The 60,948-nt window shown below is 48.7% G+C and overlaps 5 protein-coding genes and 1 non-coding gene across 6 annotated transcripts in view; all 6 read left to right on the forward strand.

Moving 5' to 3' along the window:
• LOC138243454 (NACHT, LRR and PYD domains-containing protein 1b allele 2-like) overlaps nucleotides 1-203 on the forward strand; it is an 11,201-nt gene extending 10,998 nt beyond the window's left edge. Inside the window, exon 9 of the mRNA XM_069199085.1 lies at nucleotides 1-203. This exon is cut by the window's left edge and continues 568 nt beyond it. The gene's annotated coding sequence lies outside the window, so the exon portion shown is untranslated.
• A 3,155-nt stretch (nucleotides 204-3,358) lies between these two features.
• Nucleotides 3,359-11,597, forward strand: LOC138242574 (GTPase IMAP family member 9-like). Its single transcript, XM_069198110.1, has 4 exons — nucleotides 3,359-3,546; nucleotides 5,466-5,563; nucleotides 7,921-8,518; nucleotides 11,591-11,597. The coding sequence occupies exons 1-4, from the start codon at nucleotides 3,359-3,361 to the stop codon at nucleotides 11,595-11,597; spliced, it is 891 nt and encodes a 296-aa protein (XP_069054211.1).
• Nucleotides 11,598-11,640: 43 nt separating this feature from the next.
• Nucleotides 11,641-12,696, forward strand: LOC138242575 (GTPase IMAP family member 4-like). The gene has a single exon (XM_069198112.1). The coding sequence runs from the start codon at nucleotides 11,641-11,643 to the stop codon at nucleotides 12,694-12,696; it is 1,056 nt and encodes a 351-aa protein (XP_069054213.1).
• A 14,281-nt stretch (nucleotides 12,697-26,977) lies between these two features.
• On the forward strand, nucleotides 26,978-27,049 carry trnae-cuc (transfer RNA glutamic acid (anticodon CUC)). Its single transcript has one exon. It is a non-coding gene; the product is annotated as a tRNA-Glu (tRNA).
• A 1,890-nt stretch (nucleotides 27,050-28,939) lies between these two features.
• LOC138242576 (GTPase IMAP family member 9-like) lies at nucleotides 28,940-41,239 on the forward strand. The gene is made up of 7 exons (XM_069198113.1): nucleotides 28,940-29,093; nucleotides 29,409-29,527; nucleotides 35,197-35,325; nucleotides 35,416-35,571; nucleotides 36,380-36,425; nucleotides 38,869-39,565; nucleotides 41,224-41,239. Exons 1-7 carry the CDS (start codon nucleotides 28,940-28,942, stop codon nucleotides 41,237-41,239), a joined length of 1,317 nt encoding a protein of 438 aa, XP_069054214.1.
• A 643-nt stretch (nucleotides 41,240-41,882) lies between these two features.
• On the forward strand, nucleotides 41,883-51,588 carry LOC107076349 (uncharacterized). The gene is made up of 10 exons (XM_069198114.1): nucleotides 41,883-41,925; nucleotides 42,421-44,349; nucleotides 44,843-45,604; nucleotides 46,269-46,390; nucleotides 46,569-46,633; nucleotides 48,541-48,755; nucleotides 49,583-49,830; nucleotides 50,176-50,298; nucleotides 50,810-50,963; nucleotides 51,521-51,588. Exons 1-10 carry the CDS (start codon nucleotides 41,883-41,885, stop codon nucleotides 51,586-51,588), a joined length of 3,729 nt encoding a protein of 1,242 aa, XP_069054215.1.
• Nucleotides 51,589-60,948: the final 9,360 nt, after the last annotated feature.

The raw sequence follows: 60,948 nt of genomic DNA on the forward strand, positions 1-60,948 counted from the left end.
AGGTTAGTTTAGAAGACAATGTACCAAAACAATATATGCTGTCTGGGTCATTAGAATTAGCTGAAAGTAACTGATAAGCTTTGAATAACAAATCTAGTTTTTCTTCTCTCGCTCTATGATGTAATCTGTTTTCTCTTAGAGAAAGGGGAAGTTTTAGAAGGGACCAAGTGCTGAACTTTTTTACAGCGCAACGTCTTATAAAAACCCTGTACTGCTTGTAACAAATTGAGTCTCTGGTTGCACTTTGCAGGGTTCCCAATATTGCAATATTGAAATAAAGACCTTACTCAGGTGAGAACTCTCTCTTGTGGCTTCCTTGATAGTTATATTTCCATGACAAAGGTCACACAGGCTCCTCTGAGCCTGCACTGATCCAGCCCATGAACACAGCAGAGCTGCCACTCTGTAGCCTGATACCCTCAGAGCTCGGAGCTCAGCAAGGCTGGGAGACTGTAAGGAAACCAGGACGCTGCTGCTGTGTGTGGAGGTTGTGGACCAGCAGGTGGCGCTGTTCCCTCTGGAGCTCTGTGACACTGTGCTGTTGGAGGTGCTGCACTTCAGATGAAACTTCTGTAGCACCAAGGCGTATCATAAACATTTACCAATAATCTCTGCCCTTGAGTGAACAACAGTCCAGCTCTGCTGAGTCCAGCCCCTGGGAGTGTGTCCAAGGTGGCTTTCTCTGATGAGCATCAGGTCCTGACCCATAACACAAACCAGGGGTCCATTTTGACATCTCCCATGATAGGAAATACTCATGTGGACCCATGCTGGTGGGGTGACGGGTCTCCTCTGGAGTTGAGCTATAGCTGGGGGTAACCGATCAAACATCTGAAAGACGAACAGCCAATGAGAAGCCTGAAGAGCTACACCTGATGACGTCACAGCCAATCAGCAGATGTGATCACTGGATTTGAAAAGGTACCGAACCTCCACAGAGACTGAGGGAGAAGCACCAGAAGGAGCTGCAGAACCACCTCCGCAGGATGGAGGAGGAGATCCAGACATGAGAGGAGAAGATCAGAGCGCTGGAGGAGAGGCTGAGGGAGGAGAGGGATGAGGGGAGGAAGAGAGAGCTGGAGGAGGAGCTGAGGAGAGAGAGAGGGGAGAGAGAGGCTGCAGAGAGAGATGGAGGGAGTGAGAGAGGAGCAGGAGAGGGAGAGGAGAGAGAGAGAGGAGACACACAGGAGGGAGATGGAGGAGCTCAGGCAGCACTATGAAGAAAAGGCCAGAGAGGAGGCAGAGAGACACGGAGAGACTCTCCAGCAGGTCAGTGTGTCGACAACACAGTTCACTCCAGCAGGACAGGAGCACAGTTCACTGCAGGAGGGAGATCGAGGAGCTGAGAGAGGCAGTAGAGAGACACAAAGGGACAGTAGAGAGACTCAATTCAGTTGTAGACAGATACAGTAAAGTAGTTTGGTATTTCAGTCCCCCGAAGCAGAAGAGACATACAAGAGATACAGGAGTGTGAATGAGAAGCTGAAGCAGCACAAGAGAGAAAGGCCACAGAAGATGATTGAGAGAAGGTGTTGCTCACTTAAAACATTCTCTAATCATATGAATGTATATCTTACGGATGTATTTAACCTAAATGAAATGAATTATGTTTAAAGAGAACAATAACAGCAGCTTTGCTCCATCCCAGCTTGTATCCAATCACAGCAGCCTCCCATCTGAAGCCCCTCCTTCTTCCCTCATCCCACTTCCTGTTCCTGTGGAGACTCCAACATGGTGGAGATGGTATCTTATCTCAATACTTCTCTTGAAGAAGGCTCCTTTTGCCAGCATTATTGTGTAATGACTTGTGATTGTTGAGTTGCCAAGTGCCTTGAACGTTTACAGATGAAGGTTTACGTTTACAGATGAAGGTTTTTCTATTAACTTTAGTCAACTGAATTCCAGCTTTATCATCCTCTGTTGGGAGATGAACATTACCAAGAAAAGGGACAGTACAATAGTGTTACTTTATGTGCTGCATTGAAATGTTGAGATTTAATGTATATATACAGTAATTGGAAGAAACTATTGAGATGTTTCACTGTGTATCAAACAGTATTTGTGTATAAAGATCTTTCTCCTGTTTTTATACCTCATCAGTTTAATGGACCAATGTTCTTAAGAGACTCATCAGAGAGGCTGGACTCCAGAGTCAGGGGCAGTGAGACTCTACACTGGGCACTATCAGACCAGCTCAGGGCTGTTAACCCCAGCAGTCTGTAAAGCCTGATAGAGACTCATCAGAGAAGCTGGACTCCAATGTCAGGGGCAGTGAGACTCTACACTGGGCACTATCAGGTGACACAGACCAGCTCAGTGCTGTTAACCCCTGTTCTTCTGTCCTTGTGCTTCTCTGACCAGTCCAGACTGGGCTCATAATCATTATACACACTACACACAGGTTATACATTATTTTTGGATATATTTCTATTCAAATAATCTTGTATTTCTACCCAACTGTGGACATTTTACTGGAGTGATTACAGTGAACTACCAGGCTCATATAACGGCTGTGGGACTGGAGTACCATATAAGGTATTGTAACACATACGGCCGCCAGCCACTGTGTAAGAGCCGGCGTACCAGAGCGGTGACATCACCGCCCTTCCCTGTGATAGCAGGACCACAGCCCCTGGGGTGTGGAGAGATCTCTCTTTAGCTCAACAAGCTGGGTCCCTGGTGAGTGACGGCGGAGTCCTGGGTTCGAGCCCCCGACGGTGTGGGGCTGACCTGATGTGCCAAGGGCGCCTGCCTGAACCCCATAGCGTTACGGTATTAATAAATATTAATATATAAACTACAGGCTCAAAGAAGCTTTGAAAAGCTGGAAGTGACATGAGAAAACAGTTCACAATAATGAAGTTCACTCACATTTAATACAGTCTCGATTTCATAAAAGAACAAGGAATAGGTTTGTTTCAGGCTGAAAGAAGAAAGAAGAAAGAAAGAAAACACGTTTCGGCCTTCTTCACACCTGAAACCTGTTACTTGTTTTATCTTGTATACAGTATATATATATTATTTATTGTTGTCATTCAGTAAAGTGCTTTGAGAACCCACTTTTTAAGGTGCTATATAAAATAAAATAAAGTAGATTATTATAATAATAAAACTCACAGAAACACGACCCGGCCCTTTCATGTCAGCTCTTGCACACCCGTGTGCTTTTGCACCGACAGCTGTCTCCTGTCCTCAGCTCGACCCGCAGACCCACACGAACTGGACCTGTCGAACCTGCTGTCGGGCTGAAGCGGAATGAATCCGGATCGTCAGCGGCCCCGTGGTCATGGAAACCGGACCGACCGAACTGCCCGCGATAATAATAATAATAATAATAATAATAATAATAATGATGATGATGACGACGCCGGCCGTCTCTCTCACCCGTGTCCACCGGTCCGGGGAGTTGGAGTCTCTGAGAGACGGTCTTTCACTCCGAGTCTCTCCGGGAGCGGGCCCGTCAGTGTCCACCCTCCTGTCGACAGCAGGCCGCTCTTTCCCCTCAGGAGAGGAGGAGCTGGAAGAGGAAGATGATGCAGATTCACGGCTTGGAGTTGGTTTTATTTTTATTTTATTTGTTTTTTAATGGCGCGGAGCTCCGGGCGACCGTTAAGAATCGAACAGCCGAAGCAGCGAGATCATTCAAATGTATTATTATTATTATTATTATTATTATTATAACATTTGGATCTGGAAGTCACACTCTTCACACTGTATCTCTCCGCTTCTCACCTCAGCGTCTCAGACTCAGTGTTTCCTCTTAGTTTTCATCACACGCTCTTCGGCGCTTATCAAGTACATCTCTATATGTGCTTCAGTAACTGATTCATGACTCGGTGATTTACCAGCACGTACAGGACAATTTGGGAAGATGCTTCCCAGTAAGAATGTTCTCTGCTGTAGGTCTTAATGGGACAGTTTCTAAAACTCCTCAGGACCGGAGGACACGGGTGAGAGAGACGTATAGCATTATTATTATTATTATTATTATTATTATTATTATTATTACACGTACAGAAGCACTCTATCTAGAAGCACTATCTCTCTGTCCTGTGTCCTAACAAACCCCACTAATCCCCCGTGTGGGAAAGAGGACCCGCTCATTCCTCCTGTCCTGTCCCGGTGTCGCCGTCACTGGGACTGGAGCAGCCGGAGAGGAGACGCACTTCCAGAACTTTCCTTCCCGCTCGGCTCTTCCCCTCCTGAGGAAAGAGCATCTTCCCACACAAACAGCCCGTTTCTCTCGGAGACGCCCGCAGCACAGGGGGCCTTTTCCCAGGACACCAGGACTCCCCTCGTCTGCGGAAACACCCGGGAAGAGCCTCCCAGCCCACAGGAGGGGAGTCCCAGTCCTTCCCGGGATTTCCAGCACAGGAGCGGCTCCTCAGCTGGGAATAAAACCGCCCCGAGAGGAGCTCGAGCGCTCGGGCTCGGAGCGTCGCTTAGCAACCGGCGCCGCAGCGGCACCCGGAGGACGAGCCGGAAGCGGGTTTTGGCGCCAGTTCTGCTCTTTGATGATCGGCTCAGGAGAATAAAGTCGATATAAAAACATAAAAGTCCATTTCTCTCTCTCCTCTGGGGAAGCCGTGTCTGCCAGGGTGTGAAAAGAAAAAAAAAAACGCGCCACGGTTTCTCGCCGTTTCGTCTTTAGATCTCGAAATTATGACTTTTCTGACTCGGAATTCTCTCCCTTGTCTGTCTGAACATAAGAGAGATTACAAACCAGAGACACAGACAGGACACTGTAAGAGTAGAGGTGTCGTCAATGACGCACACAGTATGTATAAATATAAAAAAAGTCCTGCTCTGTACAACAACACTGTGTGTGAGAGTAGGGGTGTGACCCCAGTGTCCCGACTGCTGATCAGTACAGATCCAGGACACTGTGTGTGAGAGTAGGGGTGTGGACCCCAGTGTCCCGACTGCTGATCAGTACAGATCAGGACACTGTGTGTGAGAGTAGGGGTGTGGACCCCAGTGTCCCGACTGCTGGTCAGTACAGATCAGGACACTGTGTGTGAGAGTAGGGGTGTGGACCCCAGTGTCCCGACTGCTGGTCAGGACAGATCAGGACACTGTGTGTGAGAGTAGGGGTGTGACACCAGTGTCCCGACTGCTGGTCAGTACAGATCAGGACACTGTGTGTGAGAGTAGGGGTGTGACCCAAGTGTCCCGACTGCTGATCAGTACAGATCCAGGACACTGTGTGTGAGAGTAGGGGTGTGGACCCCAGTGTCCCGACTGCTGGTCAGTACAGATCAGGACACTGTGTGTGAGAGTAGGGGTGTGACCCCACTGTCCCGACTGCTGGTCAGTACAGATCAGGACACTGTGTGTGAGAGTAGGGGTGTGGACCCCAGTGTCCAAGGATGCTGGTAAGAGTTGATCTGGGTATTCTGGTGTTTTATTTTGCTCTTACTGATGAACCTGTTCAGTTGGTGATTAACTTTATGAATCCACACTAGGTGGCGCCAGAGCTGCGTCACAGCGAGGACAGGAAACCCGCCACCTCACATCACCAGGAAGAGAAGGAGAGAGAGAGAGATGGCAGCGCTCAGCCCTGGTGAGTTTTCTCTTGTTCTGCCTGTCAGAGTGTCGGTAAGGGAGTCACTGAGGGTCTCTTCTCTGTCACAGAGCACAGCAGCAGCTGGAGAAGTGTCTTCCTGTCTGCTGAGAGTGTGTTCTGTCTGTCAGACACACAGGGTCTGAACTAGGAGAGAGACAGGAGCTGATTTTACTTTCACTTTCTCTTGTCAGGGATCAGAGATCGGTACTGTAAACTCAAGCTGTTTGGAATGTACTAAATATTTTAATCAGGTGTTTATTTAAGGTAGAATGATTGATGTTAAACCTGACTGTTTGCTGATGGTATTGGATTCACAATGTTAGTATTCATGATGCTCAGACACGCTCAGATATGAACATTTCCTGTTTGTTGCTCAGGGGCCGTGTTTATTGTACAGTTGATAATACCAGAGAGGAATCAGTACAGATGAACAACAGAGGAATTTATTTGGCCTATAATTAGTAGTGATTCCAGGTTCTCGTGCAGCTGTTTCTCCTGTCCTGACTGGGCAGCTTGTTCCCCCCTCCCACCCCCCTCTGTGTACAGTAGAGCCTCCCACTACTGATTTTAAGTCTTAGTGTTGCTTTGGGTTTCAGTGTTAATTCTGAGGAACTCTGAACTCTGAGGTGTCAATATCTAACTGGTCTTTAATGATGACTGACTGTCACTGAGGATGTTGAATATTTTGTATATATATATGGTTCACTATCTTCACCCTGTCAGTGTGGGACACTCCCTTCAGACTAAAGACCAAACATGTCTTTATGAAATGTGACATTTTAGACTCACTACTGAAGGATCAGGACGGACTGAATGATTTTACAGTTTTTACATGTATTTTTAAAATAAGGTGGAATAATAATAATAATAAACTTTATTTTATATAGTGCCTTTAAAGGTGGCTTCTCAAAGCGCTTTACAGGATGACAATAACAATAAATAAGAAGAATACACAAGATAAAACACAATTACAACACACAGAGGAGACTGTGGATGGTGGTACTAAGAGCAGAGGGGTGAAGAATGGAACCAGTTCAGTAAAGGCTTTTCTGAAGAAGAGGGTTTGAGTCTGGATTTGAAGGAGTTTAGAGAAGGTGACTCTCTGATATCCTTGGGGAGAGAGTTCCAGAGCTTGGGGGCATAGCAGGAGAAGGCCCTGTCACCCCAAGAGTGTAGAGGGGCTTGGGGGACAGTAAGGAGAGCAGAATTAGCAGAGCGAAGGTTGTGAGGTGGGGAGTAGGGCGATAATAGTTCAGACAGGTACTGAGATGCCAAGTCATGTAAAGCCTTATAGGTGAGCAGGAGGATTTTAAAGTCCTCACAGAATTTGACCTGAAGCCAGTGCAGGGACTCCAGGATAGGAGTGATGTGGTCACTTGCACCAGACCTGGTCAGGATTCTGGCTGCTGAATTTTGGACAGACTGCAGTTTGTTCAGAGTACATTTTGATACCCCAGCGAGTAGAGCATAACAGTAGTCAATTCGGGAGAAGACGGATGTCAATATTTATCATGTACATTACAATAACACACCGTGTACGGCACCGGTCACAAGTTTGAGTGCGCCCCCTTGAGACCTGGGTTGTTCTTGGCCATCTGTGCGTGTCGCTGGCCTACCAGGGAGACCTGCTGCAAAGAAGGGTCGAATGTTAAGCCAGAATCAAATATAACTCCAAGGTTTTTCAATTTTGATTGAATAAAGGAATAAAGGTTCTATTGTACCAGTACAGTTACATAAGTTCAATTTCTGGTTCAACTATACAACACAGAGATTTCCCAGCCAGGTGGCTGAGTCCCAAACATTTGTTTATGAAATGTGACATTTTACATGTATTTTTAAAATAAGGTGGTATAAAGGTTCATTCTGAACACAGAAGTCCCATATGTGTCTGAACTGCCACTGGACACTCAGAGTGTTAGTGGGACTCTACAGGGCCCTCCAGAAGTATTGGCGCCCTTGGTAAAGATGAGCAAGGAAGACATTGGAAAAATGTCTGTGTTGTTTATCAGATGAGAGAAATCTGACCTTTCAGTGAGGTTAAATTATTCTAAGAAAAAAAATCCTGATGAAAAATAAACATGTACTATTGAGAGAACAGTTAAAAATAAAAAAAATATTTATATATAGAATTTAAGAATACAGTTTGACTAACATTAACAGAACATTTTTGTATACCACAGAGAATACACAGAAATATAATCTCAATAATCTGTGATATTCCTCTCTCACAGGGCAGGGACAATAGAAAAGATATAGAGGAGTTTTTATCGTGAATTTTAAATGGGATGAAGAGTGAAGATATCTGTGATGAGAACTTAATCATGTAAATAATCTGTGATCTTTCTCTCTGACAGGGAGGAGACGGGCTGATTCCCATGAGGCACCACAGCGTCTCTCAGAGATCAGGATCGTGCTGCTGGGGAAGAGATGGTCTGAGAAGAGCTCAGCAGGAAACACCATCCTGGGCAGAGAGGAGTTTGACACTGAGGGAGAACCTCAGGAGTGTGAGAAGAGACAGGGTGAAGTAGCTGGGAGGCAGATCACTGTGGTCGACACTCCAGGCTGGGGTTCCTCTTTTATAATAAGGGCACATCCACAGCGTGTCAGAGAGGAGGTTGTGCGCAGTGTGTCTCTGTGTCCCCCAGGACCCCACGCTCTCCTCCTGGTGATTAATGTGAACTCATACACAGACTGGAGATCAGTGGAGGAACATCTGGAGCTTCTCAGTGAGAGAGTCTGGAGACACACAATAGTGCTGTTCACCTGGGGGGATGAGCTGACAGACACAACCATTGAGCAGCACATTGAGAGAGGAGGGAAGGAGCTCCAGTGTCTGGTGGAGAAGTGTGGGAACAGGTATCATGTTCTCAACAACAAGAACAGGGTCGACCGCACTCAGGTCACAGAGCTGCTGGAGAAGATCGAGGACATGGTGGCAGGAAACTATGGGCTGTACTTCACCACTGACATCAAAGAAATAAACACTGAACGAGAGACAGAGGAGCCGAGACAGAGGGAGGAGGAGAGACAGAGAGAGACGGAGGAGGAGAGAAAGAGAGAGACGGAGGAGCTGAGACAGAGGTTGGAGGAGGAGAGACAGAGAGAGACAGAGGAGCTGAGACAGAAGTATGAAAGAAGGGAGAGAGAGAGAGAAGAGGAGCTCAGACAGAGGTTGGAGGAGGAGTGGAGCAGGAGAGAAGAGGAGCTGAAGGAGAAGATGAGAAAGACACTGAAGGAAGAGGAGCTGGAGAAAGAGACAGAGGAGCCCAGACTGCCTGTCAAGAGGAGGAACAGTAGAGACATCAACCCTCTCAACAGTGAGTGTGATTGATGCTGTATTACTGAGTCACTGATCTTACTGCTCATCAGACTGAGAGATTCAACCATCTTGTGTCCTGTTAGGAATTAAAATCATACTGTGCTCCACTCTGTACTGTGTTACTGACACAGTGGCACACAGATCTGTGTCTGTTTAAATCCTCTGTGCTGTACTTGAACTGTTTTCTCTCAGGGAGATTAGATTTAATCCATCACACAGCAGCTCAGTCTCTGTAATCTGTTTCTCAAGACTGTCGGACCAACACTCAATCAATCAAGGTTTATTGATCGATGCACGAACAGTACAGCACACAGCGGTGTTGTCAGCATTGAAATCTGCGAGCTCGTTAAAGGCTCATTAAGAAGGATAGAAGAGTTGGAGGACAGGAATTTATAGGAGTTAACATTGGGATACAACAGATTACACAACTGCAATTCACAGATTGTGTGGAAGTAACACAAGGATAGGAGGTATTTAGGTGTCCTGACAGTAGTGGGGTACAGGGTAGGAGGTATTTGGGTGTCCTGACAGTGGTAGGGTACAGGGTAGGAGGTATTGAGGTGTCCCGACAGTAGTAGGGTTCAGGGTAGGAGGTATTGAGGTATTTAGGTGTCCTGACAGTAGTAGGGTACAGGGTAGGAGGTATTTAGCGCTCTTCGTAGGTGTCCTGACAGTAGTAGGGTACAGGGTAGGAGGTATTGAGGTGTCCTGACAGTAGTAGGGTACAGGGTAGGAGGTATTTAGGTGTCCTGACAGTGGTAGGGTACAGGGTAGGAGGTATTTAGATGTCCTGACAGTAGTAGGGTACAGGGTAGGAGGTATTTAGGTGTCCTGACAGTAGTAGGGGACAGGGTAGGAGGTATTTAGGTATTTAGGTGTCCTGACAGTAGTAGGGTACAGGGTAGGAGGTATTTAGGTGTCCTGACAGTAGTAGGGTACAGGGTAGGAGGTATTTAGGTGTCCTGACAGTGGTAGGGTACAGGGTAGGAGGTATTTAGGTGTCCTGACAGTAGTAGGGGACAGGGTAGGAGGTATTTAGGTATTTAGGTGTCCTGACAGTAGTAGGGTACAGGGTAGGAGGTATTTAGGTGTCCTGACAGTAGTAGGGTAAAGGGTAGGAGGTATTTAGGTATTTAGGTGTCCTGACAGTGGTAGGGTACAGGGTAGGAGGTATTTAGGTGTCCTGACAGTAGTAGGGTACAGGGTAGGAGATATTTAGGTGTCCTGACAGTGGTAGGGTACAGGGTAGGAGGTATTTAGTGCTCTTCGTAGGTGTCCTGAGAGTGCCAGTGCCCCCTGTCAGTTCAAGGAGGTGTCTGCTGTGGTTGGCTGTTCAGCAGTCTCACTGCCTGGGGAAGAAGCTGTTCTGACACCTGGTGGTCTTGGTCTGATACTTCAGTACCGTTTTCCAGATGGTAGTAGAGAGAGCAAGTTGTGTTTAGGGTGACTGGGGTCCCTGAGGATGGACCTGGCCTTCTTGAGGCATCTTACAGAGTAGATATCCTCTGTGTTCAGTAGCGCAGCCGGTAGTGTTCTGAGCCAGTGTCACCACCCTCTGGAGGACCCTGAGCTCGTGGGCGGAGCAGTTACCACACCAGGCAGTGGTGCAGCCGGTTAGGATGCTCTCAGTGGTGCAGCTGTAGAAGCTGGTCAGGATGTGTGAAGGCAGACTGGACTTCTTCAGTCTGGGGAGAGAGAACAGGCGCTGTCTTGTCTACGGGGTTGGTGTGGTGGGTCCAGGTCAGGTCGCATGTGATGTTGACACCTAGGAATTTGACAATCTGGACCACTGCGGACCCGCTGATGTGAATGGGTGTTCAGTGTCAGGGTGGAAGATGTACTTGTGTCGACTCTCACTACCTGCGGTTGGCCTGTCAAAGTCCAGGATCCAGTTGCAGAGAGGGGAGCTCAGTCCTGGGTCCCGGAGCTTGGTGATGAGCCTTGAGGGTACGATGGTGTTGAATGCTGAGCTGTAATCAACAACAACATTCTCACATACGTTTCTCTCTCGTCCAGGTGTGAGAGGGCAGTGTGTAGACCAGGGGCGATGGCCTCCTCAGTTGATCTATTAGTGTCAAAGGCAGCTCTGAAGTCCAGCAGGACAGGAGTGGGTGAAAGAGCCCATCAGCAGATCATTAGAACTCCAGACAAGAGCTGTTTCTGTACATCAGTCTGAAGGACTCGTCACAGCTTGTCTGCAGATCAGTGAGTCTGACTGAACAGCAGCAGCCTGTTATAGAATCTGTGTCAAACAGGGTGAGATGGAGAATTACTGAACAGAGTGAAATACCAGCAGGATGATTGCACTGGACTGCACTCTCCTAGAGTGCTGTTCTTCACTGGGGTGAAGAGATTATCTCTCCTTCTTCAATTAACGTCCTTCTACACTCTGTCCCTGTAACAGTGCAGTACTGCAGCATGACTGTTGTTGCTTGAGGCCAGTATATAAACACAGACTTTTCAGATGAAACTTGAGTCACTTTGAAAAAATAGATCTGACACAAGGAAAAATCACGAACATCAGGTAAAACTATGTAGTTAGTTGATACTCAAGGTTAATTCCCAGATGTTCATTCTGTAAGATTCCTTCATAATGACTTTTAAGTTTTGTCTCTTGAGCAAACTGAACCCTTCTTATCTGTGGAGAGGTTGGTCTCCTCTCATGCGTAACCTCCCTGATGCTCCTGTCTCTCCTCCTGTTGCAGTGAGTGAAGTCGAACCCAGACTCCAGCCCTGCCCCTCTGAGCTGAGACTGATGCTGCTGGGCAGGACTGGTGCTGGGAAGAGTTCAGCAGGAAACACCATCCTGGGCTCAGAGGAGTTTCCCTCTGAAGCCAGCAGCTCCGCGGTCACTCAGGAGAGCCGGAAGAGGACAGGACAAGTGTCCGGGAGACGGGTGACTGTGGTGGACACTCCAGACTGGCTCCACGACGGACTGTCTGAGGGGGACAGGAGACGGGATGTGGGGCTCTGTGTTAACCTGTCTGGCCCGGGACCCCACGCCTTCCTCCTGGTGACCCCGCTGGGCCGATCCTCAGGGGAGGAGAGGAGGACACTGGAGACAGTCCTGGAGATATTCGGGGAGAGGGCCCTGGGACACACCATGGTCCTGCTCACCCATGCTGATGAGCTGGCCAGCAGGACGCTGGAGGAGTCTGTGCACACAGGCAGCAGGGAGCTCCAGTGGCTGCTGGAGAAGTGTGGGAACAGGTATCACACCCTCAACAACAAGGACAGGGGCAGCACTCAGGTCACAGAGCTGCTGGAGAAGATAGAGGAGCTGGTAGCAGGAAACAAGGGCAGCTACTACAGCACTGAGATGTACCAGGAGGCCCAGAGACAACTGCAGATCCAGAGGGAGAGAGAGGAGGAGAGACTAAGGGAGAAGCACCAGAAGGAGCTGCAGAACTTCCTCCGCAGGATGGAGGAGGAGATCCAGACACGAGAGGAGAAGATCAGAGCGCTGGAGGAGCAGATAGCAGAGCTGGAGGAGAGGCTGAGGGAGGAGAGGGATGAGGGGAGGAGGAGAGAGCTGGAGGAGGAGCTGAGGAGAGAGAGAGGGGAGAGAGAGAGGCTGCAGAGAGAGATGGGGGAGGTGAGAGAGGAGCAGGAGAGGGAGAGGAGAGAGAGAGAGGAGACACACAGAAGGGAGATGGAGGAGCTCAGGCAGCACTATGAGGAAAAGGCCAGAGAGGAGGCAGAGAGACACAGAGAGACTCTCCAGCAGGTCAGTGTGTCGACAACACAGTTCACTCCAGCAGGACAGGAGCACAGGAGCTGCAGGAGGGAGATCGAGGAGCTGAGGAGCTGAGAGAGACAGTAGAGAGATACAGAGAGACAATAGAGAGACAAAACACAGTGATAGAGAGACTCACTGTGTGGCATCAGAGACACACAGGAGATACAGGAGAGTGATTGAGGACCACAAGCAGCACATCGAGAAGAAGGTCACAGAAGATGACTGAGACAAGAGCACACACAGCCCACAGACACACAAGAGCACACACAGCTCGCAGACGCACAAGAGCGTACACAGTAGTTACAACGTAGTCTCACACACAACCTGAAGGCACTCAAGAATACATAACCCTCAGACACAATGAGCAGACACACACAGCCCACAGACAGGAGAGAAAAACAGACAGGAGATCGAGGAGCTGAGAGAGAGCTGAAGACACTGAGACAGGAGCAGGAGAGGGAGAGGAGGAGCTCAGGCAGTGTTATCGGAGTGACTGAGAGACACAGAGACACTGCCGCAGGTCAGTCACTGATCCACACAGTCTTTCCCAGCGGGAGAGGGAGACCGGATACTTCCTGGATACAGAGTGAGGACTCTACACTGAAACACTGATCTCTTCCTCGTAAGAGATCCGACTCACTGAAAACCAGCCCTTAGTGTCCCATGTGAAGAAAACTAATTTTAAATAATGTTCTATTTTGATCATGTTTGTATTTTGCTATTCTTTGTGTATCTATAGAAATGTCATGAATACTTTTGGATATAATTCTGACATTGTATATGTGTGCGTAACAGAATATATTGTAGCATTTACAGGTTCTTCTCAGGACAAAGGACCAGTGGAGACGCAATAAACGTACCAGGCTTTATTCTTTATCAACCACAGAATATACACACACATGACGGAACACGTACACATCTTTAGGGTGGTAATTACTTAACGACTTAACAACAAGCTATACAGTACACTCCTCCTCACAACCGGGCGTTACAGTATGTATATATGTGTACTTTATTCTCCTGAGCCCATAATCAAAGAGCAGAACCGGCTCGTCCGGCAACTGGGACTTTATATCTCGTAACGGCGACTTACAATCTCAGAATCGCGACTTTATTTCTGGTCATTGGGACTTTATATCTCGCAACGGCGACTTACAATCTCAGAATCGCGACTTTATTTCTGGTCATTGGGACTTTATATCTCGCAATTCCGAGTCAGAAAAGTCATAATTTCGAGATCTAAAGTCGAAATGGCGAGAAACCGCGGCGCGTTTTTTTTCTTTCCACTCCCTGGCGGACACGGCTTCCACAGAGGAGGGAGAGAAATGGACTTTTATGTTTTTCTATCGACTTTATTCTCCTGAGCCGATCATCAAAGAGCAGAACTGGCGCCAAAACCCGCTTCCGGCTCGTCCTCCGGATGCCGCTGCGGCGCTGGTTGCTAAGCGACGCTCCGAGCCCGAGCGCTCGAGCTCCTCTCGGGGCGGTTTTATTCCCAGCTGAGGAGCTGCTCCTGTCCTGGAAATCCCGGGAAGGACTGGGAATCCCCTCCTGTGGGCTGGGAGGCTCTTCCCGGGTGTTTCCGCAGACGAGGGGAGTCCTGGTGTCCTGGGAAAAGGCCCCCTGTGCTGCGGGCGTCTCCGAGAGAAACGGGCTGTTTGTGTGGGAAGATGCTCTTTCCTCAGGAGGGGAAGAGCCGAGCGGGAAGGAAAGTTCTGGAAGTGCGTCTCCTCTCCGGCTGCTCCAGTCCCAGTGACGGCGACACTGGGACAGGACAGGAGGGACGAGCGGGTCCTCTTTCCCACATGGGGGATTAGTGGGGTTTGTTAGGACACAGGACAGAGAGAGAGAAAAGGACACCAGTGGGAGAGAGTCCTGAAGCTCTCAGGTCTGGTCTTGATCCGGGTTGGTCCCAGTCCCAGTTTACACTGGTTTACAATGTGGGACTTCTGCCCTGACACGACCCCACAGGTGTCTCCACAGGAGACGGGAGTCCTGTAACGTGTAACCCTACAATATTTGAATATTTGATGAAGACCCCCTTGACCCCCATCTTGATTAAAATGAAACGCGTGTTTCATGAAATAGTTATTTTTCACAGACAGAATCCACGTTCACCGCGGCCAAACGGCCGTGTAATTGTAACGAGTCGCTTGGACTTGCTGACCGTTACTGTAACCAGCTTCTGATGGCTCCTGACGTGGGCGAGAGAATAAAGCCTCGTCTGTTTCTGAAGCCCTTCCTGTGTCCTTTCATTTCACATCTATTCCTCTGGGTGACTGGAGGCTGCGCTGTCCTGCTCCCTCTGGTGATCGACGGGTTTTTCACACGGAGCCGTGTTGAGCGGTATTTCTCGCGTTAAGAAAGTTAGGTGTTGGCATGAACTCTTAGTCATCAATAATATTCAGTTTAGCACGGTCATCAATTCTGTTCTACTCTGAGGATGTAGGGAAGGAAAGAGGCCCGTGGTCTTGTCACTGAGAGACTCCAGTGTGCTCAAGAGCTGTTCAGCACAGCTAGAGCCCCACAATTCACACTCGACCGTCCCAGATCCCAGATCAGTCCCCGGGTGTGAGATCCTGCTGTGTGATCTGAGCTTCTCTCTGTCACTGTATTAATGTCCAGTGGTATTAATCAGTGAGCTCCTTCTCTCTTTTAAACCTGCGGTTTCTCATCGCTGCGTAATGACGCACTGACTGGACCCACAGGGTCACAGCGAGAGAAATGCAGCCTGTAGATCACCAGAGGAAGAGCAGAGCAGCACAGTCTCCATCACCTGATTGCTGATTATGCATTATGTCCTGTTTTCATCCAGGTGAGGCTCAGCTATACTCACAACACTGCTGACAGCAGGAAGATTCAAGTATTCTTGACTCGGCAGCTCATTAAAACCAGCAGCCATGGTGTTCAGACCGATTTTTCTTACACACAGAAGACTGACACAGCTGCGTGTTGTGAATCTGTTTTTCTAAGAGGACATGTGAGTGGGGGAGGCGGACTCGCCCTTAGTTTACGCTGAAAATACCTGTGAAGCCGGAGAGAGAGAGAGATGCGATAACAACCTTTGTACCTGAATCTGCACCCTACAGGACCGCACACAGCACGAACATGTGGTGATGTTCAGAAATATAACAAATGTCAAGATAATGCCAATAATATTTGTTCAAAGGAAACTGATGGCGCCAGCTGGGTTTGAACACTCGACCTCAGTTCAGCGATCACGCCACCGAGGCAGTGGAGTGACCAGCACTGAAACAACACAGTGCGTGAATATAGTTAGACCGGCCTTCATTCTTGTAGATACGCACTTCCATCTTATACTCCCTATTAACCCAGTTCGAAAAGTGTGCTTGTTTACTCCGGTATCGAGCGTATCTGCAGACAAGCTTGAAACTGTCACTTCTCTCACAGAGCGCATCTGACCTTCAGATGCGTTATGCTCCTATTCCTTTTATGCTCAGCTACTAAAATTTCCCTTTAGTGGTAAAATTCCATATAAATATTCAATACTAAGCAGATTAAAATGTGCACAGTAAAGAGATCAAATGATGAAATCTTTCCACGACCGACCAACGCACCACGAGTGCCCCTGTCGGTCATTTTGGCCGGCCAATCACGTACCGCGGTATGACATAATGATTTGCTTGGCTGAATCTGTATATGGCGCCTTTCTGGACACTCCACTCAACGCGCTTTACAGGATATGAGGACTCCCCTCCACCAACACCGAGGTAAGTGTGTCTTTTTTTTTTGTAAGTGTGACGGGTTTGAGGTGAAATTGTTAAAAAGTGTCTTTTTATCATTGAGCTCAGGGGGTTTCAGGTGAAATTGTGTAAAAGTGTCTTTATCATTGAGCTCATGGGGTTTGAGGTCAAATTGTGTAAAAGTGTCTTTATCATTGAGCTCATGGGGTTTGAGGTCAAATTGTGTAAAAGTGTCTTTATCATTGAGCTCATGGGGTTTGAGGTCAAATTGTGTAATAATAATTGCTTACACTCATAGTGCTTTTCTGGACACTCCACTGTACGCGCTTTACAGAATGAGGACTCCCCACCACCACCAATAAGATAAGTGGTGATATAAGTGTCTTTTTATCATTGAGGTTAAAATTGTGTAAAAAGTGTCTGTTTATCATTGAGCTCGGGGGGTTTTTGATGAAAATGTTTAAAAGTGTCTTTTTATCATTGAGCTCAGGGGTTTGTGGTGAAATTGTGTAAAAGTGTCTCTATCATTGAGCTCGTGGGGTTTGAGGTAAAATTGTGTAAAAGTGTATGTTTATCATTGAGGTGAAATTGTGTAAGAAGTGTCTGTTTATCATTGAGTTCGATGGGTTTGAGGTAAAATTGTGTAGAATGTCGATTTATTGTAAAATTGTGTCAACGTCTCTTTATCATTGAGCTCAGGGGGTTTGAGGTAAAACTTTGTAAAAGTTTATCTTTGAGCTCGGGGGGTTTGTGGTGAAATTGTGTAAAAGTGTCTTTATCATGGTAAAATTGTGTAAAAGTGTCTATCATTGAGGTGAAATTGTGTAAAAGTGTCTGTTTATCATTGAGCTCGACGGGTTTGAGGTGAAATTGTGTAATAATAATTGCTTACACTCCTATAGTGCTTTTCTGGACACTCCATTGTACGCGCTTTACAGAATGAGGACTCCCCACCACCACCAATAAGGTAAGTGGTGATATAAGTGTCTTTTTATCATTGAGGTTAAAATTGTGTAAAAAGTGTCTGTTTATCATTGAGCTCGGGGGGTTTTTGATGAAAATGTTTAAAAGTGTCTTTTTATCATTGAGCTCAGGGGTTTGTGGTGAAATTGTGTAAAAGTGTCTCTATCATTGAGCTCGTGGGGTTTGAGGTAAAATTGTGTAAAAGTGTATGTTTATCATTGAGGTGAAATTGTGTAAGAAGTGTCTGTTTATCATTGAGTTCGATGGGTTTGAGGTAAAATTGTGTAGAATGTCGATTTATTGTAAAATTGTGTCAACGTCTCTTTATCATTGAGCTCAGGGGGTTTGAGGTAAAACTTTGTAAAAGTTTATCTTTGAGCTCGGGGGGTTTGTGGTGAAATTGTGTAAAAGTGTCTTTATCATGGTAAAATTGTGTAAAAGTGTCTATCATTGAGGTGAAATTGTGTAAAAGTGTCTGTTTATCATTGAGCTCGACGGGTTTGAGGTGAAATTGTGTAAAAAGTGTCTGTTTATCATTGAGCTCGTGGGGTTTGAGGTAAAATTGTGTAATAATAATTGCTTACACTCCTATAGTGCTTTTCTGGACACTCCATTGTACGCGCTTTACAGAATGACGACTCCCCTCCACCACCACCAAGGTAAGTGGTGACATAAGAGTGTCTGTTTATCATTGAGGTTAAAATTGTGTAAAAATGTCTTTTTATCATTGAGCTCGGTGGGGGGGTTTGATGAAATTGTTTAAAAGTGTCTGTTTATCATTGAGCTCGACGGGTTTGAGGTAAAATTGTGTAAAAGTATCTATCATTGAGCTCGGGGGGTTTGAGGTAAAATTGTGTAATATTAATAATTGCTTACACTCATATAGTGCTTTTCTGGACACTCCACTCTACGCTACGCGCTTTACAGAATGAGGACTCCCCTCCACCAACACCGAGGTAATTTATCATTGAGGTTAAAATTGTGTAAAAGTGTCTTTTTATCATTGAGCTCGGCGGGTTTGAACTTGAACTTGAACTTTATTGCCATATGTAACCGGTACTGGTACAATGGAATTCTTACTTACAGAAAGTCTCTCGATTGTAAAACAAGTGTAAAAAACAAAACAAAGTGTACAAACAAACAATAGACAATGTGCAAGTAAACATGCAGACAGTTTGAATGTAAACAATACAGACGTGTAAACAATGACTGGAGACGTACAATAAATAAATTACAATGAGGTAGATGGTGATGGTGTAGGTGTGGTCCGAGGGGGATGGCTAAATGTGTTCGCCAGTCTCACTGCTTGTGGATAGAAGCTATTGAAGAATCTAGTGGTAAGTGTCCGTATGCTCTTATATCTCTTGCCTGAGGGCAGTGGGGTGAAGAGGTCATGCCCGGGGTGGTGACTGTCCTCTGTGATGGCCAGAATTCTACCACGGCAGCGGTCCTCATAGAGCTGTTTAATCTCGGTGAGACCGCAGCCGATGATCTTCTGGGCCATATTGACCATTCTCTGCAGTGCCTTTCTTTCTCGCGAAGAGGTGTTGCCATACCACACGGTGATCCCGTTGGTGAGGACGCTCTCGATAGTGCAGCGGTAGAAGTTCACCAACACATGTATTGGCATCCCCCATCGCTTGAGGCACCTCAAGAAATAAAGGCGCTGCTGAGCCTTCTTCATGATAGAGTCAGTGTTCACAGTCCAGGTTAGATCTTTAGAGATGTGAATTCCAAAAACCTAAAGCTGGTGACTGTTTCCACTTCCGTTCCATCAATACTGAGTGGGCTGTGAGTGTGTGGCCTGTGTCTCCGAAAGTCCACTATTAGCTCTTTCGTTTTCTTTATGTTCAAGTCCAGGTTATTGCTATGACACCACCTAAGCAGCTGTACAACTTCATCCCTGTAAGTGGACTTGTCATCATCACTGATCAGTCCTATTATAGTGGTGTCATCTGCAAACTTAATGATGCGGTTGTTGCTGTGTCTTGCTGTGCAGTCGTGAGTAAATAGGGAGTACAACCTTGGACTCAGACAGCAGCCTTGTGGGGTTCCAGTGCTCAGGGTGAGTGGTGTTGATGTTTTATTGCCTATCCGCACCACCTGTGGTCTCTCGATAAGAAAGTCCAGCAGCCAGTTGCAGACAGAGTTGCACAGACCTAATCCCCTGAGCTTTGTCACCAGTTGACTGGGTATGATGGAATTGAATGCTGAACTGTAGTCCACAAACAGCATTCTCACATACAGTACGAGTTCTTAGTGTCCAGGTGTTCCAAGGCTGTATGCAGAGCCAGGGAGACAGCATCATCCACTGATCTGTTGTTCTGGTAGGCGAACTGCAGGGGGTCCAGGGACTCTGTGATGGAGGAGTTGATGTGTGACAACACCAGCTTCTCCAGGCATTTCATCACCACAGATGTTAATGCTACTGGGCGGTAATCATTCAGGCATGTCACTTTTGTCTTTTTGGGGGTTGGAACAATAGTGGTGAAATTGTGTAAAAAGTGTCTATCATTGTAAAATTGTGTAAAAGTGTCTTTTTATCATTGAGTTCGACGGGTTTGAGGTCAAATTGTGTAAAAATTGTCTGTTTATCATTGAGCTCGACGGGTTTGAGGTAAAATTGTCAAAAGTGTCGGTTTATCATTGAGCTCGACGGGTTTGAGGTAAAATTGTGTAAAATGTGTGTTTTTATCATTGAGCTCGACGGGTTTGAGGTAAAATTGTGTCAAAAGTCTATTTTTATCATTGAGCTTGACGGGTTTGAGGTAAAATTGTGTCAAAAGTCTATTTTTATCATTGAGCTTGACGGGTTTGAGGTAAAATTGTGTCAAAAGTCTTTTTATCATTGAGCTCGACGGGTTTGAGGAAAAATTGGGTCAAAAGTGTCGGTTTATTATTGTGCTCGACGGGTTTGAGGTAAAATTGTCAAAAGTGTCTGTTTATCATTGAGCTCGACGGGTTTGAGGTAAAATTGTGTCAAAAGTGTATTTTTATCAATGAGCTCGACGGGTTTAGGTACAATTGTGTCAAAAGTGTCTGTTTATCATTGAGCTCGACGGGTTTGAGGTAAAATTGTGTCAAAAGTGTCGGTTTATCATTGAGCTCGACGGGTTTGAGGTAAAATTGTGTCAAAAGTGTCAGTTTATCATTGAGCTCGACGGGTTTGAGGTAAAATTGTGTCAAAAGTGTCGGTTTATCATTGAGCTCGACGGGTTTAGGTACAATTGTGTCAAAAGTGTCTGTTTATCATTGAGCTCGACGGGTTTGAGGTAAAATTGTGTCAAAAGTGTGTTTTTATCATTGAGTTCGACGGGTTTGAGGTAAAATTGGGTCAAAAGTGTGTTTTTATCATTGAGCTCGACAGGTTTGAGGTAAAATTGTGTAATAATAATTGCTTACAGTCATATAGTGCTTTTCTGGACACTCCACTGTACGCGCTTTACAGAATGAGGACTCCCCACCACCACCACCAAGGTAAGTGGTGATATAAGAGTGTCTGTTTATCATTGAGGTTAAAATTGTGTAAAAGTGTCTTTTTATCGTTAAGCTCGGTGGGTTTGAGGTCAAATTGTGTAAAAGTGTCTTTTAATCATTGAGCTCGGGGGCTTTTTGGTGAAATTGTGTAAAAGTGTCTTTATCTTTGAGCTCGCGGTGTTTGTGGTGAAATTGTGTAAAAGTGTCTATCTTTGAGCTCGCGGTGTTTGTGGTGAAATTGTGTAAAAGTGTCTATCATTAAGGTAAAATTGTATTTTTATCATTGTGCTCGATGGGATTGTGGTCAAATTGTGTAAAAGCGTCTTTTTATCATGGAGCTCGACGGGTTTGAGGTAAAATTGTGTAAAAGTTTCTTTATCATTGAGCTCAGGGGGTTTGTGGTGAAATTTTGTAAATGTCTTGATCATTGAGCTCGAGGGGGTTGTGGTAAAATTGTGTATAAGTGTCTTTTATTGAGCTCGGGCTGTTTGAGGTGAAATCGTGTAAAAGTGTCTATCAATGAGGTAAAACTGTGTAAAAGTGTCTTTTTATCATTGTGCTCGCGGTTTGTGGTAAAATTGTGTAAAAGTGTCTTTTTATCATTGTGCTCGGGGGTTTTGTGGCGAAATTGTGTAAAAGTGTCTATCATTGAGCTCAGGAGCTTTGTGTTACAGTTGTGTAAAAGTATCTTTTTATCATTGAGCTCAGGGGGTTTGAGGTGAAATTGTGTAAAAGTGTCTTTTTATCATTGTGCTCAGGGAGGGTTTGTGGTGAAATTGTGTAGAAGTCTTTTTATCATTGTGCTTATGGGGTTGTGGAGATATTGTGGTTTTTGGGTGTGAAAGTCTTATTGTTCACACGTTGCTGCTGTGATGTGGCCTTTCGCCTGTAGGTGGCGCTCTCTCCTGTCATTTTTAAATGTACCAGTCCTGATGGATGACTGTACACATCCTCAGTCAAGGGGAATATCTAATTAGTTATTTTCCAAATAGCATTTTTGTATGAAACATTTAAAGAAATCGACAACCACTTTTCAAAACGCACAATAACACAGACTGGTGTTTGACAACGAGTAAATAAGAGAAAGGCGAAACGAGAATTCACCATCACTTTCTGCATGTTTACTGTGACCTGTCCTGATCATGAGAAGTCTTAGACGCGTCTCTTCACCAGACAGTTTAATACAGCAGTTCTACATGGGACCGGTGTGAGAGTATGTGGGTAACAGTGATGGCTCTCTCTGCTGTACTGCTGTGGCCCTCCCTCCTGATGACAGAATCGTCTCACACTTCACCTTCACAGACACAAGCTGATAGAAACAGTTTGATCAATAAATGAACTAAAAACCGATTCACACATTTGCTGCACTTCAGCTGAACAGAGACGACGTTTTCAAACCGTCTATATTGGAGGTTTGCATCACCACTGCTAAAATCGACAACAATGTTGTAAAGACGTGTTTTCGAGGTTTGCTTCGGTTCAGATGACACCTCAAATACAGTAATACAGTATAAAAATAAGTGACAGGAAATACGCTGTGCTGAAGCTCTGTATGATGACGTGTTCTTGCAGGTTTATTTGAGTTCAGGTAAAGAGAAATGAAAGTTTTATAAACACTTATTTCGAAGGTGTGTTTCACTCCAGGGGAAGTGAGCAGAAACTAAACCAAAGAAATGCAAGAACAGGGCGTACAGATGCGTTATGAAAGGGTGTCCTGGATGTTTGACTCAAAAACAACGATATAAAAACCGAAAACAGGAGATCTGCAGGTTGTCCGTTAAACCTTGAAGTTTATTAAGTAGTGATCAGCAGTAACTTACTGGTTTGCCCCGGTTCTTGTCTTCCAGTTCAGGACTTGTGCTGGGGAATGAGTGTGGTCTGTGGGCTCTGGCGGGAACAGTCACACTGTGGGGACGGGGGTATCCTGTTCCTGCTCTGATGTTCTCTCCTGGAACCTCCATTAACATGTGATCTCAAGAAAAGAGAGTGATTGATTGGCTTTGAGTGCCTTGTGAAATTCTCTGGGCTCGACCCCGTGTTTCGGCTGCGATGCCGTCGAGCGATCATCTGCTGTGAGTTCCCTTGTGGTGTCCCCATGTGACTGCGTGTGCCCGTGTCACTGCTGTGTGTGACAGTGGATTCCTCTCCGTCACCCCTCAGGTGTTCCTGGGTCTCCTCTCCGTGGTGCAGCTGGACTGTAAAGAGTGCGCTGGAGAGGATTGAGCTGCTGCGGTGGAGGAGTGTGAGATGTGCTGAGTGTGAGACTGACGAGCGCAGGCGAGCGGCGGCTCTCGCCTTCCTCCCGAACTTCGGTCTGAAACCTCATGAACGCTCTCGGCAAGGTCAGTCGGTCGGTGTCCTTAAATGTTTTGATCACCTGTTATTCCTCTCATCGTCCAGGCAGGGGTGTTGAGTTCCGCCCGTCTTCCGCACGTTCAGAGAGACCGACCCTGTGAGCGCACACGGGGGAGAGAGAGAGGAGGAGCAGGCCCCACTTCCAGCCTCTCACTCTTTCACAGCCCCGTACCTGAGGACCAGAGCGTCTCTCGTCAGCAGGGCCTCGCGCCTGCAGGTGACTGAAGTGTGCTTTTATATACAGGTGAGAGAGAGTGCACAAGAATCGTCAGAAGTCAACACCGTTCGTTAGAGATGGATGATGTCCAAGGTCACCCAGAAATAGAGCACGACAGGTCACTCAGAGGAAAGGTATTTTTAATTTTTCACCGGCGTATGGATCTACCAAGTACAGAAGCCAGACAAAAAACATTGAAATGCAATTTGAAATTCACACTGACATGTTGAGAACTGTTCCTTAGAAGCGTTTGATCTGTGTTCAGATCTTCTGCTAAGGAGATGTGGTCAGGAAAGGCAGAGACGCCTTCTCTCGTCTGACCGTTGTGTCTGCAAACCCTGAGGTGTCCTGCGGTCTTTATAATCTATAACCACACTTTCCCCTGTGGACATGAAATCATCTGTCGCAGCAGGATGCCGATTGATTTGAAAGGCAGCTTTATCCCGACAGCATGAGAGAGAGGCCAACATCAGTCTGGCTGGAGGTCTGGTGAAAGGAAAGCTTTTAATTTAGAGAATTTAAAATGATTTTTGTAGATTTTAAAACAAAGGGATTGAGTAGAACTAAGTTATTTTATTTCAGTTGAACTTTTAGGAACAGTTATTTTACGAAACCCGAACATTATTCTGTGTTTTGGTTTACTCGAGATTTAACGCAAGATGGAGTTTCCTGCAGGAGTTCTCGGGCGGTGCGGAACGTGTTTAGTGTCCTGCAGGAGTTCTCGGACGGTTTGGAACGTGTTCACTGTCCTGCAGTCCAGGCTCTCACTACGGAGCTCGCCAGTTTGACGTCTTGAGCGATTTTCCTCAGCCTCTGGTTTCTCTCCCTCACGATCCTGCGCTCCTCCGGCAGCAGTTTCTCGTTGTTGGCGATCTTGGCGAGGATCTCGGCGTGCTGTTTCATCTTGCGCAGCTCGGCGATGCGGGCCTCCTCTCCCTCGTTGCGGATGAGCAGCTCGATGTAGGCGGCCGTGGACAGAGTGTTGGGCTTCAGGGCGATCTCCTCCAGGCAGTTGGAGGACAGCCTGATCAGCTGCATGATCCGATCCTCGACCGTCTCGAAGTCCATTTAGATTTTCTCAAGCATCTCCTTCGTCGACATCAACTTGCCGGAAGCCTTCACAAAGTTGTCCTTGAGTTCTTTGACTGTTTTCATGACCTTGACCACTTCGTACTCCCACATCGTCATCTCGGATATGTGATCGGAGTAGTGTCAGTTACCTGGACAGATCACACAGAATCCAGCGTCATCCATGACGGCGCAGAGATTGATTTCTCCTGGCGTGGGAAGAAAACATCCTTAATGGCACGAAACCAGACAGTTGTTGCAGTTTGTTGAGAGATGCTTGGTGTTCTTCCGTTTCGGGACCAGCTCCTCGATTTCCGTCTCGAAGTTCTTGTTCTGCTCCCTGCTGGCCTGCTCGTTTTCCAGACATGCCCTGATCTTCTTCATTTCGCTCAGCTTCGCCAGCCCGGCCGAGATCTGAGGCAGCAGCCTCGCCATCGCCGTCTCCAGCCTCTCGCGCTCCTCCAGGACTTTCTTCATCAGCGCCAAGTCCTTCCCCTCCGTCTTCTCCAACGTTTGGAAAAACCTCTTCAGCTGCTATACGTTGTTCGTCCAGACGATTTTCTCCAGCTTGTTCGTGTCCTCTTCGTCTTTGTCCCTGAGCCCTCCCCGTTGGAATCGGTGTCGGGCCTCTCGTTTTGCATGTAAAGGGGGGAGTTGTTAAATTCGAAGTGCGTCGCTTTGCCCTTCCGGTACTGCTGGATGGAGGGAGGTCAGCCAAGCCAGAGACGCCTGGACCAGGAAGCACACGGCATCAATGTGGACGACGAATCCCTTCTGGTTGTGGAGCTCGTAGGACGTCACGATGGAGGTCTGACTCTCTGCCTGCGAGCGGTTGGTCTCCTCGTGGATCAGCTTGAATCGAAACCGGTCCTCCCACTGCACGCCCAGGATGTAATTGATCATCGCGTTGATGAGGGTGGTCTTCCCTGCCCCCGTGGCCCCCAGAAGGATGATGACCTTATTGTTCCCTTCTTCTACTTTCCTGCCGAACGTGAAGCACTGGAAATGCTGCTCGTCGGTGGGCTCCTGTTCCAGCGAACTTCCTGCCCTCAGGTACTCCAGAGTGCACACCCTCCCTCTGGCTTTGAGCTTCGTCCATGTTTTGCTGTCTTGCTCGTCCGTTGCCCCCTTGAAGACCTCTCTGTATTCAGCTTCGTAGGAAGTAACGCTGACTCCCTGTCCCACAGAGGTGGGCATGTCCCAGGTGACCGTCATGGAGTTTGGTCCTGTTGATTTCTGCTGAGGAGCTCCGGGGGGGGCTGAAGGAAGCGTCTTGCAGGAAGGAGTTGCGTCGCTGGTACAGCTGACTCCGGGTTTGCAAACCGCCTGGCAGCCGAATCGATATGAAGCGTTCAGGTCCAGGTTCAGGTCGATTGACGCCACACAGAACCCGATACCTCACGATCTCTCTGGCGCCGTACTTCGGCGGGCGGAACGCTGGCTGGACGGAGTCGTGCAGAGTTGTCAGCACAGCCGGTACCCCCGGCTGGGAAGGCAGCTCGAAGTGCTTGCTGGCCAGAGCCCCCCTTTCGAGGAGGTAAACGGAAGATCAGGTGTGGACCTCGTCGTCGATTGAAGCCACACAGATCTTGTTCGGTCTGCCTTTGTTCTCTCTCTCGAAGTCTAGGAATAGTCTGATGTTCTCCCGCGTCAGGGTTGTGACCCCTGACCTGAACCATTTTCCCCGTCTTCCCTCTGGCTCGAGATCAGGAGCTAGCTCTTCACCCGTCCCTCGTTCGGAGGAGGTCAGATAGCTTTCCAAGATGTTAAGGTATTGCTCCCTTTGCTTCAGCGATGTAAACGCAAAGCACACCACGTACTCGTTCGCCGAATCGCACACGACTTGGTCCAGGTCACTGCTGGAGGGCGCCACGGTGACGTCGCTCATGATCTGTAGGTAAGATCTAAGCACGTTCAGCTCCCGCTCCTTGTTTTCCAGGAACTGCGCGAGCAGGGCGTTTCGGAAGGGGGAGCGCTCTCTTCTGCTCAGGTCGAACTAACCCGATGCTGACGATTGTGGCAGCCTGGGAGTCCAGTTTTGTCAGTGGGTAAAGCCAGACTGTCATGGGCACGGCGTGCTCTCTGTCTTTTCCAAGCAGGTGTGGGAGAGATGAATAGACCTTGATGGCGTCTTGGAACGTCACCGGATTCTTTTCAAGAGTAAAATCCCCGTAGAATTTGCAGTTGAACTTGTTGAACTTGTCCGCCTGCTGGCGTTCCTCGTCCGTCATTCTGAGGGACGCTTCGCCTTCGATCGACACACACGGGATCATCTTTATCGCCACGTGCAGACTGCCCTGGACGTCTTTCTGCTTCTCCTCTGCCGAAACCTCCCGGTCGAAGACGAAGAAGGCCTGCGCGCATTCAGAGCAGACGCCTTGTCCTCAATGATCTGGAAATCTGTGTTCGGCTGAGGACGCACGTCGATGTCTTTCTGCAGCATCTTGGCGTCCCATAATGTGAATCCTGCGGGGAGACAAGAAATAGAAGAGGTGTTAATGGGGCTTTACAAGCTTGTCGCACTACAGGGAGTGATCTTTCAGCTGTGCTGTCAAGTGTAGCTGTAGCGTCCCTGGTGGTCTAGTGGTCAGGATTCGGCGCTCTCACCGCCACGGCCCGGGATTGATTCCCGGTCAGGGAATGTCAATACTCTTCTGGGGTGGAGTGATGGATCTGTTCCTGTGGCTGGAAGGTTGCCGGTTCAAATCCCGCAGCCAGCAGAGGAATCTGACTCCGTTGGGTCCCTGAGCAAGGCCCTTAACCCCAACTGCTCCAGGGGCGCTTTACAATGGCTGACTCCTGACCCTGCACTCTGACCCCCAGCTTCTCTCCCTGTCTGTGTGTCTGTCTCATGGAGAGCAAGCTGGGGTCTGTGAAAAGACACATTCCTAATGCAAGAAATTGTATAGGGCCAATAAAGCAACATTATCAACATGATCACATTATTATAAATCGTAATCAATGCTACAGATATAAGCGCAAGGCGAGGCATCCTGACCACAAGGATGAGGCTGAAGCCCCACCACTGATGCAGCCCTCCAGTGAGAGATTTTGGTTCAACAGGCCCGTTGGGTTATTCACAAGCATTTAATCACTGATCACTGATCGAGGGTGTGATGGGAGCGTCTGAGATTCACATTCCCTGAAGGGCAGACGGGAGATTTGGGCTGCCTGACGCCAGACATAGGAACAGATGACGAGTGCCTGCTTGCTGGTTCCACTGGGTGAACAGAAGGATTTAATAGCGGGTGATGAGAATGAGGAACTCGGAGCAGTTTCAGTGGGATCGGGCTTCAATGCAAGCGTCCAGTTCTTGTGGTCCTTTTGTCACGACTGAAACAACGAGGATGAAAAACAAACGCCGGCCAGAGCGATGGGAACCTGTCGGAGTTTCCACTGTGGGTTAACGCTAGGGGACGACACTGCACCAGACTGGAGCCAGATGGAGTGTCCACTGTGGGTTAACGCTAGGGGACGACACTGCACCAGACTGGAGCCAGATGGAGGTTCCACTGTGGGTTAACGCTAGGGGACGACACTGCACCAGACTGGAGCCAGATGGAGTGTCCACTGTGGGTTAACGCTAGGGGACGACACACCACCAGACTGGAGCCAGATGGAGTGTCCACTGTGGGTTAACGCTAGGGGACGACACACCACCAGACTGGAGCCAGATGGAGTGTCCACTGTGGGTTAACGCTAGGGGACAACACGATACCAGTCTGGAGCCAGATGGGTATGACTGGAAGCTGGGGAGGAAGTGACCTCATCATTGACACTCTGTCTCTGGGAACACCAAGGACTGTGAACTGCAGACTACCAGGCAGCATGGCAACCATTAGGATTCAGTAGCGTTCTGCAGAGTGTGGAGAGGGAGACATTGAAGGAGCTGCGTCTTTGATGTGTAGAGAAAACTTATCAGAATCAGCTCAGTATAGCTCTCACCTGGAATCTGTCATAGAGCTGAAAGACAGTCATACAGCTGGAGACGGGTCACCTCAGTGTGAATCTCTCACCTGGAATCAGTGTGTCTATCAGGGTCATACAGAATCCCCAGCTGGATCAAACGAACGCATGACCCCAAACTGTCTGGATAGCTTCTGTAAAAACGTTTTCTAAACCTTGGAGTTGTACAGTTTTAGACGCTTTGTGATTGTGCTCTCTGTATAAATTACAAGAATTAGAGCCATGATCGGATCAAGGATAGGATCGGAGCCACGCTCCTCGCCAGCTCTCCCTCCTCTGTACCCAGCCAGTGTTGAAACTGATACCGGAGACACTGCTGTACACCGAGAGGGGCGGGGGTGGGGAACAAGCTGATACCCTGGCTTCTCTCCAGACACAGCTGGGTGAGCTCCTCCAGTCAGGACAGGAGGCTCTACTGTACACAGAGAGGGGCGGGGGTGGGGAACAAGCCGCACAGCCCTGTTGTTGAAGCCGATACTCTTTAACTGATGACTTCCAGTCAGCAGCAGGGGCAGTCGATCACTCGGGATGCAGAAAGCAGAACAGGACACCCAGTTATCTGAACATGTTACTTTATTATAACTTCTACAAAAAGATTCACGACAAGAACCAGACGAACCCGAGAGCCTTCGACACGCCAGCGCCGCCCAGAGGCAGCGCGAGGACCGCTGACGGGGAACGCACCAACGTCTCCATATATTGGTGTAACAATCTGTCCCGTACGCTATGTACAACATTAGTAGTCGGCGAAGAAATTAAATTAATTAATTAAAACTTCTACAGAAAGATTCACGACAAGAACCAGACGAACCCCGTCCCCCAGAACACCCTGGACTGACTCCACCTGCTCCTGTCCTGCTCCGCACAGCGGCGCCCCCTGTGGCCGGAGGTGTGACACCGCAGGGCTGAACCCCAACTCCCCCTCCCTCCCTTCCCCACCCTCTGCTTGGCATGGCTCCCCCCTCTCTCAAACTGGTGGGGCAAAAGTTTCTAGCACCTTCTGTGCTCCCCTGTCCCCTCCGACACCCCGCCAGCTCCCAGATCATTCCCCTGCCTCCAGCAGCCACCTTCCGGACCGGGCTGGGCGGACGACCGCAGAACCGGCGCTCGGGGGGAGCCGGGCCACGTCACGACTGCGGGCGCCACGATCACAGCCAGTTTCACATCGATCGCCGTTCCGGGGCGACCTGTTTGTTCTGTAGTGTGAACAGTGACACGCACGCGCACGACATGAGAGATCATTAAAACAGAGAGACGTGAGAACCTCCGCGCACACACGCCGAGCGAGCAGCAGAGTCATTTCTCCTCCCCGCCGTTAGTGACGCAGGTCCGCTTGTCCACGAGCCGCTGAGGTCCGATCACGCGGCCCTCGCGTCTGTCCTGCACACCGGGGCGCAGAGACGAGGAGCCTGCAGGACAGGAGACAGGAGAGAGACGGGTGAGCCTGCAGGACAGGAGACAGGAGAGAGACGAGGAGCCTGCAGGACATGAGAGAGCAGAGAGACGGGTCAGTCTGTACAACAGGTACACCTGGAGAGAGACGGGTCATCCTGCAGGACATGAGAGAGAGACAAGTTCATGAGAGACGAAATTCAGACACTGATGGACACATTCCTAAACACTCCATATCAAACCAACAAACTAGGGATAAACTTGGCCACACAAAAACTAAATCACCTATTCCACAAACTAGCATCAAAATCTAAGCTAAAAACAACTAAAAAAAACTACCAAAAAACAAAAGCAAAAGAAAAGTGGTTTGATACGGAGTGCAAAAACATCAGAAATGCACTACGAAAAGTCTCAAATGAAGAACACAGACAACCACACAACACAGATCTGCAACTCGGGTACTGTGACATGGTAAAACTTTACAAACGCTGAAAAAGAAAAGAAACGCATACATAGACAAACAACTTGCAGAAATTGAGGAGTCACTAAATCAGAACTTTCTGTGAGAAGTGGAACAACTTAAACAAATCAAAACCAGAAGAATTGGCCATCCAAAATGAAACAATCTGGCAAACATACTTTGAAAATCTCCCGAATACAAATCAATCAGACCAAAACCACTTTTGAAAAACTCAAATTTTGGAATTGGCTATCAAAGACCACCAAAACCCCTAAGACTCCCCAATCACTGAGCAGGAGCTACTGGACAAACTCCAGGCCCTCAGATCACGCAAAGCCTGTGGCCATGATGGTGTCATAAATGAGATGCTGAGACACAGCAGCCCAAAGTTGCAACAAGCCCTGCTCAAACTCCTCAATCTCATCATGACAGCTGGATGTTTCCCCGAGGCCTGGAACCAAGGACTGATCACGCCCATCTATAAGAGTGGAGATAAACTCGATCCCAACAACTACCGGGGCATCTGTGTGAACAGTAACCTGGGGAAGGTATTCTGGAGTATCCTAAATACACGAATACTGGCCTTCCTTACTGAACACAGTGTCCTGAGTAAAAGTCAGATTGGCTTCTTGCCAGATCACCGCACATCTAATCACAGTTACACCCTACACACACTGATAGACAAACACATCCACCAAAAACACAAAGGAAAAATTTTTGCCTGCTTTGTCGATTTCAAAAAAGCATTTGACTCGATTTGGCATGAGAGATTGTTTTACAAACTACTCCAAAGTGGCATAGGGGGCAAAGTGTACGACATAATTAAATCAATGTATTCAGAGAGCAAATGTGCAGTGAAAATTGGAAACAAAAGGACCAAATTCTTCACCCAAGGCCGCGGGGTGAGACAGGGCTGCAGCCTGAGCCCAACACTGTTCAATATCTATATCAATGAATTAGCAGGAATGTTGGAGCAGTCTGCAGCTCCTGGTCTCACACTACACGACACAGAAATCAAGTTCCTGCTCTACGCAGATGACCTGGTCCTGCTGTCGCCCACAGAACAGGGGCTGTACTGTCAGACCTGGGCACTGCCAGTCAATCTGGACAAGACCAGAGTTATGGTTTTCCAGAAGAAAGCCAGACCTCAGGGAAACAGGTACAAATTCACACTGAACAACAACACATTGGAGCACACATCCAGCTACACATATCTCGGTCTCACCATCAGCTCTTCCGGGAGTTTTGACCTGGCAGTGAAGGCACTGAGGGAGAAGGCACTCAGGGCTTTCTACGCAATAAGAAGGAGGCTCTTCAACATCAACCCACCAACAAGAATCTGGCTCCAAATATTTGAAAGTGTAATCCAACCCATTGCCCTATACGGCAGTGAAGTGTGGGGTCCCCTCACAGACCAGGATTACACCCAATGGGACAAACACCCCACAGAAACTCTGCACATGGAGATCTGTAGAAACATCCTCCGTGTGCAGAGAAAAACTCCTAACAACGGGTGCAGGGCCGAATTAGGCCAGTACCCACTATTGATAAACATACAGAAAAGAATATAAAGTATTGGCTACACCTAAAAAACAGCGACCAAAATTCCTACCACAGAACTGTATTCAGTGTGTCATCACAGTGGCACAGTACTGTGTTCAGTGTGTGACTACAGTAGGACTGTACTGTGATCAGCGTGTTGTCACAGTGGGACAGTACTGTGACCAGAGTGGGACGCTAGTGTTCAGTGTGTCAACATACAGTGTTCAGTGAGTGATCACAGTAGGACAGTAGTGTCTTCAGTGAGTGATAACAGTGCGACATTACTCTGTTCAGTGTGTGATCACAGTGGGGCAGTACTGTGTTCGGAGTGTGATCACAGTGGCACGGTACTGTGTTCGGAGTGTGATCACAGTGGCACGGTACTGTGTTCGGAGTGTGATCACAGTGGCACGGTACTGTGTTCGGAGTGTGATCACGGTGGCACGGTACTGTGTTCGGAGTGTGATCACGGTGGGACGGTACTGTGTTCACTGTGTGATCACAGTGGCACGGTACTGTGTTCGGAGTGTGATCACAGTGGCACGGTACTGTGTTCGCTGTGTGATCACGGTGGGACAGTACTGTGTTCACTGTGTGAGCCCGGTGGGACAGTACTGTGTTCACTGTGTGAGCCCGGTGGGACAGTACTGTGTTCACTGTGTGAGCCCGGTGGGACAGTACTGTGTTCACTGTGTGAGCCCAGTGGGACAGTGTGTGTTCAGTGCGCGATTACAGTGTCACAGTACTGTGTTCAATGTGTGATCAGAGTGGTACAGTGGTGTGTTCAGTGAGTAATCACAGTGGCATAGTAGTGTTTTTAGTGTGGCATCTGAGAGGCACAGTTCTGTGTTCAGTGCGTGATCAGAGTGGGACAGCACAGTGTTCGGTGCGTGATCAGAGTGGCACGGTACAGTGTTCAGCGTGTGATCACAGTGGCACAGTACTGTGTTTGGTGTGTGATTCTAGTGGCACAGTAGTATGTTCAGTGAGTAATCACAGTAGGACAGTACTGTAATCAGAGTGGGACACTAGTGTTCAGTGAGTAATCACAGTGGCACAGTACTGTGTTCAGTGTGTGATTCCAGTGGCACAGTACTGTGTTCGGTGTGTGATCAGAGTGGGACGGTACTGTGATCAGCGTGTTGTTACAGTGGGACAGTACTGTGATCAGCGTGTTGTCACAGTGGGACAGTACTGTGATCAGCGTATTGTTACAGTGGGACGGTACTGTGATCAGCGTGTTGTTACAGTGGGACAGTACTGTGATCAGCGTGTTGTCACAGTGGGACAGTACTGTGGTCAGTGTGTTGTCACAGTGGGACAGTACTGTGATCAGCGTATTGTTACAGTGGGACAGTACTGTGATCAGCGTGTTGTCACAGTGGGACAGTACTGTGATCAGCGTGTTGTCACAGTGGGACAGTACTGTGATCAGCGTGTTGTCACAGTGGGACAGTACTGTGATCAGCGTGTTGTCACAGTGGGACAGTACTGTGATCAGCGTGTTGTCACAGTGGGACAGTACTGTGATCAGCGTGTTGTCACAGTGGGACAGTACTGTGATCGGCGTGTTGTCACAGTGGGACAGTACTGTGATCGGCGTGTTGTCACAGTGGGACAGTACTGTGATCGGCGTGGGACGCTAGTGTTCAGTGTGTTAGCAGAGTGGCACAGTATTGTGTTCAGTTCGTCATCACACTGGCACAGTACAGTGTGTGATCACAGTGGGACACTGCTGTGTTCAGCGAGTAATCACAGTGGGACAGTACTGTGTTCAGTGTACTTTCAGTCTGTTGTGCTCTTTGTGTGATCAGTACGGTGCTCTGTCCACTGTATAACCTTTATAACTCCTGCATTATATGTACTGTGTTCAGTGGTTGATTACAGTGGGACAGTACTGTGTTCAGTGAGTAATCACAGTGCGACAGAACTGTGTTCAGTGTTCGATCAGAGTGGGACGCTAGTATTCAGTTAGTAATTACAGCGGCACAGTACTTTGTTTAGTGTGTGATCATAGAGGGGCGCTAGTGTTCAGTGAGAAATAATAAATAATAAAGTAAATAATAACAACGTAACGTGGTTTTCAGCCCGTCTACCTAGGCTGCAGCTACTCCTGCATTATGTTTCATGTAGAAGTCTTAGCTTAGATTTTGTTTGCAAAAGACAAGCAAAATCTTTAAATGCAAATAACAAAAACTAGACACAACCGCAGTCCATACGAGGCCCCCTGCTACGCTTTCACTGTTAATTCATTAAAGCCCATATTGTCTGTGCTTTCCCTCACGATAAACAACTGCACCTGAATTGACACATCTCTTCTTGCTGAGTCCTTCGCACAACAAACGACATTTCTCACCGGTCAGGGACAACAATTCTAGTGGAGCATATCGTGTCTTTGACAGGACTGGTAGTGTTTTTAGAGAAACCAACAAGGTCAGTTCTATTCCTTGTGTTTATCACTGTCGGAAATTACTCTCCAGTCAGCTGATTTGTACACCGTGTGTGCAGTTCTTGTGTGAAGGAGATTGTTACTACTATTAGTAGTAGTATTAATAGCAGTTGTATTATTAGTGTTAGTAGTAGTACTGTTGTTATCAGTGGTAGTAGCAGTTGTATTGTTAGTATTGTTATCAGTAGTAGTATTAGTGTTAGTAATACTATTGTTATCAGTAGTAGTATTGGCGGTTCCTCCCGGGGAGCAGCGGCCTGTTTGTGCTTGTACTCCGGCGCGTCTTGACTGTGTGGTGCCGTGTGTATAGTGTATGCCCCAGTATAGTGACGGGGACACTGGACTGTAAACAGGCGCCGTCCTGCGGATGAGACGTCAAACCGAGGTCCTGACTCTCTGTGGTCATTAACAATCCCAGGGTGTCTCTCGAGAACAGTAGGGGTTTTACACCGGCGTCCTGGCCAAATTTCCCATTGGCCCTTACCAGTCATGGCCTCCTAATAATCCCCATCTATGAACTGGCTTCATCACTCTGCTCTCCTCCCCACTGAGAGCTGGTGTGTGGGGAGAGGACTGGGGCGTCATCCAGTTGGGGCTGCACACTGGTGGCAGTAGTGGGATCCCCATGACCTGTAAAGAGCTGCACACTGGTGGTGGTAGTGGGATCCCCATGACCTGTAAAGGGCTGCACACTGGTAGCGGTAGTGGGATCCCCATGACCTGTAAAGAGCTGCACACTGGTGGTGGTAGTGGGATCCCCATGACCTGTAAAGAGCTGCACACTGGTGGTGGTAGTGGGATCCCCATGACCTATAAAGAGCTGCACACTGGTGGTGGTAGTGGGATCCCCATGACCTGTCAAGAGCTCTGAGTGGAGTGTCCAGGAAAGAGCTATAGAAATGTATTATTATTAATATCATCCAGCCCGAACCCCAGCGAGCGTGACTCCCTGACGCTGACCTCTCTCTCTCTCCCCCAGGTGCAGAAGCTCCCCCTGGCGGCCGAGCCCCGCGGCTCCGCTCAGCGGCTGCTTCTGCTGTTGGTGGCTGCGCTGTGTCTCAAGATCTACGCCTCCGAGGAGCCCGGGTGTGAACTGGCGCTGCTTCTGGTCGGCGTCTCTCAGTACCTCAGCAGCAGCAGCTCCGACCTGTGACCTGTGACCTGTGACCTGTGACACCCCGCCCCCTCCTGGGTGGAGTCCGACCGTGACGGGAGAGGCCCTCGAGTCCGGCCCGATACTGATACCCATAACGGCCAGCCGGACCCGAACCCGAGCTCGGACCCGGACCGCTGCCGCCAGGAGAGGGGAGTCCGGGACTCGTGGGCGGAGACGCCCGTGGCGCCTTATCGCTCTGTTTGTTTATTGATTGATTTCCTGCATGGCTTATTTATTTATCTATCTTATTGACGGAGAGACTCGTGCGTCTTATTGAAGGAGAGTATTTCAGTGAGAGCGGAGGTGGTGCTACTCTTCCTTCACCGTGAGGAACTGGAACGGTTCTCCATGATTTTTCGTTGTATAATCGATTGGTCGATGACAGCGAGTGAAATGATCGTGGGGTGGGCGGGGAACGACGCGTGTTTCACTCCCTTCTCCCACCCCCACAAAAACAACACCACCCACGCTCCCCGGCGAGAGACGGAGCCCTGGACTTCCGGTTCCCTTTGCTCTCTTGTGTGGGAATGGCAGGCGAGCCCCAGGCGTGGACGTGTTTCTGCATTGCTCAAGCAGACTCCCACGGACACGCCTGTGAGGTCGCGGTTCGTCTTCATTTTTAACCTTCTTGCGTTCATCGTGAGTGAGGGGAGGGGAGGGGGGGCGGTTTCTCCTCTGAAGCCGACTGAGGTCTTTGTTTGTGTTTCCTAAGTCTTTATTTCAACAGCAGAGATGCCCCCAGAAAAACGCTTTAAAAAAAAGAGAATTTATTCATTAAATCTAAATAAATAATATCTTCATTATGTATGATCGCACTCCTTTCTCCGCCTGGCCGTGGCCTGGGTTTCCTCGTGAGGGAGGGAGCCCCCGGTCTCTGTATGCTCTGTGAACAGATGAATAAAAACGGAGAAGCAGCGGTGTGGTTTGTGTTTGTTCTGGGGAGGGATTGACGCTGCAGAAGAGCCGACTGAGAGTCTGATTGTCCTGAAACTGTACTCGTCCCCAGACCGTCACGGGCTCTGGGGGGGGCGGCTCAGACAAGAGGGGGGAAGGTCGGGGTCAATCAGCGCTCAGGCATCTGCAGTTAAGAGGGGGTCTGTACACAGAGAGGGGTGGGAGGGGGGAACAAGCTGATGAAATCCTCAGGTCTGTTATCTACTGTCTGCTCTCCTTCTCTCTCTGGCCTGCTGTTTACCCAATCTGTCTCTCTCCTGAAGCAGTTCACCTCGGGCCTCTGACTTCTGGTGCCTTGTCTCCCCCTGGCGGGGACAGCGCAGTACTGCAGCGCCTCATTGACTTCATTGATCCAGACGGGTGTGGACCCCAGTGTCCCGACTGCTGGTCAGTACAGATCAGGACACTGTGTGTGAGAGTAGGGGTGTGGACCCCAGTGTCCCGACTGCTGGTCAGTACAGATCAGGACACTGTGTGTGAGAGTAGGGGTGTGACCCCAGTGTCCCGACTGCTGATCAGTACAGATCAGGACACTGTGTGTGAGAGTAGGGGTGTGACCCCAGTGTCCCGACTGCTGGTCAGTACAGATCAGGACACTGTGTGTGAGAGTAGGGGTGTGGACCCCAGTGTCCCGACTGCTGGTCAGGGGTGTTGCTTAGTCGGGGTTCGGTCTGTACTTCCCAAATTCCCTCTTCTCAGTTGTTTGCAGGTGGGATGAAGTGGGGTCCCTGACTGTAAAGTGCTTTGGAGATCCTTTGAGATAAACTTTCCAGAACCCCAAACAAGAGAGTTTGCTTATGAAAAATAATTTTTAAAGTATTTTTTAAATTCCTAAGTGATTAGATATACCAAAAACATTCATAGCAGGCGGCGTCCAAGACTTCATTCTGCCCTGATGAGTTAATCATTAACTGAACCCAGTAAATTTATCAAGGGCCACTGAGAGGACAAAGTCCTGCCCTTCAGATCAGCAGGAAGAGAAGGAGAGAGATGGCAGCGTGTAGGAGCTCAGCGCTCAGCCCTGGTGAGTTTTCTCTTGTTCTACCTGTCAGAGTGTCAGTAAGGGAGTCACTGAGGGTCTCTTCTCTGTCACAGAGCACAGCAGCAGCTGGAGAAGTGTCTTCCTGTCTGCTGAGAGTCTTCTGTTCTGTCTGTCAGACACACAGGCTCTGAACTAGGAGAGAGACAGAAACTGTTTTACTTTCACTTTCTCTTGTCAGCGATCAGAGATCGGTACTGTAAACTCAAGCTGTTTGGAATGTACTAAATATTTTAATCAGGTGTTTATTTAAGGTGAAATGATTGATGTAAAACCTGACTGTGTGCTGATGGTATTGGATTCACACTGTTAGTATTCATGATGCTCAGACACGCTCAGATATGAACATTTCCTGTTTGTTGCTCAGAGGCCGTGTTTATTGTACAGCTGATAATACCAGAGGGGAATCAGTACAGATGAACAACAGAGGAATTTATTTGGCCCATAATTAGTAATGATTCCAGGGTCTCGTGCAGCTGTTTCTCTTGTCCTGACTGGGCAACTTGTTCCCCCCTCCCACCCCTCTCTGTGTACAGTAGGGCCTCCCACTCCTGATTTTAAGTCTTAGTGTTGCTTTGAGTTTCAGTGTTAATTCTGAGGAACTTTGAGGTGTCAATATCTAACTGGTCTTTAATGATGACTGACTGTCACTGAGGATGTTGAATATTTTGTATATATATGTGGTTCACTATCTTCACCCTGTCAGTGTGGGACACTCCCTTCAGACTGAAGAGACTCAGTTCCTCCAGCTTGTCAGTTTCACTGATTTTAAACTAACATCATGCTAGTTCTCTTCAGTGTGGATCACAGTAGATAGTTTCTAAGCAGTTTGAAACTATACAACACACAGATTTCCCAGCCAGGTGGCCCAAACGTTTCTTTATGTAATGTGACATTTTAGACTCACTACTGAAGAATCAGGATGGACTGAATGATTTTACAGTTTTTTACATTTATTTTAAAATAAGGAGGTATAAAGGTTCATTCTGAACACAGGAGTCCCATATGTGTCTGAACTGCCACTGGACACTCAGAGTGTTAGTGGGACTCTACAGGGCTCTCTAGAAGTATTGGCGCCCTTGGTAAAGATGAGCAAGGAAGGAGTTGGGAAAAATGTCTGTGTTGTTTATCAGATGAGAGAAATCTAACCTTTCAGTGAGGTTAAATTATTCTAAGAAAATAAATCCTTATAAAAAATAAACGTACTATTGAGAGAACAGTTAAAAATAAATATATATATTATATAAATTGTAAGAATACAGAATAAGAATGTTGTAAGAATACAGTTTGATTAACATTTACATTAACAGAACATTTTTGTATACCACAGAGAATACACAGAAATATAGTCTCAATAATCTGTGATTTTCCTCTCACAGGGCAGGGACAAGAGAAAAGATGTAGAAAAGTTGTTATCGTGAATTTTAAATGGGATGAGTTGTGAAGATATCTGTGATGAGAACTTTATCATGTAAATAATCTGTGATCTTTCACTCTGACAGGGGAGGAACAGGCTGATTCCCATGAGGCACCACAGCGTCTCTCAGAGATCAGGATCGTGCTGCTGGGGGAGAGATGGTCTGAGAAGAGCTCAGCAGGAAACACCATCCTGGGCAGAGAGGAGTTTGACACTGAGGGAGAACCTCAGGAGTGTGTGAAGAGACAGGGTGAAGTAGCTGGGAGGCAGATCACTGTGGTCGACACTCCAGGCTGGAATGTGTGGAATTATGATGATGATGATGATGATGATCCACAGCAGATCAGACAGGAGGTTGTGCGCAGTGTGTCTCTGTGTCCCCCAGGACCCCACACTCTCCTCCTGGTGATTGATCTGGACTCAAACACCGACTGGAGATCAGCAGAGGAACATCTGGAGCTTCTCAGTGAGAGTGTATGGAGACACACAATAGTGTTGTTCACCTGGTGGTACACACTGAGACACACAACCATTGAGCAGCACATTGAGGAAGAAGGAGAGGAGCTCCAGTGGCTGGTGGAGAAGTGTGGGAACAGGTATCATGTTCTCAACAACAAGAACAGGGACGACCGCACTCAGGTCACAGAGCTGCTGGAGAAGATAGAGGACATGGTGGCAGGAAACTATGGGCTGTACTTCACCACTGACATCAAAGAAATAAACACTGAACTAGAAAAATATATTAAACAAAAGGAGGAGGAGAGACAGAGAGAAACAGGAGAGCTGAGACAGAGGTTGGAGGAGAGACAGAGAGAGACAGAGGAGCTGAGACAGAGGGAGGAGGAGAGACAGAGAGAGACAGAGGAGCTGAGACAGAGGTTGAAGGAGGAGAGACAGAGAGAGACAGAGGAGCTGAGACAGAGGGAGAAGGAGAGACGGAGAGAGATGGAGGAGCTGAGACGGAGGGAGGAGGAGAGACAGAGAGAGACAGAGGAGCTGAGACAGAGGGTGGAGAAGAGACCGAGAGAGACAGGAGAGCTGAGACAGAGGGAGAAGGAGAGACAGAGAGAGACGAAGGAGCTGAGACAGAGGGAGGAGGAGAGACCGAGAGAGACAGAGGAGCTGAGACAGAGGGAGAAGGAGAGACAGAGAGAGACGGAGGGAGGAGGAGAGACAGAGGAGCTGAGACAGAAGTATGAAAGAAGGGAGAGAGAGAGAGAAGAGGAGCTCAGACAGAGGTTGGAGGAGGAGTGGAGCAGGAGAGAAGAGATGCTGAAGGAGAAGATGAGAAAGACACTGGAGGAAGAGGAGCTGGAGAAAGAGACAGAGGAGCCCAGACTGCCTGTCAGGAGGAGGAACAGTAAAGACAACCCTCCCACCAGTGAGTGTGATTGATGCTGTATTACTGAGTCACTGATCTTACTGCTCATCAGACTGAGAGATTCAACCATCTTGTGTCCTGTTAGGAATTAAAATCATACTGTGCTCCGCTCTGTACTGCGTTACTAACACAGTGGCACACAGATCTGTGTCTGTTTAAATCCTCTGTGCTGTAATTGAACTGTTTTCTCTCAGGGAGATTAGATTTAATCCATCACACAGCAGCACAGTCTCTGTAATCTGTTCCTCAAGACTGTTGGACCAACACTCAATCAATCAAGGTTTATTGATCGATGCACGAACAGTACAGCACACAGCGGTGTTGTCAGCATTGAAATCTGCGAGCTCGTTAAAGGCTCGTTAAGAGGGATAGAAGAGCTGGAGGACAGGAATTTATAGGGGTTAACATTGGGATACAACAGATTACACAACTGCAATTCACAGATTGTGTGGAACTAACACAAGGTACAGGGTAGGAGGTATTGAGGTGTCCTGACAGTAGTAGGGTACAGGGTAGGAGGTACTGAGGTGTCCTGACAGTAGTAGGGTACAGGGTAGGAGGTATTTAGTGCTCTTCGTAGGTGTCCTGAGAGTGCCAGTGCCCCCTGTCAGTTCAAGGAGGTAACTGCAGGTGTCTGCTGTGGTTGGCTGTTCAGCAGTCTTACTGCCTGGGGGAAGAAGCTGTTCTGACACCTGGTGGTCTTGGTCTGATACTTCAGTACCGTTTTCCAGATGGTAGTAGAGAGAGCAAGTTGTGTTTAGGGTGACCGGGGTCCCTGAGGATGGACCTGGCCTTCCTGAGGCATCTAACACAGTAGATATCCTCTGTGTTCAGTAGCGCAGCCGGTAGTGTTCTGAGCCAGTGTCACCACCCTCTGGAGGACCCTGAGCTCGTGGGCGGAGCAGTTACCACACCAGGCAGTGATGCAGCCGTTTAGGATGCTCTCAGTGGTGCAGCTGTAGAAGCTGGTCAGGATGTGTGAAGGCAGGCTGAACTTCTTCAGTCTGGGGAGAAAGAACAGGCGCTGTCTTGTCTACGGGGTTGGTGTGGTGTGTCCAGGTCAGGTCGCCTGTGATGTTGACACCTAGGAATTTGAGAATCTGGACCACTGCGGACCCACTGATGTGAATGGGTGTTCAGTGTCAGGGTGGAAGATGTACTTGTGTCGACTCTCACTACCTGCGGTCGGCCTGTCAAAGTCCAGGATCCAGTTGCAGAGAGGGGAGCTCAGTCCTGGGTCCCGGAGCTTGGTGATGAGCCTTGAGGGTACGATGGTGTTGAATGCTGAGCTGTAATCAACAACAACATTCTCACATACGTTTCTCTCTCGTCCAGGTGTGAGAGGGCAGTGTGTAGAGGAGTGGTGATGGCCTCCTCAGTTGATCTGTTAGTGTCAAAGGCAGCTCTGAAGTCCAGCAGGACAGGAGTGGGTGAAAGAGCCCATCAGCAGATCATTAGAACCCCAGACAAGAGCTGTTTCTGTACATCAGTCTAAAGGACTCGTCACAGCTTGTCTGCAGATCAGTGAGTCTGTGACTGAACAGCAGCAGCCTGTTGTAGAATCTGTGTCAAACAGGGTGAGATGGAGAATTACTGAACAGCCTGGAGTCTGAATTCTGCTTTGTTAACAAAGTGCTCAAGACTGCAGGTCTCAGGGTTGAAGGGACAGTTCCTGACCGACAGACACTGAATCACTGCAGCTCAGCCCAGCAGTGGGGATGTGGTACCAGGAACATGAGGTGGAGTTTATTCCACTGACAGGTGCTGAGAAGCATTAAGCCTGTTTCTCTCTTGTCATCTTCTGATAAAGACACAGTGGACTCTGACTCTGGGGGTGGTCAGTTTCAGAGTGAAATACCAGCAGGATGATTGCACTGGACTGCACACTCTCCTAGAGTGCTGTTCTTCACTGGGGTGAAGAGATTATCTCTACTTCTTCAATTAACGTCCTTCTACACTCTGCCCCTGTAACAGTACAGTACTGCAGCATGACTGTTGTTGCTTGAGGCCAGTAAATGAACACAGATTCTTCAGATGAAACTTGAGTCACTTTGGGAAACAATATCTGACACAAGTGAAAGTCATGAACATCAGGTAAAACTATGTAGTTGTCATGATGCCCAGGAGTATAAGTTTCTTTTATAATTACTTTTAAGTTTTGTCTCTTGAGCAAACTGAACCCTTCTTGTATGTGGAGAGGTTGGTCTCCTCTCATGTGTCACCTCTCTGATGCTCCTGTCTCTCCTCCTGTTGCAGTGAGTGAAGGGGACCCTGCAGTCAAACCCAGACTCCAGCCCCGCCCCTCTGAGCTGAGACTGGTGCTGCTGGGCAGGACTGGTGCTGGGAAGAGTGCAGCAGGAAACACCCTCCTGGGCAGCACACAGTTCCCCTCCCGGCCCAGCCTGTCCGCGGTCACCCAGGCCTGCGAGAGACGCAGGGGGGAGGCTGCTGGGAGGCAGCTCTCCGTCATCGACACGCCAGACCTCCTGGACAGCAGGGGGCGCCAGAGGGACGTGTGTCTGGAGGTCCGGAGGTGCCTGCTGCTGTCCTCCCCAGGACCCCACGCTTTCCTGCTGGTGCTGCGGGCCAGACGCTTCACGGACGAGGAGAAGGGAGCCCTGCTGACCGTGACCGAGGTGTTTGGGGAGGCTGTCCTGAATCACACTATCGTCCTCTTCACCCACGGGGACAGTCTGGGACAGGAGACAGTGGAGCAGTATATTGACACACAGGGGAGAGACCTGCAGCAGCTCTTAGAGAGCTGTGGGAACAGGTATCATGTTCTCAACAATATGGACACGGGCGACCGCACTCAGGTCACACAGCTGCTGGACAAGATCGAGGACATGGTGGCAGGAAACAGTCTGGGCTTCTTTGTGGACCAGGATGCAGAGGAGAGGCTGAGAGAAAGAGAGAACAAATACAGAGAGGTGGAGGAGGAGGGCAGGAAGGAGAAGGAGGAGTTTCTGAAGAAAGTGCAGGAGCTGAGAGAGGAGTACGAGGCAGAACTGCGTCAGAAGACGGAGGAGCTGAGACGCAGGCAGGGAGAGGAGCAGCGCAGGCAGCTGGAGGCTCTCAGGAGAGAGCAGGAGGAGACACTGCGCAGGAAGGAGCAGGAGCTGCAGCTGCAGTACCAGGAGCAGAGGCAGAGGCTGGAGCAGGAGCAGTGTGAGAAGACGGAGGAGATCAAGCTCCGCTACAGGACGCAGCACCAGGAGCTCCTGCGCAGGTACGAGGAGGAGCAGCGCAGCAGAGCTGAGCAGATGGAGCTCAGATACCAGGAGCAGCACAGGAGGGTGCAGGAGACCATCCTGAAACTCACTGAGGAGCAGCTGAGGAAGGTGGAGGAGACCAGGACCCAGTGTGCAGAGAGACTGAGGGAGAGGATGGAGGCCGTGAAGAGGGAGCTTGAAGAAGAGCAGGAGAGGAAGATAGAGGAGCTGAGGCAGCAGCACAGAGGCCAAGACCGCGGGGAGGCCCAGCAGAGATGTGAAGCAGAGCTGTGGAGGAAGGTGGACGAGATCAAGCAGCTGTATGAAGAGAGACTGCAGGGGAGAGTTCAGGAGCTGGAGCAGCAGCAGCAGAGGGAGATGGAGGAGAAGAGGAAGGAGCAGGAGGAGGAGCAGAGGAAGAGAGAGGAGGGGCTGAGGAGGCAGCTGGAGGAGGATCGCAGGCAGAGGGAGCAGGAGCTGGAGCTGAGGAAGGCTGAGGAGCTCAGGAGAGTGGAGGAGCTGGAGCAGAGATACGCACAGGAGGAGCAGAGCAGACTGGCAGAGCTCAGACTCCACGAGGAGAGGATGAGAGAGCAGGGCAGGCAGGAGCTGCAAAGGCAGACGGAGGAGCTGAAACTGAGGCTGCAGCAGGGGGAGGCAGAGCTGAGGCAGGAACTGGAGGATGAGCAGAGGAGGAGGGCGGAGGAGCTGAGGCAGCAGTTGGAGAGGGAGCACCATCAGAAAGAGCAGGAGCTGGAGGAGAGATACAGGGAGCAGCAGCGAGAGGCGCAGGAGGAGAGGAGCAGGACGGAGGAGCTGAGGAGGCAGTGGGAGGAAGGGCTGAGAGAGGAGTACGACAGGAGGCTGCAGAGAAAGGAGGCAGAGATCCAGGAGAGGTGGGAAGGGGAGCTGCAGAGGAGAGTGAAGGAGCTGCAGGAGTCCTCCCAGCCTCAGAGCCTGGAGCCGGGTCAGAGTAAGTACCCCAGCAGGAAGGCAGGAGGTAGATGCCCAGTTTAAGAGGTAAAACTGCAAATTCCAGAGAATTGTGTAGTTTGGACTGCATACATGCAATCGTGTCAAGATTGAAGAGAGGTCTTGCATCTTGTGATTTTTATTTTGTCTCTATGCAGTGGTTCTTATTTGAATTTCTTTCTTCTTCACTTTGCTTTCTTTTTTGTCATAACATTTCTCTTCATCTTGGTTTATGTCTTTTAAACTCCAAAAGCTGTAGTTTTTGATGTTTTTGATAAAGGAGTCAACATAAGGGAACTTAAACCTTCTGCACTCAGATCCCAGAATCTGCTTGTTTTATTGACATGTTTGTTTCAATTAAGCACACAGCAGAGTTTGTTTCATCCCCTTTAAGTACTATAGTGGCTGAACAGCTGAAAAAATGATTTAGTTCTTGTGCCCTGAAACACTACAAGCTCTAACACTGATGTTGTCTTGTTTGGTTGCTGATCCAGGGAGAAGCCCAGGAGAAACTCCCCGTCCAAAGATCTCTGCAGCTCCTCGTCTGTCAAAGCTGAACATTGTGCTTCTGGGGTGTGAAAAGGCTGGGAAGAGCTCAGCAGGAAACACCATCCTGGGCAGAGAGGAGTTTGACACTGAGGGAGTAACTGAGGAGTGTGAGAAGAGACAGGGTGAAGTAGATGGGAGGCAGATCACTGTGGTCGACACTCCAGGCTGGGAGTGGGATAATATAAAGTCCACCTCAGAGCAGGTCAAACAAGAGACTGTGTACAGCGTGTCTCTGTGCCCCCCAGGACCCCACGCTCTCCTTCTGGTGATCCCTCTCATCACACTGAGAGAGAAACAGAGGAGAGTAGAGAAGGAACATCTGGAGCTTCTCAGTGAGAGAGTCTGGAGACACACAATACTGCTGTTCACCTGGGGGGATGAGCTGACAGACACAACCATTGAGCAGCACATTGAGAGAGGAGGGAAGAAGCTCCAGTATCTGGTGGAGAAGTGTGGGAACAGGTATCATGTTCTCAACAACAAGAACAGGGGCGACCGCACTCAGGTCACAGAGCTGCTGGAGAAGATAGAGGACATGGTGGCAGAAATGAGTGTCTTTCCTTACATGATGGACAGAAAACTTCTGCAGAAGATAAAGAAGAGGAATTCGGCCAAGAAAGTGGTCGATGTAGAAGAGGAGGAAGAGAGAGGAGCTGGAAGAGTGCCTGTCAGGAGGAGACACAGTAAAGAGATTGAGTCCCCAAACTGTAAGTCCTGATCACACCGAAAGTCTCTCTCCTACATCACTGACCCTCTCTCTGTACGGCACACTGACACACAGCTCTCTCCTACATCACTGATCCTCTGTCTGTACGACACACTGACACACAGCTCTCTCTCCTACATCACTGAGCCTCTGTCTGTACGACACACTGACACACAGCTCTCTCTCTCCTACATCACTGACCCTCTGTCTGTACGACACACTGACACACAGCTCTCTCTCCTACATCACTGACTCTCTGTCTGTACGACACACTGACACACAGCTCTCTCTCCTACATCACTGACCCTCTCTCTCAAGGTCCTGTAAGAATATTAGTGCGAGTCACGAGTTCACAACAGGAAGAGAGTTCGCTCGGATTCACTGACTGTCCCTTCTGATCCAGGATGATCCACACTTTCTCTAGGAGTGTGATTAGACTTCGATATGAAGTAAGTATTCTAAAATACAGGAAACACAGTGGACTCTAAACACAGTGAGCAGCATCACACCAGATCCATAACGAGCCCATCGTGATGATGGTGTCAAAACAGCAGTTAGGTCGTCTCAGAAGATCAGACAGCTGTATTCAACAGTTTGTAGCACCTGAGATACTGAGACAGACTCACGCCTGTCACTCTGTGATGCCCAGCTCTTTCTTTCAACAGGTCCAGCAGCTGAGGAATATTCACCTGGGGCACCTGAGACTAAGGGCTCACTGTCTGGGATACCTGAGACTGGGGGCTCACTGTCTGTGGGAGATGAGCCTGATGAAGTTAGCAGAACCAAAGTAAGTGTTTATACCTCCAGAAAAGGTCTTTACCTCCACACCTGTGGCATCTCCTCTCCCACACTGGAGACACACCTGCCTGTATCTTTACCTCCACACCTGTGACATCTCCTCTCCCACACTGGAGAGACACCTGTATCTTTACCTCCACACCTGTGACATCTCAATTCGTTTTCAGGTCCCGGGGAACGTGACTGAATTCACTCCTGAAATAAAATTTCAGAACAGGAAGGAAACCTACAGGTACCTGATATTTTGGGCTTTTTTGCCGTCCTTTGCTTAACAAGCAAAAATGAGATTAAAACATAGAAAGTCCTGAACATCACTAAAAGGCATAATTTGAGGCCGAAAGACCTTCAGGACAAACAGAATTCCAGAACACACTGCTCGATGCTACATACAGACCCCTTGTTTGTCTCGTTATTTTAAATGCACAGTTTCCTGTGCTCCCAGTGAGGAGGTGCCAGATGTCAGTTCTGCTCACTTGCACGATAGCGGTCTAGGTAAACTCCATTTCCCACAAGGCCACTGGTCTACTTCCTGTGCCACTCCTCCCTCTGACTCGCTAAGCTGCCCGTCAATCATAATGTCATCCTGGTCCAGCCAAGTATCTTGCGGTATCTCAGCGGAAGCGCTCAGTTGCCATGGCAGTGGACTGAATAAAAGTTAGCAGAAGGGATTTTCACAGTCACCTCTTTTTCCAGAGACTCGCTCTCCTGCAACCTGACAGCTTCATGGAGAAATGACACTAAAATAGATACATTGCTTCAGTCTCGCCCATCACTACGGTCTCCTGTGTACTTTCACACCAGACTGAAACTTAAACACTCGGAGCACTCATATCACGTATCATTAGTCCTTAAAACAATAACGAGAGGAATTTAGTAGCTTCTTCTTAGCTAAGGAAGAGGTGTTAGTGGGGCCAGCAGGGGGCGCTCACCCTGCGGTCCATGTGGGTCCTAATGCCCCAGTATAGTGACGGGGACACCCGTCCTTCGGATGAGACGTAAAACCGAGGTCCTGACTCTCTGTGGTCATTAAAAATCCCAGGGCGCTTCTCGAAAAGAGTAGGGGTGTAACCCCGGTGTCCTGGCCAAATTTCCAATTGGCCCTTACCAATCATGGCCTCCTAATACTCCCCCTATATGAATTGGCTACATTACTCTGCTCTCCTCCCCACTGATAGCTGATGTGTGGTGAGCGTTCTGGCGCACTATGGCTGCCGTCGCATCATCCAGGTGGATGCTACACATTGGTGGTGGTGGAGGGGAGTCCCCATTACCTGTAAAGTGCTTTGAGTGGAGTGTCCAGAAAAGCGCTATATAAGTGTAAGCAATTATTATTATTATTATTACTGTAAAGAGGCGCCGTCCTTCGGATGAGACGTAAAACCGAGGTCCTGACTCTCCGTGGTCATTAAAAATCCCAGGGTGTTTCTCGAAAAGAGTAGGGGTGTAACCCCGGCGTCCTGCCCAAATTTCCAATTGGCCCTTACCAATCATGGCCTCCTAATAATTCCCATGAATCTATGAATTAGCTACAGTACATCACTCTGCTCTCCTCCCCACTGAGAGCTGGTGTGTGGGGAGCGTTCTGGCGCACTATGGCTGCCGTCGCATCATCCAGGTGGGGCTGCACATTGGTGGTGGTGGAGGGGAGACCCCATTACCTGTAAAGCACTTTGAGTGGAGTGTCCAGAAAAGCGCTATATAAGTGTAAGCAATAATAATAATAATAATAATAATAATAATAATAATAATAATAATAATAATAATAATAAGGATAAACATGCCAAGTTATTGAATATTCATTTTTCTCACCAAGTCTTATTGTTAACAAAACACAATGGCCAGTTACCTGACAATAATTGTTGTCATTAGACAGGAAGGAGAGGTTGTCTCTCTTAGACTGCAGTATGGAAGTGTGGAACTTCTATATTTCTGTGTCTCCAGTGTCAGTGCTGTGTCTTTGTCACACAGTCCTGCCTCAGTTCTCTCTTTGTGTCACTGTACTGCAAGCGTAGAATTTCTTTATTTTGTCTCCAGTGTCAATGCCCTGATGTCTGTGGTGTCCCCTGTCTCTGTGGAGTGTTGAAAGTGTGGTGTCCTCTGTCTCTGTGCAGTGTGTTGACAGTGTGCTGTCCTGTGCAGGTATCTCTGCCCGTCCGCGGGCCAGTTCTGGTGCCGTGTCACTGGGCTGGTGTTTGTGATGGCGTCGGGGGGCGAACTGGAGTATCAGACCACACACTGGGACATGGCGCTCCTGTCCTCCACTGGCCAGCTTCCTGCAGGACCCCTGTTTGACATACACTGCCCCCAGGGGGCGCTGAGGGAACTGCGGCTACCTCACTGCGAGATCGATGACCGTGAGTCTCAGGCGATGTTAACAGTTTCTGTATTGACAGTGAGTACAGCTTCAGCTCAGCTACAGCAGGAGACTCTACCCTCTACCACGGAGTCTGGTGACAATTTGCCCTCTGTGTAACAGTGTGAATGAAGATGAGGTTGCTTCTGGGATATGCTGGACTCATCCTTCTCTCCAGCTTCTGGAATCTGTTCCAATCCATTACTGAACCTCAATCTCAGGGCTTCGTTGCTGACCCTTAATTAATCTCAGTTAACAGCTTCATTACTTTAATTCAGTTATTCATGGCCACCGAAGGCCATGTCACATCGTTAACAGAAATAATCAGTGATCTTCAGCCCTAAGTGTCGTGTCATGTCACTAGGTTGAAAGATGAGCTGGAATGGAAGTCAATGAGGAGCAGAGCTGGCTCTTGTGAGCCTCTCCATTCCGGCAGTCCTCTACTGTGGACGTGACTGATTGTCGAATCACACTGGAGCCAACGTACTCAGGTTTAATCAAGACAAGCTCCTCCAGCATTGAGTTGATGGTCTCTGGTTTACAAACCCATCTCGCTGACTCGGCACTTGAGGCCTAACTGGCAAATACTAACCAAGTCGGAACCGAAGGTGGTCCAACTCCACAATGGTGCTGCACCCACTGCTCTGAGCCCAAAGTCTTATAGCTGAGAGGGATGGGTCCTTGGAACAAACAGGGAACAGCTGGGGTGGAGTCTAGGGGTGTAACTGAATCGTGGGGCTCTCCTACTGGACTGGAAGCTGTGAAGATGTGACCAGTCTTACAACAAACAGCCAAAGGAATCATGAATGACTCAGTGTCTTCCTGCAGGCAGGAGTGACTTCCTGTCGGTGGCCCATGTGAGCTGTGGTAATCTTGAGGTGCTGTCGCCCCTGGAGGTGACACAGACCCATGTGAGGGTGTCCATAGCCGGCCTGTCCCTGTGGGGCCTTGTGAAGAGCCTGTGGGACTCCAGCATCCTGGGACAGGTGCTGCTGTTCCTGCAGCCAGGGGATGGCATGGACCTGCTACCCAAGTTGAACGTGTTTGTGCTCCCTGGGAACGTACTTCTCAGCCAGGTACAGGGGACTTCCTGTCTCTCTGTCTGTCTTCCTCCCCAGTACTTCCTGTCTCTATCTGTCTGTCTCTCCTAACACTTCCCGTCTCTCTGCCCGTCTACCTCTCCAGCACTTCCTGTCTCTCCAGCACTTCCTGTCTCTCTGCCTGTCTACCTCCCCAACACTTCCTGTCTCTCCAGCACTTCTTGTCTCTGTCTTTCTCTCCCAAGACTTCCCGTCTCTATGCCTGTCTACCTCTCCAGCACTTCCTGTCTCTGTCTGTCTGTTTCTCCAGCAAAACGTCGTGGCATGTTTCTGTTCCCCCATTCCCAGCAGTGTCACCCTGTCCTCTCCTCTCCTCCACAGGTCACCGAGCAGCAGGACTGCAGCAGCACCCTCATTAAGACGAGCTCAACCTGTAAACTGACACCGCAAGCAACGTACAGAGTGTCCAGCAGCAGCAAGGAGATTAAGATAATCCAGCCTGAGGTAATGGTTGTCCTGTGATACAGACAGAGATCACTGGCCTTTATGACCCAAACTGTTGAGAGAGCATGAGGGAGAGACAGAAAGATCTAGAGAGAGAGAAGCAGGAAAGACTCGGGTCATGAAAGGGTGATCTGAGTATCATCAGTGTCATCGAAGCAATGAAACAGGTGGACCCATCCAGCAGATACACAGAGAAAGGAAGGGGCCCGAGTACTGACCCGTGAAGAACACCAGGGGGGGAGAAGGCCAGAGCCTCACCAGGACACTTGGAAAGAGCAGTTCAAGGGACAAGAAGAGAACCAGCCAAGAGCAGCACCTGAAATACCCAGGACAGGAAGAGGATGTGGCCAGTCATGTCAGAGGTCAAGGAGAATTGGGATAGTGGAGAGAGAAGCAGAAAGCAGAGTCACAGAGTCTGTAGAGGGAGTCCAGCTGACTTCATGCTCAAAAAGGATTTGCCTGTGTGACAGACTGCTAGCTCTTTAACACAGCGTTACTGTTGTTCTTCCAGTCCGAGTGCTTTTACTGCAGTTATGGCCCGAATTTCCACCCTACGTTCGAGGTGTTCCTGGCCCACGGTGCGAGGAGTCTGGACCTGGTGTTGCTGAAAGGCGCCACAAAGGATGGAAAAAAGAGGGTGTGGAGGCGCTTTGTGCAGCTGCCAGGTAACAGATCTACTGAGAACATGGTGGGTTAGAGGTCAGTATGGCCTGCTAGTGAGTGTGACAATCATGCCAGGCAATAGCTGACTTGAGATGCATCTTGTGTGTCCTGTGGGTGAACAGTGTCTTTACGGGAGACTGTGTCCTGTGGGTGAACAGTGTCTTTACGGGAGACTGTGTCCTGTGGATTTTGTGCTGGTCAGGGTGAACAGTGTCTTTACGGGAGACTGTGTCCTGTGGGTTTTGTGCTGGTCAGGGTGAACAGTGTCTTTACGAGAGACTGTGTCCTGTGGGTGAACAGTGTCTTTACGGGAGACTGTGTCCTGTGCGTGAATAGTGTCTTTACGGGAGACTGTGTCCTGTGGGTGTTGTGCTGGTCAGGGTGAACAGTGTCTTTACGAGAGACTGTGTGTCCTGTGGGTGAACAGTGTCTTTACGGGAGACTGTGTCCTGTGGGTGTTGTGCTGGTCAGGGTGTACAGTGTCTTTACGGGAGACTGTGTCCTGTGGGTGTTGTGCTGGTCAGGGTGAACATGTCTCTGTCTCTTTCTCTCTCTGCAGTCCGTGCTGTTCGGACCAGGACCCCAAAGACTTCTGCCCCTCAGAGTGAGTCCCTCTGTCCTCTTTGAGTATCTAGAGCTGGTCAGGGTGTACAGTGTCTTTACGAGAGACTGTGTCCTGTGGGTGTTATGCTGGTCAGGGTGAACATGTCTCTGTCTCTTTCTCTCTCTGCAGTCCGTGCTGTTCGGACCAGGACCCCAAAGACTTCTGCCCCTCAGAGTGAGTCCCTCTGTCCTCTTTGAGTATCTAGAGCTGGTTCCTCAGCCCTTGTGTAGGAGCAGCCACTAGAAGGGTGTCTGTGTGTTTGTTTCAGGAATCGCGCTCATCAGCAGAGAGGAGTGGGCAGGAGCCTTGAATGAAGTGATCGAGGAGCTGGATGCAGACGAGTACAAGAAGCTGAAGAACATTCTGAACCAGAAGGGGATGCCCCGGGGTGTACTGGGAGACATCGAGAAGCAGGACCTGGCCCACAGGATCGTCTCCCACTTCGGAACGGAGGCGTCTGTTCATGTCATTCAGGAAGCCATGGCCAGAATTCCTCGGAACGACGCAGCGATACAGGAATTACTGAAGCCCTTTGTGGAGCAGCTGAGATAGAGAAGGAGCATAAGGACACCCTGTAGGACTACAGTGTTTCACCATGAGGGAGTCACTCCTGAGGGACACACAGTCGTCCTCTCTCGGCTCACAGCGACGCCCCTGAGCCACACAGAGAGCGTGTGAGGAAGATCACACAGGCTCCTCTGAGCCTGCACTGGTCCAGCCCATGAACACAGCAGAGCTGCCACTCAGAGCTCGGAGCTCAGCAAGGCTGGGAGACTGTAAGGAAACCAGGACGCTGCTGCTGTCTGTGGAGGTTGTGGACCAGCAGGTGGCGCTGTTCCCTCTGGAGCTCTGTGACCCAGGACAGTGACCAGGGACACTGGGCTGTTGGAGGTGCTGCACTTCAGATGAAACTTCTGTAGCACCAAGGCGTATCATAAACATTTCCCAATAATCTCTGCCCTTGAGTGAACAACAGTCCAGCTCTGCTGAGTCCAGCCCCTGGGAGTGTGTCCAAGGTGGGTTTCTCTGATGAGCATCAGGTCCTGACCCATAACACAAACCAGGGGTCCATTTTGACATCTCCCATGACAGGAAATACTCATGTGGACCCATGCTGGTGGGGTGACGGGTCTCCTCTGGAGTTGAGCTATAGCTGGGGGTAACCGATCAAACATCTGAAAGACGAACAGCCAATGAGAAGCCTGAAGAGCTACACCTGATGATGTCGCAGCCAATCAGCAGATGTGATCACTGGATTTGAAAAGGTACCGAACCTCCGCAGAGACTGAGGGAGAAGCACCAGAAGGAGCTGCAGAACCACCTCCGCAGGATGGAGGAGGAGATCCAGACACGAGAGGAGAAGATCAGAGCGCTGGAGGAGCAGATAGCAGAACTGGAGGAGAGGCTGAGGGAGGAGAGGGATGAGGGGAGGAGGAGAGAGCTGGAGGAGGAGCTGAGGAGAGAGAGAGGGGAGAGAGAGAGGCTGCAGAGAGAGACAGAGAGACTCTCCAGCAGGTCAGTGTGTCGACAACACAGTTCACTCCAGCAGGACAGGAGCACAGGAGCTGCAGGAGGGAGATCGAGGAGCTGAGAGAGACAGTAGAGAGACACAAAGGGACAGTAGAGAGACTCAATTCAGTTGTAGACAGATACAGTAAAGTAGTTTGGTATTTCAGTCCCCCGAAATAGAAGAGACATACAAGAGATACAGGAGTGTGAATGAGAAGCTGAAGCAGCACAAGAGAGAAAGGCCACAGAAGATGATTGAGAGAAGGTGTTGCTCACTTAAAACATTCTCTAATCATATGAATGTATATCTTACTGATGTATTAAACATAAATGAAATGAATTATGTTTAAAGAGAACAATAACAGCAGCTTTGCTCCATCCCAGCTTGTATCCAATCACAGCAGCCTCCCATCTGAAGCCCCTCCTTCTTCCCTCATCCCACTTCCTGTTCCTGTGGAGACTCCAACATGGTGGAGATAGTATCTTATCTCAATACTTCTCTTGAAGAAGGCTCCTTTTGCCAGCATTATTGTGTAATGACTTGTGATTGTTGAGTTGCCAAGTGCCTTGAACGTTTACAGATGAAGGTTTTTCTATTAACTTTAGTCAACTGAATTCCAGCTTTATCATCCTCTGTTGGGAGATGAACATTACCAAGAAAAGGGACAGTACAATAGTGTTACTTTATGTGCTGCATTGAAATGTTGAGATTTAATGTATATATACAGTAATTGAAAGAAACTATTGAGATGTTTCACTGTGTATCAAACAGTATTTGTGTATAAAGATCTTTCTCCTGTTTTTATACCTTATCAGTTTAATGGCCCAATATTCTTAAGAGACTCATCAGAGAGGCTGGACTCCAGTGTCAGGGGCAGTGAGACTCTACACTGGGCACTATCAGACCAGCTCAGGGCTGTTAACCCCAGCAGTCTGTAAAGCCTGATAGAGACTCATCAGAGAAGCTGGACTCCAGAGTCAGGGGCAGTGAGACTCTACACTGGGCACTATCAGGTGATACAGACCAGCTCAGTGCTGTTAACCCCTGTTCTTCTGTCCTTGTGCTTCTCTGACCAGTCCAGACTGGGCTCATAATCATTATACACACTACACACAGGTTGGAGGAGAGGCTGAGGGAGGAGAGGGATGAGAGGAGGAGGAGAGAGCTGGAGGAGGAGCTGAGGAGAGAGAGGGGGAGAGAGAGAGGCTGCAGAGAGAGATGGGGGAGGTGAGAGAGGAGCAGGAGAGGGAGAGGAGAGAGAGAGAGGAGACACACAGAAGGGAGATGGAGGAGCTCAGGCAGCACTATGAGGAAAAGGCCAGAGAGGAGGCAGAGAGACACAGAGAGACTCTCCAGCAGGTCAGTGTGTCGACAACACAGTTCACTCCAGCAGGACAGGAGCACAGGAGCTGCAGGAGGGAGATCGAGGAGCTGAGAGAGGCAGTAGAGAGATACAGAGAGACGGTAGAGAGACAAAACACAGTGATAGACAGACTCATTGTGTGGCATCAGAGACACACAGGAGATACAGGAGAGTGATTGAGGACCACAAGCTGCACATCGAGAAGAAGGTCACAGAAGATGACTGAGACAAGAGCGCACACAGCCCGCAGGCACACAAGAGCACACACAGCCCACAGACGCACAAGAGCACACACAGCCCGCAGACACACAAGAGCACACACAGCCTGCACAGACACACGAGAGCACACACAGCCCGCAGACACACGAGAGCGCACTCAGCCCATACAGTAGTCACAACGTAGTCTCACACACAACCTGAAGGCACTCAAGAATACATAACCCTCAGACACATAGAGAACACACACAGCCCGCAGACACAATGAGCAGACACACACAGCCCGCAGACACACACAGCCCACAGACAGGAGATCGAGGAGCTGAGAGAGAGCTGAAGACACTGAGACAGGAGCAGGAGAGGGAGAGGAGGAGCTCAGGCAGTGTTATCCGAGTGACAGAGAGACACAGAGACACTGCCGCAGGTCAGTCACTGATCCACACAGTCTTTCCCAGCGGGAGAGGAAGACCGGATACTTCCTGGACACAGAGTGAGGACTTTCCACTGAAACACTGATCTCTTCCTCGTAAGAGATCCGACTCACTGAAAACCTGCCCTTAGTGTCCCATGTGAAGAAAACTAATTTTAAATTAATGTTCTATTTTTATCATGTTTGTATTTTGGTATTCTTTGTATATATATATAAATATCATGAATACTTTTGGATATAATTCTGACATTGTATATTTGTATGTAACAGAATATATGTGTATAATTGTAACAGTGGAACAGTGAGTTTTTATCCAGCTGTGGGTCTGGCGGTGTCCCACCCGGTATAAGAGCACAGTGTCGCTGACCGGGACTGCGCGGTGGGAAAGTGGCCGGTTGTGTGCCTCCTTCTCACAGCGCGTCTGGTGTGGGTGTCCGAGGGGCTGCTCATGAGGGGTCTTGAGGAAGAGACAGAGGCGCTTCAGCGCGACGGTCAGCCACACTGCGCGCATCAGGCCGGCCGCTCGCTCGGACACACAGACCTTTCTGGAAGAGAAGCGCGTTTTCACCTCCTTCAGCCGGAGTGCAGCTGCAGAAACACACCGCTCGCTTGTGCAGAAGGACGTTGAAGCGCCGCTGGAAAACCGACGTGATGATGAAAGACGTCGTTTCATTACGGCGCCCAGACCCGCTGCCGGCTCGTCCGGCAACTGGGACTTTATATCTCGCAACGGCGACTTACAATCTCAGAATCACGACTTTGTTTCTGGTCATTGGGACTTTATATCTCGCAACGGCGACTTACAATCTCAGAATCACGACTTTATTTCTGGTCATTGGGACTTTATATCTCGCAACGGCGACTTACAATCTCAGAATCACGACTTTATTTCTGGTCATTGGGACTTTATATCTCGCAACGGCGACTTACAATCTCAGAATCGCGAATTTATTTCTGGTCATTGGGACTTTATATCCCGCAACGGCGACTTACAATCTCAGAATCACGACTTTATTTCTGGTCATTGGGACTTTATATCTCGCAACGGCGACTTACAATCTCAGAATCACGACTTTATTTCTGGTCATTGGGACTTTATATCTCGCAACGGCGACTTACAATCTCAGAATCACGACTTTGTTTCTGGTCATTGGGACTTTATATCTCGCAACGGCGACTTACAATCTCAGAATCACGACTTTATTTCTGGTCATTGGGACTTGATATCTCGCAACGGCGACTTACAATCTCAGAATCGCGACTTTATTTCTGGTCATTGGGACTTTATATCTCGCAACGGCGACTTACAATCTCAGAATCACGACTTTGTTTCTGGTCATTGGGACTTTATATCTCGCAACGGCGACTTACAATCTCAGAATCGCGACTTTATTTCTGGTCATTGGGACTTTATATCTCGCAACGGCGACTTACAATCTCAGAATCGCGAATTTATTTCTGGTCATTGGGACTTTATATCCCGCAACTGCGACTTACAATCTCAGAATCACGACTTTATTTCTGGTCATTGGGACTTTATATCTCGCAACGGCGACTTACAATCTCAGAATCGCGACTTTATTTCTGGTCATTGGGACTTTATATCTCGCAACGGCGACTTACAATCTCAGAATCGCGACTTTGTTTCTGGTCATTGGGACTTTATATCTCGCAACGGCGACTTACAATCTCAGAATCACGACTTTATTTCTGGTCATTGGGACTTTATATCTCGCAACGGCGACTTACAATCTCAGAATCACGACTTTGTTTCTGGTCATTGGGACTTTATATCTCGCAACGGCGACTTACAATCTCAGAATCACGACTTTATTTCTGGTCATTGGGACTTTATATCTCGCAACGGCGACTTACAATCTCAGAATCACGACTTTGTTTCTGGTCATTGGGACTTTATATCTCGCAACGGCGACTTACAATCTCAGAATCGCGACTTTATTTCTGGTCATTGGGACTTTATATCTCGCAACGGCGACTTACAATCTCAGAATCACGACTTTGTTTCTGGTCATTGGGACTTTATATCTCGCAACGGCGACTTACAATCTCAGAATCGCGAATTTATTTCTGGTCATTGGGACTTTATATCCCACAACTGCGACTTACAATCTCAGAATCACGACTTTATTTCTGGTCATTGGGACTTTATATCTCGCAACGGCGACTTACAATCTCAGAATCGCGACTTTATTTCTGGTTATTGGGACTTTATATCTCGCAACGGCGACTTACAATCTCAGAATCGCGACTTTATTTCTGGTCATTGGGACTTTATATCTCGCAACGGCGACTTACAATCTCAGAATCGCGACTTTATTTCTGGATAAAATCCCCTCCTGTGGGCTGGGAGTCTCTTCCCGGGTGTTTCCGCAGACGAGGGGAGTCCTGGTGTCCTGGGAAAAGGCCCCCTGTGCTGCGGGCGTCTCCGAGAGAAACGGGCTGTTTGTGTGGGAAGATGCTCTTTCCTCAGGAGGGGAAGAGCCGAGCGGGAAGGAAAGTTCTGGAAGTGCGTCTCCTCTCCGGCTGCTCCAGTCCCAGTGACGGCGACACCGGGACAGGACAGGAGGGACGAGCGGGTCCTCTTTCCCACACGGGGGATTAGTGGGGTTTGTTAGGACACAGGACAGAGAGAGATAAAGGGAAACCAGTGGGAGAGAGTCCTGAAGCTCTCAGGTCTGGTCTTGATCCGGGTTGGTCCCAGTCCCACTTTACACTGGTTTACAATGTGGGACTTCTGCCCTGACACGACCCCACAGGTGTTTCTCCACAGGAGACGGGAGTCCTGTAACGTGTAACCCTACAATATTTGATCTCCTGACTGTCTGTTATTCTCCCCAGTATAATCCTCTCAGTCTGGTATGAAATACCAGCTCCTGTCAGTCAGCTCTGTTACAACAGGCAGGATCCCTTTAGTCCTGCAGGGCTTGATTCCGATTTTTATTCAACTACTTCTCTCATAATCACCTTTGTTTTCCAACAGCGTTTCTGTATCATTCTAAAGACGCGAACAGTAGGTTTCTACTGCTGTACTTCAGCTGGAAGGAGGTAAAAACACACGTTCCTGTTTCTCTTCAATACCTGGTCCTCTAGGCTTTCCTCTGTCACATCAGCTAAAAAGTCACTTTTTAGGTTGAGTCCTGAAACTGCTGGACGAATCTCTGTTCTCATCACATCGCAAACTGGAACCACAGCACCTCCAGCGAGCCTGTCGAAGCCAATACCGCCCTGCTCCTCAGAGAAAGAGTCTCTCTTTTCCCCAGTGACTCACTGTCGGTGCTGCTCTTTCCCTGAATCTTTCCTCACTCGTCCCCTGAGCCGAGCGGCGAGGACAAACGAGTGAAACTGTGTCACAAGAGTGAGTGTGGAGTCTGCGTGTTCCTGCTGGGGGTCGCTGGTGCTGGTGTCTGTATGTGTGGAGTCTGTGTGTTCCTGCTGGGGGTCGCTGGTGTCTGTGTGTGTGGAGTCTGCGTGTTCCTGCTGTGGGTCGCTGGTGCTGGTGTCTGTGTGTGTGGAGTCTGCGTGTTCCTGCTGGGGGTCGCTGGTGTCTGTGTGTGTGGAGTCTGCGTGTTCCTGCTGGGGGTCGCTGGCGCTGGTGTCTGTGTGTATGGAGTCTGCGTGTTCCTGCTGGGGGTCGCTGGTGCTGGTGTCTGTGTGTGTGGAGTCTGCGTGTTCCTGCTGGGGGTTGCTGGTGTCTGTGTGTGCGGAGTCTGCGTGTTCCTGCTGGGGGTTGTACTAGTGTCTGTGTGTGTGGAGTCTGTGTGTTCCTGCTGGGGGTCGCTGGCATCTGTGTGTGTGGAGTCTGCGTGTTCCTACTGTGGGGGGTGCCACCACCTGCAGCCCTTCAGCGCCCTCTGCTGGGCCACACTGGGAATGACACCCACAGGGTTCAACCCTGGGTCAGTCACTCAGAGGACTTATAACAGCCCTGCCCGGGGAGGAGGGCTCCCGAGAGCGTCACTCGAGTGTCCCTTATGTCCATTGGAGGAGAGGGCTGAGGCGGGACGTCACTCCACCGTGGTGGAAGCCCATTGGCTGAGAGGGGACAGGGGGGCGGTCCCTGCGATAACTCGGGGCAGGTGCGCGTCTCGTTTGAAGTTTGAATTCCTAACGGTCGCGCTTCCCGCCTTTCCCGCCGTGGTTTCCCGAGTTTGACCTTATTTTATCAGTAATAATTGGTTTTAGTCAGCTTTTTATTAGAATATACAAGCTTTCTTCTTTCCCACCCTCATGGACGCCGTGTCTCTGCGTCACCGAGCTGAAGCCACAGGTCAACCGCGGTTTGAACACGTTTCAATCACTCAATTCGTGTGTTTTTTTAAATATAATGTCGTCTAGAGCAGCAGTTTGTTCTTCACGGACGTAGATATCGGCGTCAAAGGAATGGAATAGTGTGCGTTTGCGTCAGGGTAATCAATATCAAATGCTATCAATGTTGTAACGCTATTATACTATAATACTGCGTCAGTATAATCGGTCTGACAGAGTTTTCGCCAGGCTGGGGCTCTTCAGCACGTTTATACACCTGTTAAACTTGACTGAGTCCAAAGTCAACGCGTTTCTGGACGTTTCTGCGCACCGAGAGGACGTTTGCTGTTCGTGTTGGAGACGGAAGATGTTTCCCGGGCTGTGGCGGTGAGTGGCGACTTGTCCCTCCGTTTCTTCATTGAAATCGTTCAGTCCTCAGGCTGATGAGAAAACAGTCATAGGAGTGAGAAAATGTCTGTGGTGAAATTGTGTAAAAGTGTGTCTTTATCATTGAGCTCGACGGGTTTGAGGTCAAATTGTGTCAAAAGTGTCGGTTTATCATTGAGCTCGACGGGTTTGAGGTCAAATTGTGTCAAAAGTGTATTTTTATCATTGTGCTCGACGGGTTTGAGGTAAAAGTGTGTCAAAAGTGTCTGTTTATCATTGAGGTGAAATTGTGTCATTGAGCTCGGGGGGGGGGGTGTGTGTGATGAAATTGTGTAAAAGTGTCTGCTTATTGTAAAATTGTGTAAATGTGTCTTTATCATTGAGGTCAGGGGGTTTGAGGAAAAATTGGGTCAAAAGTGTCGGTTTATCATTGAGCTCGATGGGTTTGAGGTAAAATTGTGTAAAAGTGTCTGTTTATCATTGAGCTCGACGGGTTTGAGGTAAAATTGTCAAAAGTGTCGGTTTATCATTGAGCTCGACGGGTTTGAGGTAAAATTGGGTCAAAAGTGTCGGTTTATCATTGAGCTCGGGGGGTTTGTGATGAAATTGTGTAAAAAGTGTCTGTTTATCATTGTGCTCGACGGGTTTGAGGTAAAATTGTGTCAAAAGTGTCGGTTTATCATTGAGCTCGACGGGTTTGAGGTAAAATTGTGTCAAAAGTGTCGGTTTATCATTGAGCTCGACGGGTTTGACGTAAAATTTTCTGCTTATTGTAAAATTGTGTAAAAGTGTCTTTTTATCATTGAGCTCGATGGGTTTGTGGTGAAATTGTGTAAAAAGTGTCTGTTTATCATTTGAGCACGGGGGGTTTGAGGTAAAAAAAATTTATCTTCGAGGTCGACGGGTTTGAGGTAAAATTGTGTAAAAGTGTCTTATTGTAAAATTGTGTAAAAGTGTCTATCATTGAGCTTGACGGGTTTGTGGTGAAACTGCGTAAAATATCGGTTTATCATTGTAAAATATTGTAAACGTGTCTTTTTATTATTGAGCTCAATGGGTTTGAGGTCAAATTGTGTAAAAATTGTCTTTATCATTGAGCTCAGGGGGTTCGAGTAAAATTATGTAAAAGTGTCTTATTGTAAAATTGTCTTTATCATTGTTAAATTGTGTAAAAGTGTTTTTTATCATTGAGGTGAAATTGTGTAAAATAG

This window comes from Lepisosteus oculatus, chromosome 14, assembly GCF_040954835.1.
Source record: "Lepisosteus oculatus isolate fLepOcu1 chromosome 14, fLepOcu1.hap2, whole genome shotgun sequence".
Taxonomy (NCBI): Eukaryota; Metazoa; Chordata; class Actinopteri; order Semionotiformes; family Lepisosteidae; genus Lepisosteus; species Lepisosteus oculatus.

Coding starts and splice junctions, on each gene's coding strand:
- LOC138242574 (XM_069198110.1), top strand. CDS start 3,359: ATGACGACGCCGGCCGTCTCTCTCACCCGTGTCCACCGGTCCGGGGAG. Junction 3,547..5,465: donor GAAGATGATGCAGATTCACG/GCTTGGAGTTGG, acceptor AATCCACACTAG/GTGGCGCCAGAGCTGCGTCA. Junction 5,564..7,920: donor GATGGCAGCGCTCAGCCCTG/GTGAGTTTTCTC, acceptor TCTCTCTGACAG/GGAGGAGACGGGCTGATTCC.
- LOC138242575 (XM_069198112.1), top strand. CDS start 11,641: ATGCTGCTGGGCAGGACTGGTGCTGGGAAGAGTTCAGCAGGAAACACC.
- LOC138242576 (XM_069198113.1), top strand. CDS start 28,940: ATGTTACTTTATTATAACTTCTACAAAAAGATTCACGACAAGAACCAG. Junction 35,326..35,415: donor GTGAACTGGCGCTGCTTCTG/GTCGGCGTCTCT, acceptor TCCTGGGTGGAG/TCCGACCGTGACGGGAGAGG. Junction 35,572..36,379: donor CCGTGGCGCCTTATCGCTCT/GTTTGTTTATTG, acceptor ACTCGTCCCCAG/ACCGTCACGGGCTCTGGGGG.
- LOC107076349 (XM_069198114.1), top strand. CDS start 41,883: ATGTGGTACCAGGAACATGAGGTGGAGTTTATTCCACTGACAG. Junction 48,756..49,582: donor TCACTGCGAGATCGATGACC/GTGAGTCTCAGG, acceptor GTCTTCCTGCAG/GCAGGAGTGACTTCCTGTCG. Junction 50,299..50,809: donor TTAAGATAATCCAGCCTGAG/GTAATGGTTGTC, acceptor TTGTTCTTCCAG/TCCGAGTGCTTTTACTGCAG.